Genomic DNA, 72,089 nt, shown 5'->3' on the forward strand with positions numbered 1-72,089 from the left:
TTAGCAAGAGTTCCATGAGTACCAACATGATTCACTGAGAAAATATCAATAAAACTGAGTATTGATTACATTAGTGAAATACTCCGTAAAGATTATTAAATCTTTAATGTTTTATTCATTTCTAATTCAAGTCAAAAATCAAATGAGCTTAATATGATATTAACTCATCAAATCTGTATTACATCTGAAGAAAATATACATACATATATTTTCATAAAGACGGTAATAAAAATTCTTTTGTACAAAATATTACTTGTGAAATCTTTAACGGGTAGGTAATTCCCGGGAAATATTTAAGTTCACAATTAATATGTTACACTGTACATTCTTCAACTTTGATTCAAAAATTATTAACTATGCTCACAGCGATATACAATCGTTTCCATACAAATTCAATTACATATTCTGATATTGACGGATCAGAATCCAAGTCAAGATTTAATGGGTGACATCATTCTTAGATCTCTACATCTTTCAAAGCTATACTTTGACTTCAAAAATGTGAAAGATTCTTTAGCATTGTTATTACTGAAAATAACCTTGCAATTCCTTTCCAAAAGTATCCAGTATTATCAACCGTTCAACCAGTCAACGACGACCTTTCAGACTTGTAGTTTGGCATATACGTTTTTGTTACTGGGGAACCTTTCATGTTCCACCACATTAGTAGTAAATTTACCAACAACTTCATTGATCTTTGACCTTCCGAAAAATCCTTATACTCATTGAAACCGTATCATGTACTCATCCACATCTTGTAACGGCAATTGCCATACCAACTATCAGGAATTAGCAATCAGTATTTTGAAATCTTGTAGCACGTCTACGCCAACAGTTATATGTGTACATATAACGTCTACCTCTTGGACTTACATACTTCGAATGTGAAGTTTCCGAAAAACACCCCAAACTACGAAACTAGTTCTCCGAATTTTGAAAAAATGTTGATGAAGCAGCAAAAACTGTAAACGACCTTAACAGTCAAAAGTTTGATGATAAAGAATAGTATGGTGGTAAAGCTGAGAAAAAGAGAAAGTTTGGAACTGGAAAACGGATTGAGCAAAGTATGAAAGAGGCTGTGGATAAATCACAAGGACGAAACCTGTCTTCAAAGAATCCAAATGATTCAGTATCTGTTGAAGCCATTAACGAATACCTTGCTTCCGAATCTAAACCCTTGCGGACAATATTCTTCATCATCCTCTGATATTAGAAATTCTAAGATATCATCGTATCTTTCATTATAAATATCCTCCATATTTCTGGAGATAATTTCATAATTATTCTTATCGAAAATCAATTTTTTCTTTACGATATCTGTGTTACACCATAAAAGAAACTATTTTAGTTTCTAAATTCTGAAACTTTCAAGTTTAAAATATAAATGTTTTGAAGTAATGTTGGGAATTGAAGCATGAGTTAATATAATATAATGACACTTGATCAACGTGATTATATTATAGTAAGTCATGCTGAGTTTCTAATGGAACGTGATAAAGGTTCACATATCATACCCTCATCATGAACCATGTTACATAACTCTTTCATTCTATATAATCTCTAAAAATATCAAGAAAATATTTTCTTAATGATTCGGTCTTTTTTGAGGTATTCTGGTAATTTGACAAGTCAGATTGTGCTATTACCATTTCTTTCTTAGAACATTAGTTATGTTCATCTGAAACTTCATACCTACGAATTCTGGACCATTATCCGCTTGACTTAAGGTCAGGAAGAGAAAACGAAAGCATGAAGCTCCGAAATATAATGGAGAATATAAAGCCCAATAACAACCTAAAAATTTACAAACCGTGTATATCAATGCGTATAGCAATATAAAGACACGGGAGAATGAAAAAGACTATAACCCCAAGGTAATGGTAGAAGAAAGTAACTTCCTCTGGTGGTAGATGAAAAAGAAGAATGACAGATATGAAAGTTAGGAGTATATCAAGAATAAGAACTGGATGAAGCATTTCACAATCTTTTGGAAGTATGAAATGAGGAAGAAGATGTAGGAGTGGTGAAAATAATGAGACGAAAGGGAGTTAATTTATAAGCAAAATAACAGACAGAGCAATCGAGGCAGGTGACCTCATTTAATTAAAGAAGATCTTAATTTCCTTAAATTCCGAAGAATCAAATCTTATTTAGATTATGAAGACTTTCTATTCCTTAAATTTCGGAAATCAATCGTTACTACGTCAAGAGATAAGACGCATCTCTATTCTCTATTTCACTTTATTACGATAACTTCCCTCATACGCTTCGAGTAATTGGATTGTGTTATCCATATTATTCAACGGTGATAAAACTCTAATTATCAACTCATATACGTCATGAAAATATTTTTATTGTTAGCCATGACGACCTCACTCAAATTTCGGGACGAAATTTCTTTAACGGGTAGGTACTGTGATGACCCGAAAATTTTCGACCAAATTTAAACTTAATCTTATATGATTTCGATACGATAAGCAAAGTCTGTTAAACTGAATCTCAAAATTCTTGAACTATTCAATTACCTTTCATTTATTCACGATGATGCACGAATAATTATATGTAAATAGATACATATACTATAACTTGAAAACGTAACTAAGTGTTGGGTATATGATACTGTGCATTAATCTTATTTGATTGATTTCCTGATTGATATATTTAACTACGGAGTTAAAAGATTATGCCAAACGATTCAAGTAAAAGACATTTACTGAGTCTCTTAAGGATTATGATATCATTACGGGTCTCTATTGAGAGGTCCACGTTGATTTGAGAAATCATTCATTTTTAACGGTATTCGGAACAAATGATAAAGTGTTTGTTTAAATAACGTAACTTGGACACATACAATAATAAAGAATATTAACTGTTGGAATTAGATATATGAATAACCTGTGTTATGTATTTTAAAAACGTGTTTATTAAATATTGAATATATATATATTTAAATATAATATTAACTTGGTCATAAAACAATCTGTTATTATATATATAATAACAAATAACGAGACGATGATTTATAGAATTAAATGACCAAAATACTCAAAAGTTTAAGATATACTTTGAGTGGTATAGTTTAGGAATAATTTAAGACTATATTTTGACAAAGGTACGAGTCGCGAAACGTAATGTACAAGTTTTCTCAACGTACGAAGGGACACTCGAAAAACCGGAACCGGGACATAAGTCGAGTGATGACGTACGACTTATCGGAACAAAAATTACAAGTCAACTATGCATGTGAATTTAATATAATATATAATTAATTATTTAAATTAAATATATTATATATATTATATTAAATTATGTCGACAAACAAAATTACAAAAAAATATGTGAGCTGGATCTGACGGCCATGCGATCGCATGGCAAATAGGCATAAAACCCATGCGATCGCATGGGCATCAGAATCAGGCCACACCTATAAAAGCTCGAGCATTTTGGTCTCTGTCTTACACACATACATATCATACTCCATATTTATATTATTATTATTATTATTATTATTATTATTATTATTATTATTATTATTATTATTATTATTATTATTATTATTAAGATTAATATTATTATTAATCTTATTATTATTAATATTATTAATTAGTATTATACATAAAATACTACGACGAGGTTATGAGTGTGTCACTTTCAAAATGATTTTAAGAGCGGGATAGAGCTAAGGAAATTATGGGTTATTGCCAAAGAGGTTATGGGTAATGTTCGAGGGTATATTTATGAATCAAATCTAGTGTTTATCATCTCTGTTGCGTCTACGTAATTTTCTACAATATTGAATCTCAATATTAATACGTAAACATTTATATTTTATATTTTATAAATTAATAGTGTATACATACTAGTGCTCGAGTGTATATATTTATACATTATTGTACGCTAAATTTTGTCGTTAAACAGTTATGATGAATCACGAAGTAAATACATATATTACTGATAAAAGGTATATGATATGCATGTTTTTGGAAAGCTGGTGAAAAATCAATAACTTTTCATTTAGAAATCGCGTAATTTCGGTGAACGAATTAAAAGATATGATCAACTGAATTATGATTGACATTGATTGAAATTGCTTTTGAAACTTGTTTGTAAGAATGATAAATTGGATTTTTGAATATTACCAGGCAAGTAAATGAATCCATATATAAGGCACGTCTCGTTTTGTTGAATTATTGTCAAAATTGACTTTTTGAAACGACTTTGGATAACTTTTGTATGTCGATCTCGAGCATTAGGATTGTTATACACTATGACCTGACCTAGCTTGATAGACATTTATTGACCAACATATGTTCTCTAGGTTGAGATCTACGGTTATTTGGTAATCCGAGTTTCGATCACATTTTGGTGAACGACTTTATATGCTGCTAAGGTGAGTTTCATTGATCCCTTTTTTAATTGCTTTTGCAATATATATTTTTGGGCTGAGAATACATGCAATTTATTTTAAACGCAATGGATACAAGTACATACTAAATTCTACACTGAGTTTGGACCGAAAATCCCTTAGCTTTGGTAACTGTTAACTGCCAGTTATAAGAACTGGTGGGCGCGAGTAGTAGTATATGGATCCATAGGGCTTGATATCCCCGTCCGAGCTAGAGCACTAGCCTTTTAACGGACGTATGCTATTTGAGAAGCGTACACGTTGGTTTACGTGTATTATTAAGGTGATTATACAAAGGGTACAAATTATATATACGTTAAGTTTAGTTACCAGGGTGCTCAATTTCGTAGAATATTTTGATAAACGTTTCTGGATGAAACAACTGAAATCTTGTTAACCACTTTTATATGCAGATTATGCGAAACACTAAAACTATGAACTCACCAACCTTTGTGTTGACACTTGTTAGCATGTTTATTCTCAGGTTCCCTAGAAGTCTTCCGATGTTTGCTTATATGATAGACAAGCTATTTGCATGGAGTCTTACATGGAATATTTTTCAAGAAAACGTTGCATTCACCAATTCATCACCATGTACCTTATTTAGACTGCATTGTCAACGAAAGTACTGTTGTAAACTATTATATAAGGTGATTGTTTATATGTAGAAATCATCAGATGTCGAAAACCTTTGATTTAATATTCATTTATGGTGTGCCTTTTCAAAAGAATGCAATGTTTATAAAACGTATCATATAGAGGTCAAATACCTCGCAATGAAATCAATGAATGATGTATTCGGCCAAATGGATTTGGAATGATCGTCACAGTTGGTATCAGAGCGTTGGTCCTAGCGAACTAGGTCTTGCATGAATGTGTCTAACTGATAGTTGTTAAGATGCATTAGTAAGTCTGGACTTCGACCGTGTCTGCATGTTAAAAGTTTTGCTTATCATTTTTTGTCAAAAATTACATGCTTATCATTCTTAAGTCTAGACACGTTTTACTGCATTGATTGCATAAATAGTGTATAGACAAAAATTCATATCTTAGCGTATCTGTTACTGTAAACTTTTCCTGACATCTTCCGAAAATTTCTCCGTGATTTATGGAATTTGGTATTATATATATATATATGTAAATTATGTATTGAAGAATACCAAACTAAATTCTATAATCTATTTCATATCAAAAATCATCTATCTAATTATACAAGATGGATCCCGTATCTAGTTCAAATTCCTTAAATTCCGACAGCTATTCCGATATGGATATTCTCCTGAACTCTGAAGAAAGTGTAACTGGAATGGATCAACCAATTAGCCATCATCTATTCTGGATGAATTGGGGATGGGTTCGTAGCCTACTTAATTATTGGAGACAAGAAGAAGGCGATCCCTTCCATCCACCACATTGCCCTCTTGGCGAAGAACCTGAAGCACTTACCGGCGAACCTGTTCGTAATACCATTTTCTCTCTCATTTCCAGAGTATCTAGTCATGATTATATACTATCTCACATTCTAAATCTTATTCGTCCGCTCGTCTGAATCGACAATCATCCCGGTGTAGTAGAAGAAGTCAACGAGCTTCGCGCTCGGGTAGTGGCTTTGGAGAATATGGTGCAAAGGTTGCAAGCACCAGCAGCATCACCGGCATCAACAGTACCACCGACAACAACACCAACAGTACCATTACCACCACCAACAACATCCGCATCGCAAACCTCAACTTCACAATCTGTTCCACGAGCATCAACGTCATACGCACCATAGTTACCAAGAAATACCAGCAACAATAACTGATGAAGTATTAACTCATTTCCCCTGAAGAAATTTTATGTATATTTAATATATATGAATTTTGAAATCAAAATAAATCTTTTCGTACCAAGTTATTACGTGTGAATCTTAACTGGTAGGTACTACTCGGTTAATTCATATTACTAATATGCTATGATGTACATACTTCGTTAATGACTTAACCATCGTTAACTACAATCTCTGTTTCCAACTCAATGAATTCCATTTCATAATAAACTAAGTATATTATTCAATTATATGGTTGATTTTATACTTTCATCTTCGATGTATTCGAAACTTTCTAGAAAACATCATTCGTACCTTGCGAAGTTAGCAAGAGTTCCATGAGCACCAACATGATTCACTGAGAAAATGTCAATAAAACTGAGTATTGATTACATTAGTGAAATACTCCGTAAAGATTATTAAATCTTTAATGTTTTATTCATTTCTAATTCAAGTCAAAAATCAAATGAGCTTAATATGATATTAACTCATCAAATCTGTATTACATCTGAAGAAAATATACATACATATATTTTCATAAAGACGGTAATAAAAATTCTTTTGTACAAAATATTACTTGTGAAATCTTTAACGGGTAGGTAATTCCCGGGAAATATTTAAGTTCACAATTAATATGTTACACTGTACATTCTTCAACTTTGATTCAAAAATTATTAACTATGCTCACAGCGATATACAATCGTTTCCATACAAATTCAATTACATATTCTGATATTGACGGATCAGAATCCAAGTCAAGATTTAACGGGTGACATCATTCTTAGATCTCTACATCTTTCAAAGCTATACTTTGACTTCAAAAATGTGAAAGATTCTTTAGCATTGTTATTACTGAAAATAACCTTGCAATTCCTTTCCAAAAGTATCCAGTATTATCAACCGTTCAACCAGTCAACGACGACCTTTCAGACTTGTACTTTGGCATATACGTTTTTGTTACTAGGGAACCTTTCATGTTCCACCACATTAGTAGTAAATTTACCAACAACTTCATTGATCTTTGACCTTTTGAAAAATCCTTATACTCATTGAAACCGTATCATGTACTCATCCACATCTTGTAACGGCAATTGCCATACCAACTATCAGGAATTAGCAATCAGTATTTTGAAATCTTGTAGCACGTCTACGCCAACAGTTATATGTGTACATATAACGTCTACCTCTTGGACTTACATACTTCGAATGTGAAGTTTCCGAAAAACACCCCAAACTACGAAACTAGTTCTCCGAATTTTGGAAAAATGTTGATGAAGCAGCAAAAACTGTAAACGACCTTAACAGTCAAAAGTTTGATGATAAAGAATAGTATGGTGGTAAAGCTGAGAAAAAGAGGAAGTTTGGAACTGGAAAACGGATTGAGCAAAGTATGAAAGAGGCTGTGGATAAATCACAAGGATGAAACCTGTCTTCAAAGAATCCAAATGATTCAGTATCTGTTGAAGCCATTAACGAATACCTTGCTTCCGAATCTAAACCCTTACGGACAATATTCTTCATCATCCTCTGATATTAGAAATTCTAAGATATCATCGTATCTTTCATTATAAATATCCTCCATATTTCTGGAGATAATTTCATAATCATTCTTATCGAAAATCAATTTTCTCTTTACGATATCTGTGTTACACCATAAAAGAAACTATTTTAGTTTCTAAATTCTGAAACTTTCAAGTTTAAAATATAAATGTTTTGAAGTAATGTTGGGAATTGAAGCATGAGTTAATATAATATAATGACACTTGATCAACGTGATTATATTATAGTAAGTCATGCTGAGTTTCTAATGGAACGTGATAAAGGTTCACATATCATACCCTCATCATGAACCATGTTACATAACTCTTTCATTCTATATAATCTCTAAAAATATCAAGAAAATATTTTCTTAATGATTCGGTCTTTTTTGAGGTATTCTGGTAATTTGACAAGTCAGATTGTGCTATTACCATTTCTTTCTTAGAACATTAGTTATGTTCATCTGAAACTTCATACCTACGAATTCTGGACCATTATCCGCTTGACTTAAGGTCAGGAAGAGAAAACGAAAGCATGAAGCTCCGAAATATAATGGAGAATATAAAGCCCAATAACAACCTAAAAATTTACAAACCGTGTATATCAATGCGTATAGCAATATAAAGACACGGGAGAATGAAAAACACTATAACCCCAAGGTAATGGTAGAAGAAAGTAACTTCCTCTGGTGGTAGATGAAAAAGAAGAATGACAGATATGAAAGTTAGGAGTATATCAAGAATAAGAACTGGATGAAGCATTTCACAATCTTTTGGAAGTATGAAATGAGGAAGAAGATGTAGGAGTGGTGAAAATAATGAGACGAAAGGGAGTTAATTTATAAGCAAAATAACAGACAGAGCAATCGAGGCAGGTGACCTCATTTAATTAAAGAAGATCTTAATTTCCTTAAATTCCGAAGAATCAAATCTTATTTAGATTATGAAGACTTTCTATTCCTTAAATTTCGGAAATCAATCGTTACTACGTCAAGAGATAAGACGCATCTCTATTCTCTATTTCACTTTATTACGATAACTTCCCTCATACGCTTCGAGTAATTGGATTGTGTTATCCATATTATTCAACGGTGATAAAACTCTAATTATCAACTCATATACGTCATGAAAATATTTTTATTGTTAGCCATGACGACCTCACTCAAATTTCGGGACGAAATTTCTTTAACGGGTAGGTACTGTGATGACCCGAAAATTTTCGACCAAATTTAAACTTAATCTTATATGATTTCGATACGATAAGCAAAGTCTGTTAAACTGAATCTCAAAATTCTTGAACTATTCAATTACCTTTCATTTATTCACGATGATGCACGAATAATTATATGTAAATAGATACATATACTATAACTTGAAAACGTAACTAAGTGTTGGGTATATGATACTGTGCATTAATCTTATTTGATTGATTTCCTGATTGATATATTTAACTACGGAGTTAAAAGATTATGCCAAACGATTCAAGTAAAAGACATTTACTGAGTCTCTTAAGGATTATGATATCATTACGGGTCTCTATTGAGAGGTCCACGTTGATTTGAGAAATCATTCATTTTTAACGGTATTCGGAACAAATGATAAAGTGTTTGTTTAAATAACGTAACTTGGACACATACAATAATAAGGAATATTAACTGTTGGAATTAGATATATGAATAACCTGTGTTATGTATTTTAAAAACGTGTTTATTAAATATTGAATATATATATTTAAATATAATATTAACTTGGTCATAAAACAATCTGTTATTATATATATAATAACAAATAACGAGACGATGATTTATAGAAGTAAATGACCAAAATACTCAAAAGTTTAAGATATACTTTGAGTGGTATAGTTTAGGAATAATTTAAGACTATATTTTGACAAAGGTACGAGTCGCGAAACGTAATGTACAAGTTTTCTCAACGTACGAAGGGACACTCGAAAAACCGGAACCGGGACATAAGTCGAGTGATGACGTACGACTTATCGGAACAAAAATTACAAGTCAACTATGCATGTGAATTTAATATAATATATAATTAATTATTTAAATTAAATATATTATATATATTATATTAAATTATGTCGACAAACAAAATTACAAAAAAATATGTGAGCTGGATCTGACGGCCATGCGATCGCATGGCAAATAGACATAAAACCCATGCGATCGCATGGGCATCAGAATCAGGCCACACCTATAAAAGCTCGAGCATTTTGGTCTCTGTCTTACACACATACATATCATACTCCATATTTATATTATTATTATTATTATTATTATTATTATTATTATTATTATTATTATTATTATTATTATTAAGATTAATATTATTATTAATCTTATTATTATTAATATTATTAATTAGTATTATACATAAAATACTACGACGAGGTTATGAGTGTGTCACTTTCAAAATGATTTTAAGAGCGGGATAGAGCTAAGGAAATTATGGGTTATTGCCAAAGAGGTTATGGGTAATGTTCGAGGGTATATTTATGAATCAAATCTAGTGTTTATCATCTCTGTTGTGTCTACGTACTTTTCTACAATATTGAATCTCAATATTAATACGTAAGCATTTATATTTTATATTTTATAAATTAATAGTGTATACATACTAGTGCTCGAGTGTATATATTTATACATTATTGTACGCTAAATTTTGTCGTTAAACAGTTATGATGAATCACGAAGTAAATACATATATTACTGATAAAAGGTATATGATATGCATGTTTTTGGAAAGCTGGCGAAAAATCAATAACTTTTCATTTAGAAATTGCGTAATTTCGGTGAACGAATTAAAAGATATGATCAACTGAATTATGATTGACATTGATTGAAATTGCTTTTGAAACTTGTTTGTAAGAATGATAAATTGGATTTTTGAATATTACCAGGCAAGTAAATGAATCCATATATAAGGCACGTCTCGTTTTGTTGAATTATTGTCAAAATTGACTTTTTGAAACGACTTTGGATAACTTTTGTATGTCGATCTCGAGCATTAGGATTGTTATACACTATGACCTGACCTAGCTTGATAGACATTTATTGACCAACATATGTTCTCTAGGTTGAGATCTACGGTTATTTGGTAATCCGAGTTTCGATCACATTTTGGTGAACGACTTTATATGCTGCTAAGGTGAGTTTCATTGATCCCTTTTTTAATTGCTTTTGCAATATATATTTTTGGGCTGAGAATACATGCAATTTATTTTAAACGCAATGGATACAAGTACATACTAAATTCTACACTGAGTTTGAACCGAAAATCCCTTAGCTTTGGTAACTGTTAACTGCCAGTTATAAGAACTGGTGGGCGCGAGTAGTAGTATATGGATCCATAGGGCTTGATATCCCCGTCCGAGCTAGAGCACTAGCCTTTTAACGGACGTATGCTATTTGAGAAGCGTACACGTTGGTTTACGTGTATTATTAAGATGATTATACAAAGGGTACAAATTATATATACGTTAAGTTTAGTTACCAGGGTGCTCAATTTCGTAGAATATTTTTGATAAACGTTTCTGGATGAAATAACTGAAATCTTGTTATCCACTTTTATATGCAGATTATGCGAAACACTAAAACTATGAACTCACCAACCTTTGTGTTGACACTTGTTAGCATGTTTATTCTCAGGTTCCCTAGAAGTCTTCCGCTGTTTGCTTATATGATAGACAAGCTATGTGCATGGAGTCTTACATGGCATATTTTTCAAGAAAACGTTGCATTCACCAATTCATCACCATGTACCTTATTTAGACTGCATTGTCAACGGAAGTACTGTTGTAAACTATTATATAAGGTGATTGTTTATATGTAGAAATCATCAGATGTCGAAAACCTTTGATTTAATATTCATTTATGGTGTGCCTTTTCAAAAGAATGCAATGTTTATAAAACGTATCATATAGAGGTCAAATACCTCGCAATGAAATCAATGAATGATGTATTCGGCCAAATGGATTTGGAATGATCGTCACACCTACATATAAGAATAATACCGCACAATCATCCTTACCTGCCCTCACGGCAACTCAAACACTTCCATCGACATCACCTTCAACAGTTGCTGCTGATGATGCTATTGTTCATGGTTACACCGTTGTTTCACCAACTGGGTCACCTTCTCGAATTTCAAATAGATATGGATTACAGTATCTCTCTGACAATGAGGTGGAGGAGCTCTATCTTGCTGAGTTTGCTAAACAAACTGATCTCGTTGAAGTTCGCGAGACTATGATGATTTATCTTGAGCAAGCAAGGATAGTGTATCCTTTCTCTCCCTGCAAGTCACCTGGACTAATTCACATGCCTGATCATGATGATTTCGATCTCGACAATCTTCATGAGGGGGAGAATAGACAAAGTGGTCATCGGTCCAGTGGTTATGAAGCTGGTGCATCTAGTCAACAGAAGGATAAAGATGTTGTTGATATATCTGATTCCGGTAGTGATGAAATTGAGGAAATCCAGTGTGAAAGTTTTCTAGATGAATCAGAAAGTCAGAGAGAGGGTAACTCAGGGATGTTAATGATTATGGATACAGCTAATCAATCAGAGAATAAGTCATCTCAAGAGAACAATCAAAAATTTGACAACATTGAAGATATTTTGAAGGGGTCATCGAGTGTCGCCAATGATCATCAATTTGTAAACTTGACATCTCCAACTGATGAATTTGGAATACACTTCGAAAAGGAGATTTTCTCTAATGGCAAAGAAGATACTACGACTCCTCCTGATTTGAATGTTCCATTTCAAACTGCAGAGATTGTTCTTGAGCGTGATGCTGATTACCAACTAAGTGAGGATGAAGAGAAAACGATTCTTCGTTCACCATTCATTGAACAACAAGTGTATAAAATCTATGGTGATTCTGATCTCGTCCTTTCTGCATCAATGAGTGTTCTGGGTGTATGGAAATATCATAAGAAGCCACAATATCTCAAAGCTTATCTGAGTGTTCGCAATAAATTCAAATTGAAGAATGAAGAGAAACTTCAAATTCAGCGGAATTCAGAGATCAAAAGCATAAATAAGATTTTGATGATTAATAAGGATGAAGTGAAGATGCCATTGTTTCAAGTTACAAGAATGGATGATGAGGATTATCAGTTTTCAGAAGCGGATTTTGATAAACTGAAGATGGACGACATTATTTTCATTTACAATTATTTGATTAACTTGAATGAATCTGCAACAACTTATCATGCTTCTGCAATGAAGGCAGTCTACAGGTTTATTCTTGATTCAATGAGATGGATGTCTGTTCATGATTTTCAAATGAGATTGGAATCTGGACACAAAAAGCTCGGAATCAAACCGCCAAATCAAGTGATTGAAGAGCTAAGATACGTGTCCTTACTTGAAGTGAGCGACTGTCCATATGGGTTTGCATTTGTCAATTCTCACTATACAAAGATCTTCATCAGAGTCTCAGATTTCAGAAGATACTCAGACAGAACGTTGATGTATGCTTTCAAATACATGAAATGGAGACTGATCAATAACTGCTATTCAACTGAAGATAATGAGATTGTCAAATACATTCTCACAAGATTGAAAAGTTGTCTCAAAACAAGAGTGAATATACGAAGATATGAGAATCTCAAGGGATTCAAATCTAAAGTTCACTTCAGAGGAAAAAAGTTCCTTTAGATGTTTTAGATAGGATTATATTGTAAAGTTCACATTTAACACTAAGGGGGAGATTGTTAGGACCCCGAAGTTGTATAGTGTTAATGTGAATTAAGCTTAAATGAAGGTTCCTTAGAAGAGGGCTATATAAGGAACCTAAGTAGTCCTAATTAGATAGCCATTGTATTGTAACTGAGTTCTAGAAGCTGTGGAATGTAATTTTACCGATTCTCTCTCATACCGAGTCTCCTTCCTACATACCGAATCTCATTCTATCTTATCATTTCTCTCAATCTCAACATGATCTGACCTATCACATAACCAATAACATATACTCAGCAATATAATATAATATGCTAAACAATCAACAAACACAATATGGTTAACCATAACGCTATGGTGCTACTGGCACGTGGTTCACACCATACGCATTTGAGTCTCACTCTTTTATAGTGCTACCGGCACGTGGTTCACACTTTGGCGCTACCGGAACGTGGTTCACACCTCATTTTATAGTGCTACCGGCACGTGGTTCACACTTGATGCTACCGGCACGTGGTTCACATCATGATTTTATAGTGCTACCGGCACGTGGTTCACACTTGATGCTACCGGCACGTGGTTCACATTATAATACCCGTCACACACATGTTATGGTACTACCGGCACGTGGTTCATACCAAAACTTTCACAAATAAATATGCCATATACATGTACGCATAATTATTCCACTCACCTTGGATTGCCCGCACAAGTCATGTATGTAATTCACATCCAAACGCAACCGAGCAAGCTTTACCTATAATACGCATATAGATATACACACAATCAACATACATTCTCTACAAGAGAATTCGACGCCAACACCCTTAACCGAGTGTTTCTATCTAACACAACGACCCGCCCATTTAGTCACCTAAAATGGACTTCACCAATTACCACTACGGGTGGTAATTCCAACCCATTCAAACAAGTACAATTTAACCTCGTTTATACTTGTCACCATTTAAACCACCCTAGGTCTTAACACTAAATTACTACTTAGGTAGTAATCATATCAAACGTCGTTTAACACTTAACAAAAGTGTTTTAACACCCATTTAATCCAAGTTAGTGTCATCATTAATTTTGACCCAATCAAAGTCAATCCATTTTGACATAAGTCCCAAAAACATCTTTAATCACTAACTAACACCTAAATCAAGTATTTACATACTTGATTTATCAAAACTAGACTCAAAACTTAATTTGACACCGAATCAAGCTTACATGACCCAAAATTCTCATTTGACCCAAATTAGGGTTTACACCCAAAATCAAGTCAACACACACCAAAATCACTAGTACACAAGTGTTCTAAGTTTAACCAACACATGCAAGATCCAAACTCACAATTTCATCAATGTAACGCCCTCCCAATAGGGTCTGGAAGAAACGTTACTAATATCAAAATAAACCAACATATTATAATACGAGAACAATACTAAATGAGAAAATTTAACTTTATTGAGTACGCAGCGGAAAATGAAATGTCGTTACAATAATGGAAATAACGATAAAGTTATTGTTCATATGCAGAAGTAATAAATGCTATATCTCTTGATCCTAAGTCCAAGTAGCATCACATAAGTAGTAGATAAGAAAGCTTGAATCAAACAGCACCTGAGACAAAACATGCTAAAGTGTCAACCAAAAAGGTTGAGTGAAGTTCATAGGTTTAACAAAAATAGTTGTTGTTGTTTTTAGACCACAAGATTTAGTTTGTAAAGTTGATCTCGCAAGATCAAAAGTTATGCCAATGCGTGATATTTAGACTAAACGTTCAAGTTTGCCCCATGACAAGTTAGTTCTCCTTATCGGTTAAATTTCATTATCAAGTAATACAAAGACTTAGTCAAATGTATCGGGAACGTTACTCCCGATAGGCCTACCCCCAATAATTAAGCATGCCGCAGCACTTAAAAATATCACTGTAGGGACTTAGTCGAACATAGCCGGGTATAGCATAGTTTAAGTAGTTTGTACTGACATTTAGACTAGACTTTCAAGTTTGCCCCGTGACAAGTTATCGTTCATACTTGTCGGTTAAGGACTTGTTGGTCATAGCCCAACATATCATAGTTTAATAGTTTGGTACTTGTGTCTAAGTTGTAAAAAGTAAAAACAGCATGTGTCTCACCCCAAAAGTAAGTAAGTTTCCTAGCAGTAAAGAGGGGCTATGAGTTCACCTTAGTAAGTAGAGAGATATCTTAGCAAATCGTACTGTATTCGAACAATCACGATCGAACAATGTAACCTAGTCAAATAGGTCATCTTAAGTATACACATATAGGTCATAATGTCAACCCATAGTGTACGCAAAGTCCTAGTGCTCAGACTGACTCAACGAACAAGTAAAAGTCAACTAATCCAAGCAAGTCAACCAAAGTCAACCCTAAAGTCAACTCAGTCAAAGTGGTCAACTAAAGTCAAACATATCAGTAGGTCATACAAACAGGATCAATAAGTCAAACCTAGGCCAAGTATCACTTTACAAGTCATAATTAAGCATGTTGCACTTTTGCACCTTAAAGCATGCCTTAGAAATTCGTATGTCGTAGAAAGATCCAACTATAGCTCATAGAACATAAATCATTAAATCATGAACAACTCCAGATCATAACTACACTTAAAATCGATTCCAAAAAGTCCGGCCAAAGCCTCATACAATAAATAAAAGTCCAATATCAGAAAGGATCAAGTTCAGGTTCGTTACAGAAATTTCTGCACGCGCGTCAGTTTTTAAACATTTTTCATAAAATATAGAAAATATATTTTGATGAACGACCAATTGGTGTGATCTCATAACATCTCAAAATTTTAGTGATAAAATAATCAGAAGCATTGATTTAGCCAATTTGTACAGTTTTGCAAAACATTACAGACTCATCAGTTTTTGAGCATCAATCGGACACATCACAAAGATAAGCATATAACTCATGGAAAATCACGTTTTCACAAGTTTGCATACAAATAAAACATGTCAAGGAACACTTATACTAACATTTTCCAGAAGCTTAAAGTCTAAATCAATTCCTAGTTCGTTCTAGCAATTTTTATGTAAACTTAAAAACAGATTCAGCATACTTTACAAATCAAATCTTCGTTTTATCATATCGGGAGCATTACATAACCTTTCGACGCAAATCTTTTGTCCAAATTGCATAAATTTTCATAAGGAATACAGTAGTACACTTTATATAAACTAAAACACAAAGCATGCAACTCAGAAAATTCGGATTACATGTGAAACCCTAACGAAACTTCGATTAATCATAACTTAAGCATACGATTCCGAAATCATGCAAAATCAAAGTCTAAATTTATTAATTTTTTGAGATCTACACATCTAGATACATTATATGACTAGTACATAAACTCATATAATCAGATTCATAACAATCAAATTCGGTTTTCATGCAACAACAACGATTGATCAATTAAACGATAAACGATAACACGAAACATCATCAATTGAGCACTAGACTTGATTACACTATGTAATTGAACAAAAATCAGATCTAATAAGATTAGGGTTTTCAATTATACCTTAGAAATACAATCAATTAGTACTAGCGTGTAGAGGACGATCAAAGGAAGCACTTTCGTGTTGAAGGTTCAAGCAAACGAGCAATTTTCGATGGTGATTGATGAGGATTTCGGTCCTCTTGGCCGAAATTAAGAGAGAGGGGAGAGAGATTTGTGAATGAGATTTGGTACATGTTTAGCTTTAGCCTAGACTTCTATTTATAGGGAGGATTGGAGCATTCTAGAATTAGGGTTTAGTTAGGTTTTCTTTGGGAATAAGTTAGGGTTTAGGGGGGATGTATTTTGGGCCAAATTTGGGAAAGTATAATGGGCATTTTACCCCTTTTATTTTCGGCTAGGGTTTAGGGGAATTAGGGTTAACATTTTTCACTTTAAACCCTGCACTTTAATTTACTTAAATAACTCCTTAATTATCCTAGTTTAATTATTGTAATTACACAAGTTTTAAAGTTATTTATTTACTTACAAAAGTTTATTAACTTATTATTTTTATTAACTTGTCAATTAATGTACAAAGTTAATTATCGTATTTTATAATTCTTAACGCTTAACTTTTATCGATGAAAGTTTAATTATTAAGTTTTAATTATTTTATTGGGCATTTAATAAGGAAAATTATAGAATGGAAAAATGAGGGTCGTTATAGTACCTCCCCGTTATTAGAAACTTCGTCCCGAAGTTTTAAGTAGAGCTCTCGTTTGCATCAGCAGTTGAGAAGAGATGGAAGTATTTTCGTATCGTTTGGTATTCGCATTCCCATGTATGTTAGGGGCTGCTACGCGAATCCCAATGGATTTTAACAATAGAGGTTGATTTTCACGTTCCCTGGTACAATCGGGGCCCTTTCGTGAATTCCAATGAGTGTTAACAATAAGTATATTGTTTTGTTTATACGTTTGATCCCATGATCCTTAACCTTATTAGGTCGTTTACAGAGTGCATTAAATGCGGAGATTTTCCAAGGAATAACAAGAGTATCGTTGACTAGTCTCCCTTTAAAAGGAAAGATGACGCTATACCAGCATTAAATGTGTCGTTGAGTTCATTAGAGTCTTGAGTGTTTATGCCGCTCTAGTAGGGCAGATAAAATAAAGTAGAGTACGTAAGATTTCAGTTACGTAGTTTGGTGTATGACTGGTGTTTGTTAGAGATAGCACCATCTTCAAGTTTCGAAAGGTAACCATAATACCTTTAGTTTTCAAGAGATATTTAATGGACAACTGAGATGTTTAGTTGAGGATCCATTGACCTCAGGATACTATAGTTTCAGAATGTAGCGTCCTGATTTATGATTTCAGTTTCATGTCGATCCATAGGTTAAAACTTGACTAGAATAACATCTAGTTGCAATCCTCGGAGGAAGAAATGTGTAGAGTATCTTCATAAATGTTTAAGGTAACTTCTTTAGAGTAAGAAAGTCGTTTTGGGTCGGTCTATTATTTACTTATGAGTCTAAACGCGGATTCGAATAAATGTGAATCATTGTTTATAGAATGAGGAACCTCTGCTTCTTTGTTCGAAAGATCGTAGAATCGATGTTTACGAGAGCGTTGTAGTTTATCCATGAAATACTGGAAGTAGAAACTTCTTAATGATTAGCATAGCAAGGAATAGATGACGTACGTAAAGAGGTAAGTCTCGTTCTTGCACGGAGAATGAGAATATAGGTGATCCAAACGCATTGGAGAGCAATACGAAAGTTTTAGTAGTAAGCCAAAGTAATTTTGAAAAATTGCGACGTTTAATATAACAATGTAAATGAAGCGGAGCTATTAGTAAAACTTGAGTTGTGTACAACACGTACTATTTTATGTGAAATAATTTGAACAATACGAAAAAGAGTTAATTAAAAGAATGTTTAATTTAATAAGACAAAGGTAAATATAAAAATGCGAAAGTATTTATACTATTAGTGAAAGTAATTTTAGAGAAGGTGATGAAATGATGTACATAGTAAAACTAGGGTTACGTGAAATTTGTAAAGTAATTTCGATTTAATCAAAGTGGAAATTTGTAGAAGCAAAAGTATTTATTTAATATGTACTAGTCAAAGTACGTAAAGTTAAATTTATGTATAAGATTTTATAGATCGCATAAGTGAAAAATCATTTTTTTTATATAAATTTCGAGATAGTTTGAAAATAAAGACTCGTGTAAGAAATCTTTGGAAAACAAGGTACTTGTAATTAAGAGTTTATTTGTTTGAGAAAAATTGATTGAAGATTTTAAAATTCCGGAGGATAATTGTATAATAATTGTTTCGAGGTAGTGAAAACTAACGAATTGGCTTTTATCAGGGCACGAGTCCTTGGACTCAAAATGTTAACATTAAAGTAAGAAGGATGATAATGTGATTATCATCTAATGAGTAAATCCCTCGAATTTAGAGTTATGTATGAAAGAACTTCAAGTAAGATTTGCAACTTTGAATCGTTCGAGTGATAGTGAGAATTCGGAAACTCGGCATGAATAGTCTAACAGTCACATAGTCAGGTATAAATAAGTGCTAAAGCAGTGACTTTCAACTATATAAGGATCGTTTGAATGCAGCCTTAGTTGGCCTGAGAGGAGGATACGTTAAAGTATGATGGAATCATTTCAAGTGTTACAGCAGTTTTTCGGATGTGATAAGTTTAGCTCAAGCCACAACTTGAGATAGTGTATTTCACCTTTGATTTTTGAGTTGACAATGATCAATTATTGTTTGAGTATGACACCATTGCTTGCATGGTGCCAAGTAGTCTGTTATAAGTAGATGCACGAGTGCAGAAGTTTCTCGACTATGATAGTCAAAACGTTACACATCTGGAGGTTCCATGCTTCATTGGCCATGGTGTTTGTAATATCGACATTTGAGGGTTCAAAAGTCGTACCAAAAGTGTAATAATAGAGATGATCTGGGTATAACAAGTGATGATTAAGCATAAATGCTCAGGAGATATCCATTTAGGGTAAATGAATGTAATAATATCAAGATGATCATTTTTCTCCTTTCATGCCCTTGCATTTGGGTTCTTGAACAGATAGCTTGAGAGTTTTCTTTGATTCACTTTCTATTCCATATGTCATGATATTGGAATATCTCTATGAATTACCGGAATATAATCACGTTGACCACCGTCATTATATTTCACTAATTCATATTTCCATTCCAAGGTCACTTCATAAGGTCAGGATATGTGATCAATGATGATTTCTAATATAGTGTATTAAGGATAGCAGTAATCTTAGCTGGATCGACAACATGTCGGTTTTAAGCCAAAACTTGCATTTGGAAAAGTTTGCTTAGAGTTGTTCTTTTTCTTAAGAGTTCAAGAATGAACTTGCAAATGTTGCTCACATCCTTTGGAGCAGATCGAAATGTCATCCGTGAAGATAGTTACGAACTTATCGAGTTATGGTTATCTAGTTTTAAGTGGCAGTCTTTATAGATTTGGTCAACTTTCATATCCTTGAAAGTTATGGAAGTTGTGAAAGTTAGGAAATAGTCAGACGAGAAAGTTATGAAACATCGTGGTAATAGTTGGTGCAGTTGGACGAACCGTGATTCTTCACTACATTTCACGTGGTTTTCCTCCATGAGCTTCTCGATTGCTAGGTCTTTTCCCTCATTTGAACATCGATCCTTGCAATATGGCGGATTAGGTCATCGGTAGTTTTTCGCAGATTCATGATCTCGTACTTGGCATCAACTTCATCGTAGGAAGGAGATCGGGATCTTTTCTTTGACGGGCCGGTTTCTTCAAGACGTTTCCCCTTGCCTTCCGGTCTTGGAGTCGGGCGGTGATCGAGAGAATTAGGTAAAGTATCCGGACTATAGTTTGGTGAGGGAGGACCGCCAAAGCCATAAGGTGGACTTTGGACTGGTCTTTCTGTGGAAGACCTTTCAGTATCTTTTTCGGTTAGTTTGAAAAGATTCATTTTGTTCACTTAATGAGGATTGGATATCCTAACATTAGGAAAGAGATATTGATCAGTTTTATGATAAGACTGTAAGGCATATGTTTTAAGATTACAAGGCAATCCTAAGTGCTTCAAAGTCTAAGGCAGGAAAGGTTATAGTTTCCTAGATTGCTAAGGCACCCTAGTTAACAAGTAAGGCACACATAAAAATGCAATCCTGGTTCTCTATAACAGCCTGGTTATGCTATGATACCAATCTGTAACGACCTCCCAATAGGGTCTGGAAGAAACGTTACTAATATCAAAATAAACCAACATATTATAATATGAAAACAATACTAAATGAGAAAATTTAACTTTATTGAGTACGCAGCGGAAAATGAAATGTCGTTACAATAATGGAAATAACGATAAAGTTATTGTTCATATGCAGAAGTAATAAATACGATATCTCTTGATCCTAAGTCCAAGTAGCATCACATAAGTAGTAGATAAGAAAGCTTGAATCAAACAGCACCTGAGACAAAACATGCTAAAGTGTCAACCAAAAAGGTTGAGTGAAGTTCATAGGTTTAACAAAAGTAGTTGTTGTTGTTTTTAGACCACAAGATTTAGTTTGTAAAGTTGATCTCGCAAGATCAAAAGTTATGTCAATGCGTGATATTTAGACTAAACGTTCAAGTTTGCCCCATGACAAATTAGTTCTCCTTGTAGGTTAAATTTCATTATCAAGTAATACAAAGACTTAGTCAAATGTATCGGGGACGTTACTCCCGATAGGCTTACCCCCAATAATTAAGCATGCCGCAACACTTAAAAATATCACATAGCCGGGTATAGCATAGTTTAAGTAGTTTGTACTGACATTTAGACTAGAATTTCAAGTTTGCCCCGTGACAAGTTATCGTTCATACTTGTCGGTTAAGGACTTGCTGGTCATAGCCCAACATATCATAGTTTAATAGTTTGGTACTTGTGTCTAAGTTGTAAAAAGTAAAAACAGCATGTGTCTCACCCCAAAAGTAAGTAAGTTTGCTAGCAGTAAAGATGGGCTATGAGTTCACCTTAGTAAGTAGAGAGATATCTTAGCAAATCGTACTGTAGTCGAACAATCACGATCGAACAATGTAACCTAGTCAAATAGGTCATCTTAAGTACACACATATAGGTCATAATGTCAACCCATAGTGTACGCAAAGTCCTAGTGCTCAGACTGGCTCAACGAACAAGTAAAAGTCAACTAATCCAAGCAAGTCAATAAAAGTCAACCAAAGTCAACCCTAAAGTCAACTCGGTCAAAGTGGTCAACTAAAGTCAAACATATCAGTAGGTCATACAAAAATGATCAATAAGTCAAACCTAGGCCAAGTATTACTTTACAAGTCATAATTAAGCATGTTGCACTTTTGCACCTTAAAGCATGCCTTAGAAATTCGTATGTCGTAGAAAGATCCAACTATAGCTCATAGAACATAAATCATTAAATCATGAACAACTCCAGATCATAACTACACTTAAAATCGATTCCAAAAATTCCATCCAAAGCCTCATACGATAAATAAAAGTCCAATATCAGAAAGGATCAAGTTCAGGTTCGTTACCGAAATTTCTGCTCGCGCATCTGTTTTTAAACATTTTTCATAAAATATAGAAAATAGATTTTGATGAACAGCCAATTGATGTGATCTCATAACATCTCAAAATTGTAGTGATAAAATAATCAGAAGCATTGCTTTAGCCAATTTGTACAGTTTTGCAAAATATTACAGACTCATCAGTTTTTGAGCATCAATCGGACACATAACAAAGATAAGCATATAACTCATGGCAAATCACGTTCTCGCAAGTTCGCATACAAATGAAACATGTCAAGGAACACTTAGACTAACATATTACAGAAGCTCAAAGTTTAAATAAATTCCTAGTTCGTTCTAACAATTTTTATGTAAACTTAAAAACAGATTCAGCATACTTTACAAATCAAATCTTCGTTTTATCATATCGGGAGCATTACATAACCTTTCGACGCAAATCTTTTGTCCAAATTGCATAAATTTTCATAAGGAATACAGTAGTATACTTTATATAAACTAAAACACAAAGCATGAAACTCAGAAAATTCGAATTACATGTGAAACCCTAACGAAACTTCGATTAATCATAACTTAAGCATACGATAACGAAATCATGCAAAATCAAAGTCTAACTTTATTAATTTTTTGAGATTTACACATATAGATACATTATATGACTAGTAAATAAACTCATATAATCAGATTCATAACAATCAAATTCGGTGTTCATGCAACAACAACGATTGATCAATTAAACGATAAACGATAACACGAAACATCATCAATTGAGCACTAGACTTGATTACACTATGTAATTGAACAAAAATCAGATCTAATAAGATTAGGGTTTTCAATTATACCTTAGAAATACAATCAATTAGTACTAGCGTGTAGAGGACGATCAAATGAAGCACTTTCGTGTTGAAGGTTCAAGCAAACGAGCAATTTTCGATGGTGATTGATGAGGATTTCGGTCCTCTTGGCCGAAATTAAGAGAGAGGGGAGAGAGATTTGTGAATGAGATTTGGTACATGTTTAGCTTTAGCCTAGACCTCTATTTATAGGGAGGATTGGAGCATTCTAGAATTAGGGTTTAGTTAGGTTTTCTTAGGGAATAAGTTAGGGTTTAGGGGGGATGTATTTTGGGCCGAATTTGGGAGGGTATAATGGGCATTTTACCCCTTTTATTTTCGGCTAGGGTTTAGGGGAATTAGGGTTAACATTTTTCACTTTAAACCCTGCACTTTAATTTACTTAAATAACTCCTTAATTATCCTAGTTTAATTATTGTAATTACACAAGTTTTAAAGTTATTTATTTACTCACAAAAGTTTATTAACTTATTATTTTTATTAACTTGTCAATTAATGTACAAAGTTAATTATCGTATTTTATAATTCTTAACGCTTAACTTTTATCGATGAAAGTTTAATTATTAAGTTTTAATTATTTTGTTGGGCATTTAATAAGGAAAATTATAGAATGGAAAAATGAGGGTCGTTATAATCAATCAAAACCCTAAGTCACCAATTCGGGTTTACTTACATGAATCTTACCCAAAAACCCCCAAATTTCACAATAAGTGGGTTATAACTCTAACTAGCACAAACTCTAACTCAAACAATAATCTTAACAATGAAATTCAGATTTAGAACTTACCAACACTACCACAACGTAGCCGTGAACGAGGTGAACAACATTAACACTCGCGACTCGACCCGATTCACCCTTCTTCTTCCTCAAACCTAGCTCTCTCTCTCTAAAATGGTCTCTCTCTCTCTCTCTAGGAATGGATGAGAGTGTTTGGGAAGGTGAAAATGGGGATAAGAATGAATTTGGATCAGTTTTGATGGCCCAAACGACCCCCAAGTGAAAAGACCCAAATACCCTCTTTTAAAAACTTTAAAATATCATAGCTGGCCCATCAATCCATTTGGACGGCGTCCAAAATGGCTTGACGGCATCCCAATGAACTGAGACAGAAACTGGAACTTGTTTTGGTCGTAACTTTCAAACCGTAGCTCCGTTTTTGATGAATCAAATATCGTTGGAAACGTAATGAGATATACTATCCAATGGTAAGGTTTTAGAACCTTAACTCCAACTTTATTTAGGATCCAAATATACGCTTACATGCCTCGTATTTCGAATGACGTTCGAAATAACGCGTAACTGAAAAACGGGGTGTTACAAGACTCGTAATCATAATTCAATGTATCTGATAATTCAATCATTTGATATTATCTTCTAATTCCATCAATAAACATATTAAGACAAATACGTTCATGTAAAGTTTTATATGTTTAATACTTTGTTAACGTTTTCCAATTAATATAACTATATATTCTATTACATATCTATACACATAATGATTCGTGAATCGTCGAGCATAGTCAATGGGTAATTGAATACATAACATAGTTCAAAGTTTTTGAGATTTCAACATTACAAACTTTGCTTATCGTGTCAGAATAATATAAAGATAAAGTTTAAATTTGATCAGAAATTTCCGGGTTGTCACAAGTTATGCTTATGACGGCACTGAACAAGTGCAGAGTTGACATCGGATTCACGAACCTATATCAAGTATATATATATTAACACATATATCCATAATCGAACAAATTTATATATATATATATATATATATTTAAATTTATAAGTTATGCCATTTTTATATTAATAACATATAAGTTTCTTTTTTTCATTTTATATATTCTAAATAGATAAGAATATTAATTTTATTATGTTATGTGTATATATATATATATATATATATATATATATATATATATATATATATATATATATGTATCATTTATTTGTTAAAATAGTAATTATAATAATATTAAAATAATATTAGTAATGATAAAAATAATAATAATGATAATATTAATATCAATAATAATGATAATAATATTAATGATTCTATTAATGATAATTATAATGACAGTTTTAATAGTAAGACAATCTTATTAAAAGTGATAATTTAATACCTTTAATAATAAGAATGATAATAATGATAGTAATAATAATAATTTCAATAAAGATGGTAATTTTTGATAAAAATGATAAGATAAAATGATAGTTTTCATAAAAATAAATTTTTTTTATAATAATGGTAATTTTAATAATAATTATAATACTTAATGATAATACTATAACAATAATGATAATGATAATAATAGTAATAACAATAATATTCATAATACTTAATAATAATAATAATAATAATAATAATAATAATAATAATAATAATAATAATAATAATAATAATAATAATAATAATAATAATAATAATAATAATAATAATAATAATAAAATTAATAATAATAAAAATAATAATAATAAAAATATTAGAAAGGCTACCTTAATGTAATAGGCTTTTAAAAAAATAAACGCCCATGCCCGGGCTCGAACCCGTGACCTCCCACTACCCCGTAAACACACATAACCATTGAGCTGCTATTTACTTTTCTGATTTATTATATAACTTATATTTATTTAATCCGTATTTTGTATCCTTCTTCTTCTTCATAACATTGATCGACCAGAGAACCCAAAATCATAAAACGAACTACCGAACATGATTTAAGACTTGAAATTTATTTGTCACAACTTATATGTAGGGAATTAGCTCAACAGACACAAAAAAAAAAAAAATTAAAATGCTGCCGTGCAGCCTCGCGATGAATATCATGAACTCAAACATCAAAATTTATTTTATGATTGTTTTAGCCAAAGATTACTACATGAAAAAGGTTATGAATCACTCAAGGAAACTTCTGAAATCATTAATTGATCCCAAAACATAAATAAATAAAAAAACTCGAATTTTACCATGAACAAGTCTGTTAACTTTTGAATTTTAAACTTTGACTCCAAAATTTGCATTCGTTATTAGGAATTGAAAGCTGAAACTTTGCAGATAGATTCACTGGAGGATTCCTAACACATCTGCATTTTTAGAATTTGAGAATTGATTTGAAATCAAGTTTTGGCTAAAAAGTTCAAGAACAGGGGACGTCTTCTATTTTTTTCATATTTCTGTTTTAAACTCGATCAGACAAAATATGTGAAAGGTGTTTGAGATTGATAATGGAGGAAAGCTGAATGATTCGTCTTACAGCCTGATTGGATTTATATATATAAACCAAATGGGCAGAAAATTTATTCGCAGAAGTCAAGAACAGAGGGAAAAGAAAAAATAAAAAAAAGACTGATTTATATAATCAGTACATTGTTTTTGATTTATTTTTATTTTTATTTTTAATTGCTATTATTATTAAATATATTAATAAATATATTAAAAACTAATTAATAAATATATTAATAATAATAATAATTTTAAAATATTATTAATAATAATAAAATTAATAATAATGATAATAATAATAGCAATAATAATAATAATAATAAATAATTATAATGATAATGATAAATATAAAATTTATAATAATATTATTTATGATAATAATAAATGGTATTATTTTTATATTAATAATAATAACTATATTAATTTTTAATGATAATGATAATTATAATTATGAAAATAATAATAATAATAATATAACAAACTATGTATAATAAATTTCATATTATATATTAATAATAATAATATTAGTAATACTGATATTAATATTAATAGTAATAATAAAGTAATAATAATAATGTTAGTATAACAACTATATTTTCAACTTGTAATTTAATATATTAATATTACAAGTTATTAATTATGTAATATATAATATGTATATATATTAAATATTTATTTACAACAATTGTTCGTGAATAATCGGGAATAGTTAAAGGTTAACTGAATTCTTGAAAACAGTTTAAAAATTTTGAGGCTCAGTTTAACAGACTTAGTTTATCGTCTCAGAATTATTAAATCATATATAGATTTGGTTCAAAATAAGTCGAAATTTCCCGGGTCATTACAACATGGCTCCTAATAGTGTCAAGTTGTATTGTAGATAGTATGAAACTAGGTGTATGTTATTGTCAGGTTTTCAAATGAATTGAAGGGTTCAAACTATTAGAGCATCGTGACTTTTTAAATTCTTGGCATGTGTAATATACTATGAGTAAATTCAATTCGTGTGACATTTACACATATGTATTAGTTTTCTGTTTGTTGGTATTTTAGTAAACAAGGATCATACTAAAATGGGGGGAATTTGTTGGTGATTTTAGCATGATCCAACGTCGTTTTAGTTGATTGAATTGTTAAGTTGAAAGTGATCAAACTGTTAAAACGCTACACGAATATGGAGAGTGTGAAGTACACGTTCGTAAAGGGTAATATAGTTTGAGGTAATGTAAATAAGCTTGGAAATAATGTTTGAAACATTAGAAATGCGAAACGTGACTTGCAAGACCAAACACACCAAACAATATTGCAAACAAACCGCAGCAGGTGGCTGCAGGCTTAAGCTGCGGCACGGCTCGGGAGCCCGCGGCGCGGCCTAAGGCACAAAGTGATGATCGAGCATTTTGATTGTTTTGGATGTTTGGTTCTTTGTTAAGCCGTGGTTGCGGGTCTTTGGGACGCTAGGTGGCTTAACACACGGACGCTGAAAAGATGTCAATTTGACCCGAAAAGGTGTGTTTGATCCCCAAAAGGTATGGGGTTGTTCCAGATCATTTATGAACTGTTTTTCCATGTATTTGGACTTGTTTAAGCACAAATACATGGGTGTGACATTCCAAGCATTATGTGGGTTCATATGAAAATGTGTGATTCTTCAAAGACACCTTTTAATCCATTATAAATATATGATAAAGATCCCAGATTTTTGATCTTTTCAACACACTTTCAACACAAACAAATAGTTCTATATACTCTGCAATTGTAGAGTTGATTTCTTTTAGCCAATACATCAATTCATCTATGTTTTATCCCAATTGAAATTTCGTGCAACCCGTGGCTAAGTGGGTCGAAATATTCGATTAGGAAAGTGAATACACGATTCAAAGATCAATCCGGAGTCATCATCGTTTGAGGCACGAAATACATATACACACACTATATTTATAACAAGAGGAGGGTGGGCCATGCATGCATGGGTGCGGGTTAGACAGTTGTTGTTTTGGACATATTCAATTTGCAAAATTGAGTAGGTGTAGCGCTAGTGACAAGATGACAAAATTTCTAAATATAATCCACATAAACGTTGGTGTTAAATCCAAATTTGTTCCCACTTCATTCCTTACGCTAGCTCATACCAACTTCCATTTTGCAAAGGGTGGGAAGTGGGAAGTTTCCTGTTAGTTGTTGTTTCTGACCACTTCTTATTGGTTTTCTTTAATTTGACCATTTCTTATTGGTTGTTCAAAGTGTGGATAGAAAAAAGATAAAAGTAAATTAATTAGTGAAGTCTTGCAATTTCCAAGTGTTGTGAGGCTATAATTAACTCGGACAGGAACAGCGGTCTTCGACTATACATCCCTTGCTGTTTTCGGTATATATATGCACACCAAAACCAAATTAACGAAATCACAGAATTAATAAATTTCAAGTTCACTTGAAAAACTAACAAAAATAAAAATAAAAAAAATTATGCCTTTACCGATAGAGTATGCTCACTTTCAAATCCCACTTAAAAAGATAGTCAAGGCCACCAACAATTTTGCTGACGAAAATCTCATCGGACAAGGAGGATTTGGAAAAGTTTATCAAGGAAAACTCTATTGGTTTGGCGAAATGATGTATATCGCTGCTAGGAGGCTGCACTATGAATACGGTCAAGGAGACACTGAGTTCTGGACAGAGATTTTCATGCTTGACAGTCTCAAGCATGAAAATCTTGTATCAATTATCGGTTTTTGTCATGAGGATGATGAGAAGATTATTGTGAACAAGCTTGAGGCTCACAAAAGTCTCGACAGATATTTAAGTGGGCCGGATCTAACATGGATGCAACGATTGGAGATATGTGTGGGTGTAGCACATGCGTTGAGATACATGATCCATTACGATGTTACACACCACTTTAGTGTTATACATCGTAACATTAAAAGCTCTAAAATTCTGTTAGACGAGAATTGGAAACCAAAGTTATCTGGTTTTGAAATTTCCATGAAAAATAATAGGGCGGGAAGGAACCGTCTTCTCCTTGCTGAAATCAACGGAACAATCGGGTATGTCGACCCGACATATAAAAGGACCGGGTTTGTTACCCACAAATCTGATATTTACTCCTTTGGGGTGGTGCTATTTGAAGTCTTGTGTGGGAGACGCGCATTTATTCTAGATGAGCAAGAGTTGGGTGGTTCACCTCATCGATCAGCTAATCAAGTATTTTACAACGACGGAAAACCTGATCATATGATCGCTACATCTGCTGCTAGTGATCCATCAACATCAACAGAACTGCAGGCATCATCAGATATTGTTCCCGATTTTGGCCCGGTGTCATTTGTATCTGAAAGATTTGGCAGACAACAACACTCTTCATTTAACAGTGTAGGAGGGTCATCATTTAACTACAGGCACAAGTCTTTAGGTACCAATAAAGATTCTTTGTTACCAACAGAAACTTCTCCCTCAAAGATTGTTAAGAGTTTTATGCTGAATCCGTTATTTACTATGAAGAGACTTGAACAGTACAAGCGTAGTTTGAAAGAAGATTTGTTAGCTCCATTGGCTAAATCCCATTACGAAGAGGGGACACTGGAAAAAATCATCCATCCAGATTTACGGAAATACATGGATTCACAATCATTCCATATCGTTTCGGAAACAGCATATAGCTGTTTGAAGCTGCCAGGACAACGCCCACATATTGATCAGATTGTCATCAATCTTGAGAAAGCCTTGAAAGTTCAACGGAAACTTGAAAATTCTGTACGCCTTCTTTTATTCATCTTAACTGAAAAGTTAGATTGCATTTAAGATCAAAATATCTGAATTAAAATAATTTAGTGTCATGTAAGTGTCATGTACATTAAAAAATGTTTTTTAATCGCAAACGCTCACAACATCCTTCAAGTTCATATATATTTAAAAAAAATTTAAGGGTTAAAGCCAAAAATAGGCTACAAACTTACACAAATGTACTGATGTCGCCCACAAACTCATTTTCGTCCTATTGTCACCTACAAACTTTCAAAAAGTGTTCCAATGTAAACAAAAACTTTCAAAAAGTATACCAATGTAAACAAAAATGACTTGCTACCGCATAAATCGGTCAAAATTGACACGTGTCGTTCGTGGATTGGATCATAAATCTTAAAAAAAAAAAAAAAAAAAGGTCAAAATTAGTATGTAACTGGTCAAAACGCCAAAATGTTGATATTAGCACATTTTTTCAAAGTTTGTAGGCGACAGTAGGACGGAAATGAGTTTGTGGACGACATCGGTACATTTGTGTAAGTTTGTAGCCTATTTTTGGCTTTAACCCAAAATTTAAACGCAAACGCTCACAACATCCTTCATATAAGTTCAAAATATCTATAAAAAAAAAAATTTAGAAAAGGATTTTGTGAATGTAAGATCATGTGAAAATATGATTTAAAAAAGACACTTAGTGATTTTTTATTATTCTGACCAGAAAATGCTCGAAAAATAACATTCATTACGATGGATTCTTCGGGTGTTTTCAACTCAAAATAATAAATTCATCATTAAGTGTTTTAAAATATTCATATTTTCACCAGATCTTGATGTTTGTGAAATCCTTTTTAAATAAAAAAAATACTTCCCTCCTTCCATCTTAAAATATGCTTCCCTCTTGATGAAAGTAATATATATACTGACTTATTTTGAACGCAAACATATTCATTATACGAAATTTCAATGCATAATGAGTCAAATAGTTATAATAATCATATATATATATATATATATATATATATATATATATATATATATATATATATATATATATATATATATATATATATATATATATATATATAGGGTCATAATCAAGATGGAAGCACTTTTTTGGGGGAAGGAGGAAGCAAATTATTTTTTTTTTTTCGTTATTTGAAAAAACTTTGTTCACGAACATTATAGATTAGATGAAAATATGAACATTTAAAAAAGACACTTTGTGATGAATGTCATTCTTTTGGCGGAAAAACGCTCGAATAAAAAAATTAATACATTCAATGCATTGAATGTTTTGCTGCTGAGTTTATTTGCATCGTTTTGTTTTCATCTTGTGTGAAGTGTCTTTTTCGAATTTAGCCCGATTTAGAGTTTAGGGTTTAGGGTTTTGGGTTTTGGGTTTTCGGGTTTACTCCGTAAACTCTCAACCCAAAACCCTAAACCCTAATCCCTAAACCCTAAACTCTAAACCGTTCGTGTTAAAATATTCAATCTAAACCCTAAACCCTAATTTCTAAACTCAAAACTCTAATTTCTAAACCCTAATAGCTAAACCCTAATTTATAACCCCCTAATTTCTAAACCCTAATTTCTAACCCCTTAAAAAAAACTCAGCAGCAAAACATTCAATGCATTGAATGTTTTTATTTTTTTCTTCGAGCGTTTTCCCGCCAAAATAATGACATTCTTTACAAAGTGTCTTTATAATGTTCGTGAACAAAGTTTTTTCAAAAAACGAAAAAAAATTACTTCCCCCCACTTCCCCCCAAAAAGTGCTTCCCACTTGATTAAATCTATATATATATATATATATATATATATATATATATATATATATATATATATATATATATATAGAGAGAGAGAGAGAGAGGGGGATTTAATCAAGAGGGAAGGACTTTTTTAGGGGGAAGTGGGTGGAAGTAATTTTTTTTCGAATTTTTCAATTTTTTTTCAGGGATCAAGATCACATGAAAATATGAACATTTAAAAAAGTTACTGTGATGAATGTTATTATTTTGATGGTAAAACGCTCGAAGAAAAAAAAATAAAACATTCAATGTATTGAATGTTTTGATTCTGAGTTTTCTTTAAGGGGTTAGAAATTAGGGGGTTAAAAATTAGGGTTTAGCTATTAGGGTTTGGAAATTAGGGTTTTGGGTTTAGAAATTAGGGTTTAAGGTTTAGAAATTAGGGTTTAGAAATTAACACGAACGGTTTAGAGTTTAGGGTTTTGGGTTTTGGGTTTAGGGACTAAACCTTAAACTCTAAACTCTAAATCGGGCTAAATTTCGAAAAAAACACTTCACACAAGATGAAAACAAAACGATGCAAATAAACTCAGAATCAAAACATTCAATGCATTGAATGTTTTCATTTTTTTCCGAGCGTTTTACCGCAAAATAATAACATTCGTCACAAAGTATCTTTTTTAAATGTTCATATTTTTACCTAATTTTGATGTCTGAAAAAAATTCGAAAAAACCAAAATTTAAAAAAAAAAAAAAATTACTTCCCCCTCAAAAATGCTTCCCTCTTGATGATGACCTATATATATATATATATATATATATATATATATATATATATATATATATATATATATATATATATATGTTCAAACGAGAACCACAAAAATGACGAGAACTGCGAGAACCTTTTAATTTCATAGAGTTTATGCATTTAAATGCAACAAATTACATGCAAATATTAATTAATGTTCATATCATTAACAAATATATGTTAATTTCCACAAATTACATGTTAAATTGTTAATTATATGAAATGTTCACATGTATCACAAACAAATATGCACATGTGAACTTGAAACTATATATTTGATTATATAGGTAAAATATAAGTTTTTTCAAACTTTTTTATGTTTATTGTTACTCTTCATCAACATTTGTGGGTGATTCAATCTACTCACATGTGAGAAATCTTTGTAATTTAAAAGTTCTCGCAATTCTCGCCATTTTTGTAGTTCTCGTTTGAACTTTTGGCTATATATATATATATATATATATATATATATATATATATATATATATATATATATATATATATATATATAGTGGTAGGATCAAGAGGGAAGTAACCATTCGGGGGGAAGCAAAAACTTTTTTTTTTCGTTTTTTGAAAAAACTTTGTTCACGAACATTATAGATGAGATGAAAATATGAACATTTAGTAGAGACACTTTGTGATAAATATTTTTATTTTGGCGGAAAAACGCTTGAAGAAGTAATATATAACAATTAACGTGTTTTTCGAGCGTATTTTGAGGTTTTAGCTATTGGGGTTTAGATATTAGTGTTTATAGGGTTTAGATATTAGGGTTTAGAAATTTAGGGTTTAGGGTTTAGATTTAGGGTTTAGATTTAGGATTTAGATTGAGTTTTTAACACGAACGGTTTAGAGTTTAGGGTTTAGGGTTTGGTGTTTTGGGTTTATGGAATAAACTCAAAACACCAAACCCTAAACCCTAAACTCTAAATCGGGCTAAATTTTACTTCACAAAACATGAAAAAAAAAAAAACGTTCATATTCTTCACGAACAATATTATCTTGAATGTTATTTTTGTCGATAGTTTTCCCGCCTAAATAATAACATTCATCACGAAGTGTCTCTTCTAAATGTTCATATTTTCGTGTGATCTTGATGCCGGAAAACAAAAATTTCAAAAAAAACGGAAAAAAAAAAAATTGCTTGCCCCCGCTTCCCCCGATTGGTTACTTCCCCATTGATCTTGTCCCTATATATATATATTCTCTACATCGTAATGTCATTTATTCATTTATACCCGGTCTCATTCGTTAAGATGAGATTACAGGAACATTCAAAGTTTGATGATGAAGCCGAAGGTACACCATGGAACCACTTGAAGGTAATTGATTTCTTCCGATCACAAATACAGTTCTAAGTGAACATAATACCAAAATATAATCAAGTAATTACACATTAACTGAGAGTTTTAAATGTGATATTAGTTGTTAATTTCTAATTAGGGATTATATGTTCGGAGGCCATCAAATTTACAAAAATGTTTTTGTAGGCCACCTATGTTTCAAAATGAGGCCACCCAAATTTACACATTGTCGAAATATACTAATAATAATTATTATTATTATTATTATTATTATTATTATTATTATTATTATTATTATTATTATTATTATTATTATTATTATTATTATTATTATTATTATTATTATTATTATTATATTATTATATTATATTATTATATTATATTATATTATATTATATTATACTTTATTATTTTATTATTATTATTATTATTATTATTATTATTATTATTATTATTATTATTATTATTATTATTATTATTATTATTATTATTATTATTATTATTATTATTTTATTATTATTATTATTATTATTTTATTATTATTATTATTATTATTATTATTATTATTATTATTATTATTATTTTATTATTATTATTATTATTATTATTATTATTATTATTATTATTATTATTATTATTATTATTATTATTATTATTATTATTTTATTATTATTATTATTATTATTATTATTTTATTATTATTATTATTATTATTATTATTTTATTATTATTATTATTATTATTATTATTATTATTATTATTATTATTATTATTTTATTATTATTATTATTATTATTATTATTATTATTATTATTTTATTATTATTATTATTTTATTATTATTATTATTTTATTATTATTATTATTATTATTATTATTATTATTATTATTCTTATTTTATTATTATTATTATTATTATTATTATTATTATTATTATTATTATTATTATTATTATTATTTTATTTTATTATTATTATTATTTTATTATTATTATTATTATTATTATTATTATTATTTTTATTTATTTATTATTATTATTATTTTATTATTTTATTTTATTATTATTATTATTTTATTATTATTATTATTATTATTATTATTATTATTATTATTATTATTATTATTATTATTATTATTATTATTATTATTATTATTATTATTATTATTATTATTATTATTATTATTATTATTATTATTATTATTATTTTATTATTATTATTATTATTATTATTTTATACTAAACCTCCTCCCACTCTTGGCCGTTTCAGTTTTACCGAATTGTCGTTTTGAGTTTGCGTTCACACTACAAATGGTCCTCCAACTTTCGCACAAATTACACAACAACCCCCCAGCTTTACACTTTTTCAGGGGTAAAAAACGTAAATTTATAATTTAATTAAAATAAAAAAATCTTACTCCACCCGAATTTATAACGGGTCCTATCTTCTCGCTCGGTGCGAGTTAAATTTTTCCGAGGCCACCGTTCAACTCGAAAAAATCTCACGAACCCAACGGGACTAACTATATGCAAAACGGACATCGTTAAAAAAACACTAAATAACGGGCCATATATTCACGCTCGGTGCGAGTTAAATTTTTCCGAGACCACCGTTCAACTCGAAATAATTTTACGAACACAACGCGACTAACTATACGCGAAACGGACATCGTTAAAAAAAAATAAATATTTCGCGCTATATTACATACATATATATACATATACAACACGACTAACTATACGCGAAACGGACATCGTATATCCAAATTGGACCGCGCGTCGAATACAACCGCAGCAACGCGCGGTCGGATTTTTTCTAGTTGTTATTATTATTATTATTATTATTATTATTATTATTATTATTATTATTATTATTTATCACTTATTATTTTAATTAAAAAAGGTTCATTTAACTCTAAGTACTACCCTTTCACTAAATTCTTCCCCTCATACAGTAAGCAAACAAAATACATAAATCTTTCCACTTCTCAGGAACTAGTTACTCACATGAATATATAGATTATTTAATATTTAAATTCAAACCCTGATGGGTAGATTATATATGTGATTAAATAAATTCACTGTTTTAAATAACCTAGTGTAGTCCAAATTGAGAATTACGGAATAATTAGGTTCGGACTTCACAGACTTATTTTAACAAGCAGTGGCAAGACTAAACCTTCACTGCGAGAAATTATACACTAAAGAAGAAGGTTCTTTTTAGTGTTTATCGTCATGTCACTAGTTGCACCCCCTCTGTAGTCGGGTTCAAGTTCCGCTACTGTTGACAAGACTAAACCTTCACTATGAGTATAAACTATATCAGATGAGTTTTTCTTTGAGTTTGGGGATTTGAATTGTGAGTATGAACTATATGGGATGAGTTTTTCTTTTACTTACTTTTATTAGTAAATGCACAATGTTACAGGGAAAGAACTTGGAACATTTGAAGATCCCACTCATTGATATAGAGTTAGCCACGAATAAATTTGATGAATCATACCTCATTGGATCAGGCACGTATGGTAAGGTGTACAAAGCACAACTTGAAATGTTAATAGACGAGAATAATAATAAAGGGGAAGTTTCCAAGAAAATCAAAACTGTAGCCATAAAACGAATATTGATGAGAGATGACAAGCATGGAGAAGAAGGGTTCATTGCAGAAATTGATTTGCTTACTAGATGTAATCATCCGAACGTAGTGTCTCTTCTTGGCTTTTGTATTGAAGGTTCACACATGGTACTTGTCTACGAGCATGCTTGTAATGGATCCGTTGATGATTATTTGGGAAGAACCGATAAGTTGATTAATCTCACTTGGGTGCAACGTATTAAGATTTGCATTGATGTTGCACGCGGACTAGATTATCTTCACACAAGGTTAGATGATGAAAGAAGGATTATACACCGTGACATAAAAAGCGGAAATATTTTGTTAGGTAAGAATATGGAGGCTAAGATTGCCGACTTTGGGCTCTCTAGATTAGTCCCCCCTGCAAGTCGGCAAGAAAACACTCTTTACACAAATAATATTGCAGGTACAAACGTATATTTGGATCCAGAGTATGAGAACACGGGTAAATTGAAAAAAGAAATAGATATTTACTCTTTTGGAGTCGTTTTATTTGAGATCATGTCTGGGAAGTACGCTAATGATCCAATCTACATGGCGGAAGATGACAAGGGACTTGTATCTGTTGCAAGACGGTGCTTTGAAGAGAGAAAAATTCATGAAATAGCAGATCCTAAGATAATGGAGGAAGTCGATGAACTCACATCCACTCTCAATAAGGGACCTAATCAAGATTCTTTGAACACATTCTCAAAAACGGCATATCAGTGTGTGGCACAAGCTCAAATCGATCGTCCTACCGCAAAATTTGTGATTGAGGAACTTGAGAAAGCATTACACTTTCAGGTAAGTCACTTTTGTCTTTATATATACTTTTGTCATTCATTATATAATATAGGAGCGCGATTGAGCCAGAAGAAGAAAAAAAAAAAGAGAAGGGGAAGGATAATTGAACTCGGTATGAATGATTGAATTTATAACTTGTTTCACAATGACCAAATAAATTTCAATATGTATTAATTAATAATAGCATATAAATAATAAGCTCAAATCAAATCCAATAAAATAAACTCACGATTAGAGCTCCAGGAGTCGTAATACTGAGGCGAAAACAATGGAAATAGTTCGGTGTTAAATTTCGGTGTCTAATTTTAATATTAAATATTATTGAATTAATTTAAAAAGAAGAAAAAAAAATCCTTCTTCAACGTTGCTGGGGCGACGGTGGCTGAAGACGGCAGAGGTCGATGGCGATTTGACGCCGACGCAGAGTCGCGTCCCCGGCGTCCAATGTTCAAACAAACTATCAAAATTAATAAAAATAAAAAACTAAATATAAACCGTCGTGTTCCAAAAGCGATTATAAGGGATTTAAGTTTTAACCTTACATGCTATGATAGAGAAATGTCTTCGAGAAATCTCGAATTCGTGATCCTGACTCCAATGAGCCCCTCTGACCAATAATCGACTCCCAATTTATATTTATAATAATAATAATAATACTAAATATATATATAAATAAATAAATATATTGGGTTTTAAATTAAAAAAAAAAAAAAAAAAAAAACTTAGCCCATCCATCCAAGCATTCAAGCCCATGAATCAAAAGCCCTGTCCAGAAATATTATATATTACTCATAAATAAATTGGGGTTTTACTGATCTCTAGCTAGCTAGTGTGTTTCGATTTCCCACACACACTGTGTAGAGTGAAGCTTCGCTTCGCTTCGATTCGATTTGTGAATTCTGGACGAGGATGGACCACTACGGTGTTGATAGGAGTTTGTGGCTAGCCCTTTTCCATCAAGCTCGTTGGCCACAACCTTTTTTGAGGTTGAACCACCACTGGTGTTTGCCTGAGAATACGACGGTGAGCTACCTCCTTCTCACCGTTGCATATGCCTCTTCCACCGAAGGTAAGAAGAGATCTAATCTTAACAATTCTCTTCGTTTTATTGTATCATGATTTCTATCGAGAGAATTCAAGAACTGAAACAATTTTGTGACTTTTCTATAGAGAACCCAATGATTCACCAAAAATTTTTCTATAGATATTCCTACTTAGAATCGAATTCCAAATTTCTTCAAACGCTAGTTTAGTAGTCCCAGTTGAACTCTATGACTTTACCCTACCAACTTTCAGGCAAAGACAACAATAGCGTAAGTATTTGGACCTCATAATCTATCACAATATCCATCAAAGCTTAGTTCTTTTCGGTAAAACTTATTAATATGAGTAGTTGCATTCACCACTTCCTTCATACTTGTATAACTAGCTAACGAATCTTGAAAACATTATTATTTACTACATTAGGTTTCTTATACATGTTAGAAAGAGACTTAGAGACAACAAAAAGTTACAAGAATTTTCATAACATTTTATACAAAGTTCTTCGCGAGTAATAGTCGGATCACACCTAAAGCAAAAATATCCCTTCTCTGTATTTTCCAAAACCAAAAATATTACCCAGATTTGTCGATTCTTAAATAAATATCATCCATCATAGATCACAAACTTCATATGGCCTTTCTTAGGATTGTATGACGTTAAAAACACTAATAATTAATCACAATTGCACCCACAAATCAACAATCTAAAAAAACAAAGCGTAAAAGTAAACCTACACAAGAATATTACGTAGTTATATCCAATCGGAAGATTAGTTTAGTCCACGACCAGTTAGAGGGTATTTATACCTGGCAATGGCAATTTAGGCCCACACTCTCAAATTCGGGTCAACTGGGTCTTGCGAGAAATGAGGCATGGCAATATAAACCAAGATTTAAAAATAAGTCCAAGGGTTTTCCCTCTAACCTATTGGGTCTTATACCAAATTTAAAGAAACATGTCTAATGGGTATCAATTTTAAAGTTCAATAAATAGAGATAGGTCTAATGGTTCTTGTAAATGGGTCAAATGGGTCAAGCATAACAAGTTTCATTCGTCAAATATTTATGAAAAAGCAATCATGTTTATATCGTTTATTATGTATATTAATATTTTCTTACATATATAAAACGTAAACATAAACGTAAAATGTAATCATAAAAGTAAATATCAAATGTAAAAGTAGACTCGTTTGGACGCATTTGACCCATGACCCGTTTCGACATGTTACCCAACCCGACCAAATCTGAACCATCTAGACCCGTTTAAAAACTTGACATGTTGGAGCCATGATTTGTTTCAACCCAAAACCGTTTTGACTTGTTACCCAAACGACCCACCCGCTTGCCAGGTATAAAGAAGTTTTAAATTATTTTCTGCATCCTAAGGTTACACGGGTAAAGTAACAACTAAGTATGACAGGATCTCATGCTGAACAAACACCCTGCATTTTCTTGTTCCCACTCTGGAAAAAAAAAAAACACATGTGTGTGTGTGTGTGTGTGTGAAATGTGAAGTAGATTAAGTGTGTGATGAATCATGATTTACAGGAAAACCACAGGGATAGCCTGAAGATATCACTTGAAGATATCAAAATGGCCACACAAAACTTCAGTCAGAAGAATCTTATTGGAGGAGGTGGTTTTGGGAGGGTATATAAAGGAGAAGTTATACATGCTAATGGACGTAAAAACATTGCTGCAAAACGGTTGGATAAGAGTCAAGGTCAGGGACAACAAGAGTTTCTAACAGAGCTTGAAATTCTTTTCGAGTATAAACACGAGAATATCATCGGTTTGGTAGGCTATTGTAATGAAATGAATGAAAAAATTATTGTTTATGAACTTGCTTCTAATAGAAGTCTGGATGGGCATTTGAAAGACATTAGTCTTACATGGATGAAACGACTTAAGATATGCATTGATGTTGCATATGGGTTGGATTTTCTTCATCGAGGTACTCTAACAAAAGAAATGGTGATACATAGAGACATTAAATGTGGTAACATACTACTAAATGGTGATTGGAAGGCGAAAATTTCCGATTTTGGATTGTCATTCATTGGTCCAGTAAATCAAGAAAAAGGATATGAGATGAGAGATCTTGTAGGTACAATAGGCTATGTTGACCCACAATATGAGCGTATGGGTTATTTAACAAAAGAATCTGATATATATTCGTTTGGCGTGGTTTTGTTTGAGATTTTGTATGGAAAATTGTTGGTGCCCAGTACACGAAATTATGAAAGAGAAGATCTAATGATGGTTCTTCGTCACATCTATGACAAAAGAAGCATTAGTTTGATTGTGTTTGAGGGTATTAAAAAACAAATTGCACCAGAATCATTGTCTACATTTCGAAAAATTGTCCGTCAATGCTTGTATGAAAATAGAGAAAAGCGGCCATCGGCAAAAGAGGTGTTGCTGGGGCTAAACAAAGCACTGGAATTTCAAGTAAGTTTTTGGTATAATTTTAATTTTATATATATAGTGGCTTCTTTAAATCAATCAAATCAAATATCAGAATGATATTGAAATGGAAAAAAAAAATTTCGCTATATGCATAATGTAGATTATTATGTGGTAATAAATATATGAAATATATGGTTTTTAATTAGTGGTTTAACTTATATATATAAATGCATGGTCTCAGGAGGATTATGAAATATGGGAGCCAAAATTACCAAAAGACTATAAACAAATAATCCTAATGTCAAAATCTTTCGATATCTACTCAACCGCAAAGAAAAAGGATCTTTACAACCTGTTCTCCAAAGGAATACTCCTTCATGAAGACAAAGTGGTAATAGGGCTCATTCTCAACCCATGTCTATATTATTATGCATTTTTTTTGCGTTCTATGTTTCTTTTACTCTTTATTTATATTATTATAGAGTTTAAAAGTGTTACTATATGAAGTGTTTACAGTTTGATCAACCATAAAACCCATCACCGTCTACTTAATGCGCTCGAGTCGTTTTCTTCTTGATCACCCATTTTGTTTATATACCTGGATTTGTACAAATCGTGGTGAAAAGTGGAAACCTTCCTAGTAAACAAGTGTTTCCCATTTGGATTAACGCCATTCATCATGCATGTCCTTTCGATTTACATGAATCTTTTATCTCATTAGTTATTAAGATATATACATGCATTTAATTATAATAGAAGTGAAAATGACTTTGATTATTATTTTCTTTTTTGCATTTGCAATAGTGTTTCACATTTGGATGTAATGGCGAAAGAAATGAAATGATATCAGCAAGAAACTTTTCATACAAAAATTGTAGTCCACATGAGTGGCGATCTGTTGCAGACTCAAGGTTCGCCTCATTCTTGTCTCGTTTTATTTCCTGTACATGAGTATATATATATAAGCATTTTGTTGCAGAACACCCAAAATCGATGAGAAAACTGAAACCCAAAACGGTTGACTGGGTCGGGTTAGGGCCGTTTGGCAGGTTTGAATACATGTTTAGGTCGAATTAATTTTATTTGGCAGCTGGTACGGATTTGGTTAGACCAGTTTTGATAATATTACTCATTATTTTTTTTCATACCCATACTCATATATACCCCGTACCTGCATAGTAATAACTAGCGGAGGACCCCTCGCTTCGCTTCAGGGCTATGTTTTGAATATAATTTGTTGTGTTTAGTTTGTAAGATTATTTCGTGTTTAACGGTTATGTCGGTTAAACCTAACTTGAGTCCTACAAAAATATAAAGCCCGTTAAAAATTTAGGTGGGTTTAGTGGGGGGTTTTATGGAAAATAAAAAAGTTGCCTTTTAGCCCCATGTAATTTAACTTTACACCCTTATAAAGTTTTCAATGATTTACATTTGGCTCCCTGAGGTTTGCAATGGTTTTCTACTTCTACTGTGGTGGCATTGTGGGTACAACCATTTTAACGCGAGGTACAAACAATTTAAGCACGAAAGGAGTTACTATTCATAGTTTAACTTTACGCCCCTATATAATTTTCAATGAATTTACGTTTGGCCCTTTGAAGTTTGCAATGGTTGTCAACTTCTAATGTGGTGGCATTGTGAGTATAACCATTTTAATGCGAGGTACAAACAATTTAAGCACGAAAGGAATTACTATTCATAGTTTTTAATTAGTTTGATTTGTTATTATTGGATTGGATCATAAATTAGAGTAGACTAGGCTAAGTTAGTTTAGTACAACCAGACTTGACTTTAAATATCTTGTTAAAACACGTGCAGGTTTCCGGAAGTAGTGGAGATGTTAGATATTTCGAATTTGGTCATTAAAGTCAAGACACAAACTCGCCTTTTATCTCCGGATGTTGTTTATGGATTTTATTTGATCTTCAAGTTTTGCGATGTAAGAAAATTTTCAAGTAAACCAGTGTATGTTAACTTAAAGTTCACAAATGGGAGCGAACCTTTACATGCATATTTTGCAACATGGAGAGACAAGGATTGGATGATGATTGAATTGTGCCGATTCTTGAATAACAAGGAAGGAAACGTATTTAAGTTTATACTCGACAGCTTTTCACCATACTATGGTGGAGAAGGTGCTGTCTACATTGAAGGCATTGAGTTTCGAGCTGTTCACAATGCAAGTTTGATCATACTCTTCGTTTTCCATTATTCTAGATTCTTGTTTGTTCATTTTTTTTTTTTTTTATTATTATTTTTTTTTTTAATAAGGAATCTCCTATGAACGATCACATTGACTCTCCATAGTAGGTAAACCTTGGACATTGGGAACCTAGGCATCACTCTGATGCTAGCTAAAGAGCATTCCATTGTAAATGGGGAGTGATATGTACACAACCTATTATTGTTATGTACACAACCAATGTGCTTTACAGTGTTGTACTGTACAACACTTTAAAACATATTGGTTGTGTACATAACAATAATAGGTTGTGTACATATCATAATTAGGCTCAAAATGACATTGCCAATGATTGAACCCGACCTACAGCTTTCCTAGAAGTCCTAGTGGTCACTTGGGCACCGCCCAAGTGGTTTTTTTCTTATTTTAAACAGATGTAATGTAATTGATGCATGGAAGACCTTTTTTTGTTCCAAGTTACATTCTATCATATGTACAATATTGCCTTGGTATGAAATTTTTGAAATGAACAGTTACCACAAGTTCCCAGCAACACTCCCTTTCGACGTCATCACTCGGATGCCGTGATTCAATCTGCTTCCTGGATGCTAAAGAAGCTTCTTACCACACAAGTACGTACTATACTTTTTGATTAAGGATTTACAGTGTTGTTTCTTAAGTCAGGTCATTGATTATATTGATAATCCATGTTTAGATGGTCTAGTAGGCCCTGTTCTTGATCCATTTCATTTATTTAATTGCTTGATGTATTTCCCTCTAACTAGTTATCTGTAGTTTTTCTTTTGAAATTTTCATTCATAAAATGGATCCATAAGACATATTCAAGATATCCATATTATATATATGGATATGGATATGGATATGGATGGCGATGGTGAAAGGATCTTTTGAAGTTTGTTTGATCTTCTATGATGATTTCTTGATAGGTAACCCTTTGATAAACACTCTTTATTAAACAGTCATTGTATTCCAGTGAAGTAAATGAGCAAAAGCATCTTATGATTTCGCCAAAAGCAGCTCTGTACGATTGTTCTAACAAGACGCTCTTTATTTCCAAACCATCTGCCAGATCCAGGTTAATTACCTTTTTAACTTTACATTGTCTCCTAGTATAATGGGGATAGACTTTTCTTTCTCATTGATACTGATGACAATTATGTGTGCGAGGACAATGATAGATAATCGACAGTGAAATATGGATACCTTTTTTATTCAAATGTAGAATTTTGACACTTTCATATATGTCATGCATGTAATGTAGATTTCAAGAGGTGTTGATGCTTCTACCTCAACAAGTATTTCGTGTAAATTGCACGGTTGAAAGCCAAATGTTGTCACCTGATACAGAGTATGTGTGTTACCTGGCGTTCAAACTATCCAAGAAATGTCACGGCATGCATTATCCATTAAAAGTACGAGATCTACAACATGGTAATAACGATGAGGCCGAGATTATTTATTTAACAGCCCCAAGCCCATGGAATTGTCATGATACTATTCAACTTCCCGAACAAAGGGAAGATGGATGGATGGAAGTTAAGGTGTGGAAGTTCAACTCGAAGCACCATCTCAAGAATGATCATATAATTGTGAATTTGAAATTTACAAGTTATGAAGAAACCATGTCTGGCCTTGTTGTATGTGGCCTCGAGTTTCGGCCTATTTGATGACATGCTTCTTCTTTTCATTAAATAAGTTATTCATGAAAGTTTTGAAAACATAATGCATATCAGAGTTTGAATACAATCAGCCTGAATATAATTTAAAATCCATTCAACGTTACCTTACCATTATAATGCCTTGGGTGGTGGCTAGCAATGGTGGCCCTAAATAAGGTTTGTTAAATATACCAGAATCATTTGGTTCGAATACAAATCCTTCTCTGATTTTCTGAGATGAACAGACATTTTGTAATCAGTATTATATAGAACCTGAAGCAAGTTACTTCATAAGCACAATTAAAACAAAACTTTGGGGATGTTGATGCATATTTTGGCGTGGCCGTCGTTGGACTAATATATTATTAGCATTTATCTATAAGTTTGTTCACCTAGTTTAAGGTTAACATATAAACCCGTCATTCCTAGGAGCATATGCAGATGAAGACCCATTCGTATGGGCAAAAAGCCCATCTGTATGAACGTAAACCGGTAGCCTATATATGTGAGTATTAGTTGTGTTTTAGGGTTAAGAGTTTAACCTAAATTGGGAGAGCCGGTTTTGGCGATTCCATAGCATAGGGGAGATCATGCTCAATCTCCCGTGGTCAACCGATGTTTCTCTAATTTAAATCAATCTTGGAATCTCGATGTTTGTTCAATAATATTGATTTATCTTTGATTCATTATGTTTACTCTTTCGTCTAATTCATATGAGCTCGCATATTGTTATCAAAGATCCTTGGACTATCAAAGTGGTATCACAACGTAGGGTTGCTGATTCAAACGTGTTTAATCGAAATTGTTAAGAGTTGTTTTTGGGGTTTCTTGAAAAAGTACGTTTTTGATCAAAAGGTCGAATTTCTTACGTTCAAAATCGTTGCTTTGTTTGTGTTAGCGGTCATAGGTATATTCCAGAAGTTCCTATGGTAAAAGGTTAGGATTTTCCATCGAAAACCGTCGTCTAGAGTGATTCAGGTTCAAAATCCTTAATTTTTTGAGCCGTCTGCTGAAGAACTTCAATCGACCGACAGACTCTTTCATCCGACCGTCAGTCAGTCACACGCTCGACAGTCTTTCTTAAGGGAGTTAATTCTTAGTTTACAATCGACCAACAATCCGTAGTCATTCAACCGACATGCGATAGACTTCTGACCGATATACCTTATTCATTCGACCGACATTCCATAGTCACTCGACCGACATACCATATTCAATCGACCGACTGACGACTGAGAGAATAATAATTATATCAGTGACTGTTTGACATAGACTATCGACCGACAGGCCTTGACAGTTGACCGACTGTCTAGACGTACGATCGACTTACAGAAACATACGATCGACGATAAAACACATATACAAGTTCGGTCTTCTATCTTGAACGATGAGTTCATTATTATTTTGTATATTCCATCTCCGAATAGCATATACAAGTTCGACTTTATTCTGGAAGATCATTCCTTTTGTAATAACATCATAATCTTTTTTCCAAACAAACCATGATTCTTCGTCTTCATCATTGAATGCAATAGGATTACTAGGCTCACATTCTTCATTAACACACCCGAAATGTGAAATGGGGGCATTTTGTGGTTGTGGATTTGGTTGCACTTCCTTTTCTCTGCCGGAGTTATCTAAAACATTTTCTTCAACAATATAGTGATCAACTGTATTGTCAGTTGTTGTTGACATACCATCACCAGAGTCTTCATGTTTTTCTTCATCTTGTTGTTGTTGTTCATCATCAACAACTATTGAGTGGCTACGAGTTGCTAATGTACCACATTCCATAGTTTAAATAAGATCCATAAAACCTAATTCTTGGCCGGTTGGAAAGAGTTGCTCATATTGAATTTTAATATGAGCCTGATAGTTTGGATCATTTTGAGAAAAATAATAAATTGTTTCTAAAGTTTGATCGTCGATAAGTTCATTTCTGCATTCATTTCCATTGAAAACGAACCACAAGATCATTTTCAATGTATGTCTCTTTGACCGCCCCCTACATAATAGTAAGCCATTTGATTTAACTGCATACAATTAAGTTTAAACACAAAACTCCTTCTAAATGTTGTGTCATCACTAGTAAGCCAACCATTATCAAAAGTAATCTTGCCACCCCAAACAAAATGAACCATAAATGGACGAATTGTAGTCATTTAACTATGTGAGATTGGTGTTTTTTGTAGTTTTCAAATAGTGATTTTGTTTATGTATAAACCTCAGTTTGATGTGTTTGAAATGTAATTGTGTTGTTTGTGATGTTATTAAATTGAAGATAATTATGGTATAAATAAATAAAAAATGGATAAAAAATTTGATTATGACAAGGCATGGTTTCAGTCTATAATTGAGCTAGGGTGCAGCACTGAAAACTAGCTTTCCAAAGACCGGTTTCACTATTACAAAATAAAAGCCTGTAAACTGGCGCTTGAAAAGCCGGTTTAGAGCACGGGTGGAAAAAAAGTGTCTCGTCACTCTGAAAGCCGATGCCATCTGAACAAAGTAGACACAAACCGGCGTTTGAAACACCGGTATGGGTTGACACGTGACAAACCGACTTTTCAAAGTCCGGTTATACTAGTTTCGTAAAACTTTTATCCAAATTCCTAGTTTTGTAAAGTTATTTCTTAATAATACTATTTCAAAAAAATAGTAATAATAATAAAATTCTATGTTTGTTATCCTTTGAGCTTGTGCATCCTTTACTAGATTCATATAGAAATACAGGGTGAAGGTGACCAATGGGTTAACACTAGGGATGGCAATGGCCACCCGATCCGGTAGATATCCACCCGATCCATTCGCTTCGTGATGGATATGGATGAACCTTAATGGATATGGATACGGATATGGATGAACCTAAATAGATATGGATATGGATGAAAAGTTTCATCCATGGATATATCCATTACAACCCGAAATACCTATACAAATATATAAATATAGATATGTGCTTATATATGTACTGTTACAAGCTCATTTACCATTAGATTTACATTTTGTTTTCAACCCTATAATGAAATAACTATAATATATTACAAAAAAATATGTATATGTAACAAAATAAACTTACAAATCTTATATTTAATTTTTTATAATCTATGTCTTATAATAAATTTAACAAATTTTGTTATATCTTCGACAAAGGTTACACATTTTTATGGATAGGGTTTAATAATGTCATGTTATATTTATTTTTGCTATACTACGTTTTCGTTTTAATCGCATATTATAAAATATTATAACATTTTTTAAATATCCATTGGATATCCATTAACTCGCTTAATCCACTGGATATGGATATGGATGGATGACGTGAAACTAAATGGATATGGATATGGATGAACAAAAACTAAATGGATATGGATATGGATATAGCGTCACCCGGTCCATATCCGATCCATTGCCATCTCTAGTTAACACAAGTTGGGTAGGGTTAACACGTTGAACACCTTTTGTTGGATATATATATATATATATATATATATATATATATATATATATATATATATATATTGGTAGGATCATTGGAGAAGTAACCAACTGGGAGGAAGCAAGGGAAGCAATTTTTTTTTTTTCGTTTTTTGAAAAAACTTTGTTCACGAACATTATAGATTGGATGAAAATATAAACATTTAAACAAGACACTTTGTGATAAATGTTTTTATTTTGGCAGAAAAACGCTCGAAGAAATAATATATAACAATTACCGTGTTTTTTCGAACGTATTTTAAGAGTTTAGATATTAGGGTTTAGAAATTTAAGGTTTAGGGTTTAAATTTAGGGTTTGGATTGAGGCTTTAACACGAAGAGTTTAGAGTTTAGTGTTTAGGGTTTAAGGTTTTGGGTTTAGGGACTAAACCAAAACACTAGACCCTAAACTCTAAATCGAGCTAAATTTTGACAAAAAGTACTTCACAAAACATGAAAAAAAACGTTCGAAGATTAACATTCTTCACGATCAATATTACATCTTGAATGTTATTTTTGTCGATCGTTTTTTCGCCCAAATAATAACATTCATCACGAAGTGTCTTTTTTAAATGTTCATGTGTGATCTTGATGTTTGAAAAAAAAAAATTCGAAAAAAACGAAAAATAAAAATTTGTTTCCCCCGCTTCCCCCAATTGGTTACTTCCCCCTTGTATACATGTGAATACATATACATACTCGGTAAATCATGACCTATTTACCTATTTGAGATCGAATATGACCCATATTGACCAAAATTTGGGGCTCATAGATTTCAGTGGATCTTATGTAATAAAGATTTTAGATCCTCAGCCTTCTGAAATCTGAACCGTGGCCATGATTTCTATTTTTAGTGTCTGATCCATATGTTTTCCCATAATCTTTTGCTTAAACGCTTTCACTTAGTAAGTAACGATAGATACAGCAGGTGTAAAAGAGTTGCACTCGGTCAATAACAGTTAAAGATTTGAAAATTTGGGCGACTCCAACAAATTGGCATGAGCTTGCTATTATGCGCATGATTTCAAGGTGCCAATAGTGTCTCAGCCTCTCAGGTAACCAACCAGTCAGGTAATCAATATATATTTTGAGCGTCAGAATCATGTAGTAACGGTTACTACGCCATTTTGTTGTAGAGGTTGAGGATTGTGGTGGTTAGCTGTTGTGGCAGTTATGGTAGTTGGAGAGGCAGTAGCCGTTTTTTGTGCGGTTGATGAGGGAATAGGAGGGACTTGAGGGAGTAAAAAGGACTTTAGGTGTTTGTAAAATTCTTTCGGTTTTTCGACAATGTAAGCATGCCCTGTATTCTTTATCACCACCATATCTGCATTATCACCCAAATGCCTGCATGTTTATGATTCATAACCATAACCCATTAATAGTTGTTCATTTTTTTATCCATTTGACTTTCAAAAGTCAAAACACAGGCTCACAGACATTAAAAGTCTTACCTTTTTAATCTGTAACCCAATTCTAACGGAAAGATTTGATCTTTATCACCCCAGATTATCCTAGCTGGCTGCAGTTTTAAAATTATTAATGGTACGTATATACAAGTCTGCAGGCAATCGCTTAAAACCTGGTTGAAACCGGGTCAAGCACCGGTTTCATAACATTGTCTGCATGTACAAAAATGTGCATAGAACAGGTGCCATTAAAAGTCAAACTTGAAGTCAGAAGTTGACCTGGGGTATTTTGGGTAGTTCCGAAAGCTTACGGTCTTTGGCTAGAGCATGAATGAGCTCCTTTTTCTCCTCAACGTGTTCTTTATTCATCTCCTGAACACAACCTTTTTTGTGTTACACTTTATTATTTTTTTAAGTAAATATTGATCATCAAAGGTATTGTGACTTACAATAGCCTGTATCAAATGTAATTAAGATGTATATATATATATATATATATATATATATATATATATATATATATATATATATATTTTTTTTTTTTTTTTTTTGAAAGGCAAGCTTGCATCAGTCCGGACCGAAGCCTAGTCATCATTTGCACACACACATGCGCTTTCGGGCAGGAAACCCGAACCACACTCTGAGGATCCGACCCTTTAACCATCCCGAGGGGCAGGCGGGCCGGATCTTAGTCCCGGAGCGGGTCGGTAAAACCTTCCCTTTGGGCCACCTTCAAGGAATATATTTCAATTCCTAGAGCGGGTGACGATGCTCGAACCCGAGACCTCTAGCCCTGCGAGTACACAAGTGTAACCGCGGTACCATTGAAGCAATGCTTCGTTGGTGTATATATAATATATTGCTTTCGTTATCTTTGCAAATGAGTATTTTTAGCTCATAGAAATTCACAATATGAACTGTTTAAAATAGGAATTCCAATTACTTTAAACTAGTAGAGGAGCCCTCGCTCCGCGTCGGACTCCGTTTCAGATATAATTTGTTGTGTTTGGTTCGTAAAATTATTTCGTGTTTAACGGTTATGTCAGTTAAACCTATCCCAAGTCGTACAAAAATTTAAAGGCGGTTAAAAATTTAGGTAGATTTGTTGGAGAGTTTTATGAAAAATAAAGAAGTTACGATTTGGCCCTTGAACTTTAACTTTAGACCCCTATGGAGTTTACATTTTTTACCCTAAGAATTTACATTTGGCGCCCTAAAGTTTATAATGGTTCTCAATGTTTAGTGTGGTGTCATTGTGGGTACAACCTTTTTGCACGACGTATAAACGATTAAAGCATGGGGAAGAACTATTCATAAAGCCTTTGTCTTTTAGAGATGTAGAGAATAATATATATATATATATAATGAGTTACGTAGCTAATTTATAATAAGAAAAAAAGTTAAACAATAATAAAGTGAAAAATTATGTGGTTGATTTAATAATAATAATAATAATAATAATAATAATAATAATAATAATAATAATAATAATAAAATAGTTGTTAGTTAGTAAAAATTATGGGATCGATCTATAATGAATGAGAAGTGTAATGGTATTTTATGTGGTAAGTTTGTAAAAGTTATAAAGTTAAGTATATAAAGATTGAGATTGAATTGTGAGAATATAAAAAGTTTGAGGGGTGTTTCTGAAACTATGAGGCCTACTATTCATTTCTTCTATATCATCGATCTATAATTATTGTTTAGTGTGGTGTCATTGTGGGTACAACCTTTTTGCACGACGTATAAACGATTAAAGCATGGGGAAGAACTATTCATAAAGCCTTTGTCTTTTAGAGATGTAGAGAATAATATATATATATATATATATATATATATATATATATATATATATATATATATATATATATATATATATAATGAGTTACGTAGCTAATTTATAATAAGAAAAAAAGTTAAACAATAATAAAGTGAAAAATTATGTGGTTGATTTAATAATCAAAATAATAATAATAATAATAATAATAATAATAATAATAAAATAGTTGTTAGTTAGTAAAAATTATGGGATCGATCTATAATGAATGAGAAGTGTAATGGTATTTTATGTGGTAAGTTTGTAAAAGTTATAAAGTTAAGTATATAAAGATTGAGATTGAATTGTGAGAATATAAAAAGTTTGAGGGGTGTTTCTGAAACTATGAGGCCTACTATTCATTTCTTCTCTATAATGAATGAGAAGTGTAATGGTTTTTTATGTGGTAAGTTTGTAAAAGTTATAAAGTTAAGTATATAAAGATTGAGATTGAATTGTGAGAATATAAAAAGTTTGAGGGGTGTTTCTGAAACTATGAGGCCTACTATTCGTTTCTTCTATATCATCGATCTATAATGAATGAGAAGTGTAATGGTTTTTTATGTGGTAAGTTTGTAAAAGTTATAAAGTTAAGTATATAAAGATTGAGATTGAATTGTGAGAATATAAAAAGTTTGAGGGGTGTTTCTGAAACTATGAGGCCTACTATTCATTTCTTATATATCATTTAGATATATAGAGTAATGTGAAAATTATGTGGTAAGTTTGTAAAAGTTATAAAGTTAAGTATATAAAGATTGAGATTGAATTGTGAGAATATAAAAAGTTTGAGGGGTGGTTCTGAAACTATGAGGCCTACTATTCATTTCTTCTATATGATTTACATATGTAGAATAAAAAAATAATAATTAATTTGTTGGCATTTGGTGGAATGATTTTTTAGACCTTTCTCTTTTAATCCAGAATATTATATTCTACTTTTTTATTTATATTACATGAAGCATGTTCCAGAATGCTCTACTTTTTTTTCAAAGTAACAATGTTTTTTGAGTCAATAATCCTCTTAACAATTGTGGACCAGACTTTTTTACAAGTTTTTACACCACAAATTTGGTAAATATATCATAGCAAGTTAGCAACTACTACTTTGGTAAAAACTAACAATATATTATAATCTTAATCTCCTTTTTATATGTAAAATAATAACAGGATATACATTTGAGATAAAAATGTACGTAGTCAAAATTAAACTTACATCAATGAAGTCCATAAGTAAGCAATTAGGAGTTTTCACCGGCGGCTTAACAAACGTAAACCTCATCAACTCCTTCATCTTTTCCGGCGTCTGCGGCAGCAATATCTCCGCCGCTTCTTCCAAACTCTTCACCGGAAACAACCCATCAGCCAAGTCATTTTCCTCCAAACACACCCCGGCGCAACATATCACAACTCTTTCCACCATTTCCTTAAACTGCGCTGCCATACTATACGCCACAAACCCACCATAACTCAACCCAACCACCCTCAATTTCTTCACTGAGTTAACTTCCATAACTCGGTACACACACTCAGCTTGGAACGAGTCAGACCGATCCGTACGAGTCGTGTACGAGTCACCAAAAAAGACTAAGTCTGGTACGTAGACATTGAAGTGGTGAACGAAACGGGGGATGATATCTGGGCCCCACTGCCACATGGCGTTGGCTCCGAGTCCATGGAGTAAGAGTAAGTTGGGTCGGGTTTGTTTACGGGTCTTGGGTACCCAGCAGTGGATGATGGTGCCGTCGCCGAGGTCAGTAATGGTTGATCGGAGACCGGAGGTGGAGAAAGTGGATCTTAAACACCAGTTTCTTGAAGCTGTTAAGCTGAAACATTTTGTCATCACTAGTGCTTAATATAATTTAGATTATGATTTATAAATAAAAGGCACACAGTTGAGGTGTTTTCAGTGTGTGTGTTATATTGGTATGTTTAGAAAATGAATAAAGGAGAGAAAGAAAAAGGGAAGAAAATTTGGTCATAAATAATGTGCTTGGGTAGGAATTGAAATTGATTGGTCTCACTTTTTTCCTTGATTTTTTTTTTTTTTTTTTCCTTCCGAAAAAAAAGTCATATATAAAAGGTCTTCATCAAATTGATGAAACCTAACAATTACAAGTACAATGACGGTTTAGAAACGGTCACATAACATTACAAGAAATTGAAATAAGGATAACTTAAACAAGAAATGATGGATTTTGCTCCCACACGTAAGCTTGTATACCGTGAACAAGTTTGAGATTAGACGCCCAAAGAAAGACCTTGAGTTTGATATTGCGAACGATACTTGAACGACATGTAAACTTGCCATTGAAAATAATGTCGTTTCTGTCGGTCCAAATGGCCCAAATGATAGCGGGTCCTATCATCTTCCAAAACTTGGATGCTTTGATTCCCATACCATAGTACCAATCAAACAAAAATCGAGGATAGATCCTGGGATGACCCACCAAATATTCCACCATCGGAATAAATCTAACCAAATACTCGATGACCATTTGCAATGAATTAACAAATGGTCGATTGTCTCAGTTTCAAGTCTACACCAAACACATAAAGTAGATTGATTTAAAGGTAAGATCTGTCTTCTAGCCAAAACGTCTTTCACGGGGATGCTTTTCTTGATTGCGAGCCAATGAAAAAAAAATGTTATTTTTTATATTAATTTTATTACAGTAATTATAAATATAAATAATTAATAATTAATACTTAGTACTCGTAATATTTTGTTCTTTTTTTATAAGGCATGTGGGTCTTGAACCGTACAATGTAGAAAACTAAATTAAAGTATTATTTTGCCTAACGAAAAATAATTAGTGTTTTAATAGGCGCCGATTTTGTGAATAGACATATAAGACCATAGATAAAGGTAATTGTGACGTGAAGTGAGTAAGGTGTACTTTTAGGGGCAAGTCAATGACTATATCACGGCAGATAAAGGTGGGTTGTAATTGGGGGCTTTTGTAAGAAGTTTGACGGTGATGTGGTAAATTTGATTGGTATTTGAGGTGTAAATAATTAAAAGTGGAAGAGAGAAAATACTCATAACCAATTGCATGCTGCCATGTCACAAGCCGCCCCTTTCCTCTCTCCGTGATCCGCCGACCAACGCCTGAAGACGAACGCCCACAAACGCTCCATTTCGGGCGTTTGTAGGGACGTTTGTCTTGACACCTCATGAGCATTTGGGGGAATGCAGCTCCATTATTGTGACAACCCGGAAATTTCTGACCAAATTTAAACTTTATCTTTATATTATTCCGACACGATAAGCAAAGTTTGTTAAGTTGAATCTCAAGAAGTGTAAACTGTATTCATACATTCATTTAACCTTGACTAAACCCTGACGATTCACAAACCATTATAATTGAATTGGAAAATATACATATATATATATATATATATATATATATATATATATATATATATATATATATATATATATATATATATATATATATATATATATATATATATATATATATTACAAAAATATAATATTAACTTAGTCAAAAAAAAACGTCCTGATTTAAAATAATATATTTTGATAAACAACAAGTCACTGATTTATAGAAGCAAATGACAACAACGCTCAATTTTATAAGTTACATTTTTTATAAGGTAATTTATTGATGAGTAAGTCAAATTATTAATAAGGGTACACGTCGCGTAACGTAAAAGGCTAGTTTTCTAAACGTACGAAAGTGCGTTCGAAAAACCGAAAGTGGTACACGAGTCGAGTATCAACGTGCGAGTCAACGGACCTAAAATTACAAGTCAACTATGTACATGAATATAATATAATATATATATATAATTGATATAAATTATATATATATTATATATATAATAAAATGTCGACAAACAAGAAAACAAAAAAATTGTGAGCTGAATTTTGGGGCCATGCGACCGCATGAGAAATAGTCATAAAACCCATGCGATCGCATGGCAGTCAGAATTCAGAAACATTCTATAAATTGGCCAGTTTGCTCAACAAACACACACATATTAATATCTATATTACTCTGTATTATATTTTATATTTATTATTTATATTATTATTATTATTATTATTAAGATTAATATTATTATTAATCTTATAGTTAGGAGTATTGTTATTAGTATTATTATACATAAAATACTACGACGAGGTCATGAGCGAATTATTTTCAAACAAGCCTTCCGAGCGGGATAGAGCTAGGAAAACTATGGGTTATAACTATGGAGGTTATGGGTAATGTTCGTGAGCATTGTTCGCAAGTCAAACTAGTATTTATCATCTCCGTTGCGTCTACGTACTTTTCTGCAATATTGAATCACAATATTGATACGTAAGCATTTATATCTTATCTTTTATATATTAATAGTGTATCCATGTCTAGTACTCGAGTATATATGTTTATGCATGCTTGTATGCTTTAATTTTGTCGTTAGATAGTTTATGCTAAATCACAAATTTGATACATATATTATTGATAAAAGGTATATGATATACATGTCATTGAAAAGCTGTCAAAAAATTAATAACTTTTCATTTAGAAATCGTATGTTTTCGATGAACGGATTAAAAGTTATTGTCAACTGAATTATAATTAACATTAATTAAAATTGCTTTTGAATCTGTAATTGATATTTAAACAACTTGTTTATAAGATTGATAAATTGGATTTTCAAATATTACTAATCGAGTAAATAATTTCTATATAAGGCACGTCTCGTCTTGTTGAACAATTGTCAAAGTTGACTGTCTTATCATGTTTTAAAGCTTTATAAACACTATAATCTGATTTTTCAAGTATTGGAAAACTATATGAAAATCATGTTCGATTGCCATGATAATTCAAATATAATATAGCCCCTGAAATAAATAATATTTTGAGTTTGATAAACTATAAATTCGTTCAATTATCAAGACTTATACTATGTTAATAAACATGTATAGATTTAAAGATCATATTAGGTCAGGTTGACTTTTGAGATGACTTTTGTTAAACTTCTGCATGTCGGCCTTGAGCATTAGGATTGTAATACACTATGACCCAACCTAATTTATGTAGCGACCCGACCAAATCATGTTTGACGGCGCCGTCTACTTAGGTCCCGTTACGTGGTCATAAGTCTTTAAGACAAAGTTTGACCAAAATATGTCGCCTTCATTTCAAAATAAGGATTGTTCCCAAAGTTTACAAGAATTGTTCAACCAATAGTTAAGTTACAACGTTATAATACGAATGAAATCTAGGCGACACGGTTTAAAGTAAAGTCAAAAGACGCTCCATGAAATGCACATATACTCGACATCCAATGCAAGTATCAAATAATGAGCGGAAGCATGTATCATGTATCGTTCAAGGACCTGAGAAAAACATAGAAATCTGTCAACGAAAACGTTGGTGAAATCATAGGTTTAAGTAAGTAAGTACAAGTGAACCACAAGATTTGCATCAATGAAATAATAGTAATACATTCCAAAAGTTTGTTTCACGAGCACCCAATTATCAATGCTTAACATTCCTTCCATTGAACCCCATCACTTAGTGCTAGAACATACACTGTTTCTCGAAAATATATTTCATTCGTAAACGGTAGCGAACCGTTTGAATGAGGGTTTGTCAAACCCATATGGATCCATACAACATAAGTTCTCGCTTACACCCGGCAAGTGTAACTAATGATAATCGAATTGAGGATTTTGTTCTAAACTCGTATGTAGAATGTTTGTTTTCCTGTACTTGTGTTCACTTAGTAAAAGAAATGTTTATGTTTTCTCATCCCAAATGTAAGTTCAAAAAGAGTAAAAGTGGGACTATGATCTCACCTTGAGTGCACGAGTAGTAAAGTACTTCGACAAGTAAACGTGTGCAAAGAACAATGCTAGTCTTGACCTAAACAATAGGTTGTATCAATAACGGTAAACACGATAGGTCAAAGATGTTCAATTAGTCCTATGGCTCGTTACGACTCAATAATGTAGCATGTGAATCAAGTTGTCATGTTTCATGCAAGGTACAAGTATAAAAACATGTTAGAACGATTGCACAATTATTTGGTTAAGTTTGATTAAAAGTCAACTTGGTCGGGTCAAAGTCAACAGAAAAGTCAACGGGGTCGGGTTGGATATCCGACAATTTTTCTAAGTTACATAATCATATATGAGCATGTTGGCCAAGTTTCATGTTAATCGGAGGTCCGTAGCATAGCAAACATTTTCATGTCAAATGACCAAAGCAAACAGCCAGTTTTAGCCAAATGGGACGGCGTCCTGAGAAGCTAGACGGCGTCCCGGTTTGAAGGTTGGGACGGCGTCCCGAGAAGCTAGACGGCATCCCGGTTTGAAGGTTGGGACGGCGTCCCGAGAAGCTAGACGGCGTCCCGGTTTGAAGGTTGGGACGGCGTCCCGAGAAGCTAGACGGCGTCCCGGTTGGTTTCCAGGCCCTGTTGTTTGCTGCAACTCTAAGTGCACGAACCAACAATCAAACCAACCCAAATTACAAACCGCAAACAATTAGAACATGTATTTTATATCACCGGAAAGGTAATTTGACGAGTAAAACACCTAGACACATTTCATCAAGCAATTCAACACTTACACACCCCAAAACCGCATTTAAACGTCCATAATCAAGGTTCAAGTTCCAAATATGCATTTCATGATTCGGGCAACCAATTTACATGTATGATATGTTGTTTCGAAGGTAATCATACACACATTGCAACAAAATTCTTATCTACAATATTTCATAGCATTTGGTGCATCAAAAGTTCATCTAAAGCTTATCAAACCCTAATCCAAGTTCACAAAATCACTAATCATGTTCTTGGAGTTTCCTTAATCAACCTATACATCAAAACGAAGCTAATGATACTAGGAACACAATTAGAACATGAACTTTTAACATCTAACAACATATGATCATCCAAAATTCAAGAACAACACACCAAATTTCAAGTTCATGCTAGTTACACTAAAACAACGAGATCGAGCATACAAATTACATACACGACATCACAATGAGCCATAGACACTAACTAACACCATTTCAAGTCAAAAACACGAATTTAGAGAAATCTAGAGTTTTAGAAATGTTACCCAAACAAGATGAAGTTGGTACCAAAATGAAGAGGATGAAGAGAGGATCACGAATATGTAATTTATTTTGTTGTAAGCCTCCTAGATCGAATTTAGATGATGATTGAATGAATTTGGAAATTGGGTGTGTGTTCTTGCTAGAGAGAAAGAGAGAGATGGGGATGAAAGTGAATGGGTGAAAGGGGTTTGACCCTTTGACCTAGTCAAGGGTTTGATCCCTTGTCAAGTTTAGTCCCTCAACTTTCGTTCGGGTGCGGGAATTACCTAAACGAGATAATTTAAAACGCGTATCAACGGGAGATGTTATAAACATATAACGGACTTTATATTAGTATAACGGAAAAGTAAATGGAAAAAGGCGGGATGTTACATTACCTACTCCTTAAAAGAAATTTCGTCCCGAAATTTAAGTAGGCGTAGTAGTCGTTGTTTCTTCCTCGAGATCTTGCGTTTCCGAATTCACGAATAGATGAGGATACTTCCTTTGCATTTGATCTTGTCTTTCCCAAGTAAACTCGGGTCCTCTTTTGGCATTCCAACGAACCTTGACAATCGGGATTCGGCTTTGTTTCAATGTCTTGACGGAGGTGTCCACAATTTCAACCGGTTCCTCCACAAAATGAAGTTTGTCATCAATGGTAAGCTCCTCGAGAGGAATGACGATATCGGGTTCGGCAAGACACTTTTTCAAGTTGGATACATGGAAAGTAGGATGAACGGAGCTCACTTGAGGCGGAAGATCTAAACGATAAGCAACGGTTCCAATACGCTCCAAGATTTCGAAAGGACCAATATACCGCGGATTTAGCTTCCCGCGTTTCCCAAAACGGATTACACCCTTCCAAGGTGCGACTTTTAACATTACTCGGTCACCGACTTGAAATTCAAGATCGTTGCGTCGTTTGTCGGTATAGCTCTTTTGACGACTTCGGGCCGTCCTAAGCCTATCTCGGATTTGAACGATTTTCTCGGTGGTTTCGTGAATGAGTTCGGGTCCGGTGATTTGCACGTCGCCTACCTCGGCCCAACAAAGAGGTGAACGACATTTGCGGCCATATAGCGCTTCAAAAGGTGCGGCTTTAATACTCGCGTGATAACTATTGTTATAAGAGAACTCGGCGAGAGGTAAGTGCTTGTCCCAAGCTTTTCCGAAATCAACCACGCAAGCTCGTAACATGTCTTCCAAGGTTTGGATTGTACGTTCGCTTTGTCCATCGGTTTGAGGATGATATGCGGTGCTCATGTCTAAACGCGTTCCCAACGCTTCTTGCAATGTACGCCAAAATCTAGAAACGAAACGGCCATCTCGGTCGGAGATAATCGATAAAGGTACACCGTGTCGGGCTACGATCTCCTTAATGTAAAGTTGTGCAAGTTTCTCCATTTTGTCCGTTTCTTTCATGGCAAGGAAGTGTGCGGATTTGGTGAGACGGTCAACAATAACCCAAATGGTATCATAACCGCCCGTCGTTTTTGGTAGTTTGGTGATAAAATCCATCGTTATTCTTTCCCACTTCCATTGCGGGATCTCGGGTTGTTGAAGTAGTCCGGACGGTCTTTGGTGTTCGGCTTTGACTTTGGAACATGTCAAACACTTGGAAACATAAGTAGCTACGTCCCTTTTGATGTTCGGCCACCAATATAGTTGTTTAAGGTCGTGGTACATCTTATTGGCACCGGGGTGAATCGAGTATCGTGACTTATGGGCTTCATCTAAAATAAGGCTTCGTAGATCCCCATAACTAGGCACCCAAATTCTTCCGGCGAAATATCGGAGTCCGGTTTCTTTAACTTCGAATCGAGAGGTGAGGACGTTCAAGTGTTCGAGAGAGATGTTTTCATCCTTGAGAGCCTCATCTTGGGCTACCCGAATTTGGCTATTAAGGTTGGTGTGAATGGTGATGTTTAAAGCTCGGACACGGAGAGGCACCGCTCTTTCTTTTCGACTTAAGGCATCGGCTACTACATTTGCCTTCCCGGGATGGTAACGAAGCTCGCAATCGTAATCGTTCAAAGTTTCAATCCACCGTCGTTGTCTCATGTTTAGTTGCTTTTGATCGAAAATGTGTTGGAGACTTTTGTGGTCGGTAAAGATAGTACTCTTGGTTCCATAAAGATAGTGTCTCCACATTTTAAGTGCAAAGACGACGGCTCCGAGTTCGAGATCATGTGTCGTATAGTTTCGTTCATGAATTTTGAGTTGTCGAGAAGCATAAGCAATGACTTTCGTTCGTTGCATCAATACACACCCAAAACCATGTTTTGAGGCATCGCAATATACAACAAAGTCATCATTGCCTTCGGGAAGTGACAAGATAGGAGCGGTGGTTAGCTTCGTTTTCAAGATTTGGAATGCGGATTCATGTTCGGTCGCCCAAATGAATTTCTTTCCCTTGTGAGTCAATGCGGTTAGAGGACGTGCAACCAAAGAGAAATTTTCGATGAATCTACGATAGTACCCGGCGAGACCCAAAAATTGACGAATGTGAGTAGGAGTAGTAGGAGTCTCCCATTTGCTAATGGCTTCGATTTTCGTTGGATCGACTTTAATACCTTGGTCACTTACAACATGACCAAGAAATTGAACTTCCTTTAACCAAAATTCACACTTGGAGAATTTGGCATAGAGTTGTTCTTGTCTTAAAAGTTCAAGCACGAGTCGGAGATGTTGTTCGTGCTCTTCTTCATTTTTAGAATAGATCAATATGTCATCGATGAACACAATAACAAATTTATCGAGATACGGTTTGTACACGCGGTTCATAAGATCCATGAACACCGCCGGTGCGTTAGTGAGACCAAATGGCATGACAAGGAATTCATAACTACCGTAACGAGTCCGGAAAGCGGTTTTGGAGATATCTTCCCCCTTAACCCTTAATTGATGATAACCCGAGCGGAGATCGATTTTCGAATATACACAAGACCCTTGTAGTTGATCAAAGAGGTCATCGATGCGAGGAAGAGGATATCGGTTCTTAACCGTCAATTTATTTAGTTCACGATAATCAATGCACATTCGTAGGGATCCGTCTTTCTTTTTAACAAACAAAATCGGAGCGCCCCAAGGTGAATGGCTAGGTTGGATAAAACCACGATCAAGTAGTTCTTGGATTTGACTTTGCAATTCTTGCATTTCGGATGGGGCGAGTCTATATGGTGCACGTGCTACGGGTGCGGCCCCCGGAATGAGATCGATTTGGAATTCAACCGGTCGATGAGGCGGAAGACCCTGCAATTCGTCGGGAAATACATCGGAATAGTCACTAACAATTGGCACATCATCGATGTGCTTCTCATCGGACTCGACTTTCTTAACGTGAGCAAGGATCGCAAAACAACCCTTACGGAGTAGTTTTCTAACTTTAACACACGAAACGAGGTTGAGTCCGGTGCAACTCTTATCGCCATAGACGATCAAAGGTTCACCATTCTCGATAGGAATTCGGATTGCGTTAAGATCACAAAGAATGTGAGATTTCGTTTTGACTAACCAATTCATACCGATTATTACATCAAAGCTTCCTAGTTCCATGGGTATCAAATCAATTTCAAATTCCTTACCCAAAATGTTTATCGTACACCCCCGGTAATAAGTGTCGGCACTTAATAGTTTCCCGTTAGCCACTTCAATGGTGTAAGTGGTATCTAATGGAAGAGGTGGAGTGCTAAAAGAATGAGTCAAAGTCTTGGATACAAAGCATTTATCTGCACCTGAATCGAATAAGCAAGAGACATAAGAATTGTTGAGAAGAAACGTACCCGTGACTAGTTCAGTGTCATCCCGGGCTTCCTCGGTGTTTATGTTGAAAGCTCGGCCGCGCGTATTGGGGTTATCTTTCTTCTTTGGGCATGCATTTCTATAATGACCCGTTTGGCCACATTGGTAACAAGTGCCCGTCTTTGGTGCATTGGGCCACTTTCGAGCGACGGGAGTGGCACTTTTACAATCGTTGGCCTTATGACCAACTCCTTGGCACCGGTGGCAAATTAACTTACTACATTCGCCAAAGTGATGTTTGTTGCATTTGTTGCAAAGAGGTAGGTTCCCGGCATAACCCCTCTTGCCGTCGGAGGTGTAAGGCTTCTTAGCAAAGTTGTTGTTGCTTGATTGGGAGGGTTCCCACTTTCTTTTGTTGCCGCCCGATTTATCCTCGGCCTTAGGTGCCGGAACTATGATTTCGTCAACCGTTTCAATTAGTTGGTGAGCCATGTTCATAGCGGCTTGATGAGTAGTGGGTTTAGATGACATCACCCCTTGTTTGATGCTTTTTGGAAGACCGAGCATGTAGAGCTCAATCCTTTGAGATTCGGGGTTAACAAGATTAGGACACATCAAGGATAGTTCGGCGAAGCGTTGATTATAAGCTTTAAGATCGTTTCCGACCGCTTTCAAAGCTCTTAGTTCTTCCTCAAGCTTTCGGGTTTCTTCGCGCGGAAAATATTCAACAATCATCTTTTCCTTTAGATCGGCCCAAGAGAGGGCATGAGCTTCATCGGTACCCACCGATTGAACATAGGTGTTCCACCATGTTAGAGCAATTCCGGAGAAAGTGTGAGTGGAGTATTTGACCTTGTCTTGGTCCCGACAACCGCTTATGCTAAAGACGGCTTCCGTTTGCTCAAACCATCGGGTGAGCACGACCGGTCCCCCGGTTCCATCAAAAGTGTGAGGTTTGCACCCCATGAAAGCTTTATAGGAGCATCCCTCGTTTGAGTTTCCGGCTCCATTGTTGTTGTTGTTGTTGTTGTTGTTGTGGTTGTTGTTATTATTGTTGTTGGATGAGTGACCGGCCATGGCCGCATCTACGGCGGTAGCTATCATCCGTTCGAGAGCTTGTTCGGGAGTTTCATTGCGGCGTACACGACGAGGAGCCATTGTTCCTTCAAGACACAAGAATATCATTGATTAGTATTCTCAATAATACTAACCGTGATATAGAATAAAGATAAAGAGAAGTTTTTCCTCGACTCGCCTTAAATTCTTTATGTCATAATGTCGGAACGTTCATATGAGTCACCGTAATATAATCCCGGAAATTATATTACCCTGATTCATATGTGCATTCGACATCATTTCATATAGTCAAGGTGGCGCGTCAATCAAATTAAACAACGTGAGATTAAGATGAACTAAGAGTAGATATGAGTAGAAGCGTTCGAGTATAAATGCACAAGTAGTCAAGTAATTCCTACTTCAAGTCTATATGCCGGTTGTAGTCTAGACTCACCAATGTACCCTATGACTCGGGGTTGACACTAATGAACTCTAAATCCCTACAACCAACGCTCTGATACCATCTGTAGCGACCCGACCAAATCATGTTTGACGGCGCCATCTACTTAGGTCCCGTTACGTGGTCATAAGTCTTTAAGACAAAGTTTGACCAAAATATGTCGCCTTCATTTCAAAATAAGGATTGTTCCCAAAGTTTACAAGAATTGTTCAACCAATAGTTAAGTTACAACGTTATAATACGAATGAAATCTAGGCGACACGGTTTAAAGTAAAGTCAAAAGACGCTCCATGAAATGCACATATACTCGACATCCAATGCAAGTATCAAATAATGAGCGGAAGCATGTATCATGTATCGTTCAAGGACCTGAGAAAAACATAGAAATCTGTCAACGAAAACGTTGGTGAAATCATAGGTTTAAGTAAGTAAGTACAAGTGAACCACAAGATTTGCATCAATGAAATAATAGTAATACATTCCAAAAGTTTGTTTCACGAGCACCCAATTATCAATGCTTAACATTCCTTCCATTGAACCCCATCACTTAGTGCTAGAACATACACTGTTTCTCGAAAATATATTTCATTCGTAAACGGTAGCGAACCGTTTGAATGAGGGTTTGTCAAACCCATATGGATCCATACAACATAAGTTCTCGCTTACACCCGGCAAGTGTAACTAATGATAATCGAATTGAGGATTTTGTTCTAAACTCGTATGTAGAATGTTTGTTTTCCTGTACTTGTGTTCACTTAGTAAAAGAAATGTTTATGTTTTCTCATCCCAAATGTAAGTTCAAAAAGAGTAAAAGTGGGACTATGATCTCACCTTGAGTGCACGAGTAGTAAAGTACTTCGACAAGTAAACGTGTGCAAAGAACAATGCTAGTCTTGACCTAAACAATAGGTTGTATCAATAACGGTAAACACGATAGGTCAAAGATGTTCAATTAGTCCTATGGCTCGTTACGACTCAATAATGTAGCATGTGAATCAAGTTGTCATGTTTCATGCAAGGTACAAGTATAAAAACATGTTAGAACGATTGCACAATTATTTGGTTAAGTTTGATTAAAAGTCAACTTGGTCGGGTCAAAGTCAACAGAAAAGTCAACGGGGTCGGGTTGGATATCCGACAATTTTTCTAAGTTACATAATCATATATGAGCATGTTGGCCAAGTTTCATGTTAATCGGAGGTCCGTAGCATAGCAAACATTTTCATGTCAAATGACCAAAGCAAACAGCCAGTTTTAGCCAAATGGGACGGCGTCCTGAGAAGCTAGACGGCGTCCTGGTTTGAAGGTTGGGACGGCGTCCCGAGAAGCTAGACGGCGTCCCGGTTTGAAGGTTGGGACGGCGTCCCGAGAAGCTAGACGGCGTCCCAGTTTGAAGGTTGGGACGGCGTCCCGAGAAGCTAGACGGCGTCCCGGTTGGTTTCCAGGCCCTGTTGTTTGCTGCAACTCTAAGTGCACGAACCAACAATCAAACCAACCCAAATTACAAACCGCAAACAATTAGAACATGTATTTTATATCACCGGAAAGGTAATTTGACGAGGAAAACACCTAGACACATTTCATCAAGCAATTCAACACTTACACACCCCAAAACCGCATTTAAACGTCCATAATCAAGGTTCAAGTTCCAAATATGCATTTCATGATTCGGGCAACCAATTTACATGTATGATATGCTGTTTCGAAGGTAATCATACACACATTGCAACAAAATTCTTATCTACAATATTTCATAGCATTTGGTGCATCAAAAGTTCATCTAAAGCTTATCAAACCCTAATCCAAGTTCACAAAATCACTAATCATGTTCTTGGAGTTTCCTTAATCAACCTATACATCAAAACGAAGCTAATGATACTAGGAACACAATTAGAACATGAACTTTTAACATCTAACAACATATGATCATCCAAAATTCAAGAACAACACACCAAATTTCAAGTTCATGCTAGTTACACTAAAACAACGAGATCGAGCATACAAATTACATACACGACATCACAATGAGCCATAGACACTAACTAACACCATTTCAAGTCAAAAACACTAATTTAGAGAAATCTAGAGTTTTAGAAATGTTACCCAAACAAGATGAAGTTGGTACCAAAATGAAGAGGATGAAGAGAGGATCACGAATATGTAATTTATTTTGTTGTAAGCCTCCTAGATCGAATTTAGATGATGATTGAATGAATTTGGAAATTGGGTGTGTGTTCTTGCTAGAGAGAAAGAGAGAGATGGGGATGAAAGTGAATGGGTGAAAGGGGTTTGACCCTTTGACCTAGTCAAGGGTTTGATCCCTTGTCAAGTTTAGTCCCTCAACTTTCGTTCGGGTGCGGGAATTACCTAAACGAGATAATTTAAAACGCGTATCAACGGGAGATGTTATAAACATATAACGGACTTTATATTAGTATAACGGAAAAGTAAATGGAAAAAGGCGGGATGTTACAATTTATTAGACATTTATTGACCAACATATGTTCTCTAGGTTGAGATCTACGGTTAATCTTGCATTCCGAGTTACGGTCACTTTTTGATGAATGACCTTATGTGCTACTAAGGTGAGTTTTATTTGCTCCCTTTTTAAATGCTTTTGCAATATATATTTTTAGGCTGAGAATACATGCACTTTATTTTAAACAATGGACACAAGTGCATACTAAATTCTATACTGAGTTTGAACCGAAAATCCCTTAGCTTTGGTAACTAGTAACTGCCGGTTATAAGAACTGGTGAGCGCGAGTAGTAGTATATGGATCCGTAGGGCTTGACATCCCCGTCCGAGCTAGAGCACTAGCCTTTTAACGGACGTATGCTATTTGAGAAGCGTACACGTTGGTTTGCGTGTATTATTAAGATGATTATACAAAGGGTACAAATTATATATACGTTAAGTTTAGTTACCAGGGTGCTCAATTTCGTAGAATATTTTGATAAATGTTTCTGGATGGAACAACTGAAATCTTGTGATCCACCTTTATATACAGATTATGCGCAACATTAAAACTATGAACTCACCAACCTTTGTGTTGACACTTTTAAACATGTTTATTCTCAGGTTTCTAGAAGTCTTTCGCTGTTTGCTTATACGTTATACAAGCTATGTGCATGGAGTCATAGATGCTTTATTCAAGAAAACTTTGCATTCACAAAATCATCACCATGTATCTTATTTTGACTGCATTGTCAACGGATGTAGTATTGTAAACTATTATATACTGTGATTGTCTATACGTAGAAATCATCAGGCGTCGAAAACCTTGGATTTATATATTCATTTATGGTGTGCCTTTTCAAAAGAATGCAATGTTTACAAAACGTATCATATAGAGGTCAAAACCTCACTATGAAATCAATGAATGATGTATTCGTCCAAAGGGATTTGGAAGGATCGTCACAATTATCTATGGTCTAATAAAGTTTTTGTTTTTGGGTGGTTCGTGATCGATCAATGTAAAAGATAATTCAATCTTTTTAATAATGTGAGGTACGTGTTAGTCGTAGAGATAACAATATTACCCCGAGAAATCTAAGTCCCACGGCCATTACCTTTCATTTGATGAATTTCTTTTTTAAGATTAATCATTTTTCATTTCTCTCTTTTGTATATGTCAATCAAGTTTATCATAACTAGTGTACGAACCCTCGCTTCGCGCCGGGGTTCGGTTTTCAATATATTTTATTGCGTTTAGTTTGTAAAATTATTTCGTGGCTAACGATGATGTCGTTGAAGAGAAACTCGAGTCGAACTAAAAGGTATACCAGTGAAAGATTTAAATATTATTTTAAATTAACAATATATGTGCATCTCCGCGTTTCGCTATGGAATTGTCGACTTTTAAAAATATAACGCAAAATCAACGTGTATGAAAAGTACCCCAAATATTTAGCGTTTTTTAAAAAGCGTCTGTTTTGCGTATAACTTGTGACATTGTGTTCCTAAAATTATTTCGAGTTTAACGATGGTGTCGGAAAAATTTGACTCGTTGCGAGCGAGAAGATATGGCCCGTTGAATATTTGGGTAGAGTTTATTTAAGATTTTTTATGAAAATGGTAATTTGACACTTTATCCCCTGTATGAGGGGTCGATTTGATTTTTTGGAGAAAGTGTGGGGGGTTATATTGTGCAAATGGAATTTAGTTAAGTTAAGTTAAGAGAAAGTGTTGTAGAGACCCGTCCTAATCCATTCGGACGAAGTCCATATCGATTATAAACGATTCACAACAGTTGATTACATCGCAATGTACTTGACCTCTATATGATACATTTTACAAACATTGCATTCGTTTTTTAAAAGACAATCTTTAATTACATCGAAAGTTGACAACATGCATACCATTTCGTAATATATCTTACTATAATTGACTTAATAATAATCTTGATGAACTCAACGACTCGAATGCAACGTCTTTTGAAATATGTCATAAATGACTCCAAGTAATATCTCTAAGATGAGCAAATGCACAGCGGAAGATTTTTTTCGTACTGAGAATGAACATGCTTTAAAGTGTCAACCAAAAAGTTGGTGAGTTCATTAGTTTAACATAAATAATCATTTCCATCATTTTAATAGACCACAAGATTTTCATATTTCCATTTCTCATAAACATACGTCCCATGCATAGAGACAAAATTATCATTCATATGGATTGAACACCTGGTAATCGACATTCACAATATGCATATAAGAATATCCCCATCATTTCGGGATCCTCCTTCGGACATGATATAAATTTCGAAGTACTAAAGCATCCGGTACTTTGGATGGGGCTTGTTGGGCCCGATAGATCTATCTTTAGGATTCGCGTCAATTAGGGTGTCTGTTCCCTAATTCTTAGATTACCAGACTTAATAAAAAGGGGCATATTCGATTTCGATAATTCAACCATATAATGTAGTTTCAATTACTTGTGTCTATTTCGTAAAACATTTATAAAAATTGCGCATGTATTCTCAGCCCAAAAATATAAAGGGTAAAAAGGCAAATGAAACTCACCTATTGTATTTTGTAGTAAAAATACATATAACGACAATGATCAAGTGTAGGGTTGGCCTCGGATTCACGAACCTATATTCAATATGTATATTAATATATGTAATGGAAATCTCATAATCCCATTTATTAATTATATAATATTTATGGGTTTGTAGTTATATAAATTTCATACTAAGTTTTATTTTATACATATACTTTGTTTATATGTATTATAACTTAAATTATATGTTATATATCTACTTTGTATATATATATATACATTGAAAATAATTAATATTTATTCAATTAGTTATATTAATATATCTATATATATCATTACATGTTTTAGTGTTATATATATAAAAATATAGTTTGTTATATTTAATATTGTTCATAATAATAATGCTAACCTAAATGAAATTTTAATAAATATAATAACTTTATATAACAATGATAATTTTTACAAGGAGATAGTTTTAATAAAAATAGTAGTAATAATCACTATAATAAATATAATGATAATATTAATAATAATACTTATGTTAATAATAATAATAATAATAATAATAATAATAATAATAATAATAATAATAATAATAATAATAATTAATAAAAATAAAAATAAGTTACAACCTTTGAAGGGAAGCTCAATAAAAAGAACGCCTCGGCCGAGACTCGAACCCACGACCTCTCAAATACCCAACACCCCTTATAACCATTCAATCTAGCCTTCTTTTCTGATTATCTATACAATCCAATTTATTTAAACCCGTTTCTTGGCCCAACATAAACTCCAAAATTCATTTAAAACAAGGATGGCCCAACTGTCTAGATTTGATCTCGGCCCAAACATTTAAAAGGAATTACGGCCCAATAGACCATCAATTTGAAGAACCCGTCCAGAATTTAATATAAGCCCAAAACATTTTTAATTTAGATTGAACAAGGAATATGTGTGGTGGGGTTCGATTGAAAAAAAATACGGCTCAGCAGAATTTAAAGGACTTCGGTTCTTCCTTATCATTTATCATCGTCATTATCCATCGTCCCCATCAAGTAAATCATTATCATGATAACCCTCATCATCATTATCATGTTATCATCATCATCATAAACCAAGTCGTTATCATCATAAATCCTAATCCAAATGTCATCATGCATCATCCTCCTCCAATAAGTGGATGTCTCGGCCCACAAAAGAAAAGCAGTACACTTAAACAATCAAGTGGATGTTTATTACTTAAAACAGAGAATAGGAAAAAAATGCATTATCATCTTTCATCATAACCTCCGTATATATAATTATCATAATCATTATTCCTCAAAAAAAAAAAATCACAACCATTACTTCATCTTTATCGTTATTTGGTTGGAAACAGAAAATAAAAACGTGCTGCAGTAAGCACAGCAGAAACAAGAGATGGCGGTGGTGGTTATTTGAGTTACAAAACAGGAGACAAGTGCTGGTGATAATTTATGAGCTGAAACAGAAACAATCATAGCTGCAGATTGATAGAGATTTTGGTTTGGTGTTCATGGTGTCCAGAAAACAGAAGTTTAACAGAAAAACAGGTAGCGTACATGAGTTTGTTGTGAACCATTTGAAACAGAAAAAAAAAATTTAGAAGAGAGAGGATAGAGAGAGAATAGATATATGATGGTGTTCTTGAAGATGAGGGATAGTTCATGGTGGTGGCTAGGGTGGCCGAAGGTTGTGAGAAGAAGAAGATGATGAAATTGGGATGTGGGTCTTAAAGGTGGTGGTGATTTGGGTTGTAATTTCTAACGAGCAATCAACAATAGCAATAGTATGGTTGTAACATGCTTGAGTTGAGATTATAATTGAAACATAAATCAAAAGTATGATGGCAGTTGTTTACGATGGTAATAAAAGAACAAGAGGTGTTTGCTTTATGTTCTATTTTTTTTTTATAATTCACTCAGATAAAGCTAAGAAGGGTTGTAATTGATAATGGTAACGATGAACAAATGACTGACTTCCTCAATAACATTGTGTATTTGTTTGATTCATAGCCAAAATAGTCGACATATCTTGTTTGATCAGGTACAAAATATATATATAAAATTAAGAATTGATATTAACCCTTAACTGATTTTATTGTTACTCTGTGATGGAATTATATTCTGTAACAAAATTTGAGATAGAGGACAAAGTGTAAAAAGGGTGATCGTGATGTTGAACAGATTTTGTTTTCTAATTCTAATTATACGATTTTATATAAATAAAACTAATGAATATAAATTAATGATTAATAATTATAAATATTTTAATTATAATCAAAAATACAAATAATAATAAGAGTAATAATAATAATAATAAGCTATAATGACAATTTTAGTGAAATTGTTAATAATAATGCTGATTAATATAAATAATGAAAGTGGTAATAGTAATACAAAACTTAATATTGTTCATATTGATAATAATAATAATATTAGTAATAATGTTAATATAACAATTTATATATAAATTTTCATATCTATATATTATAATAACATTCATAATACTGATATTATTATTAACATTTATTTTAAAGGAAATAATAATGATCTTAATATAATAACTATAATTTAACTTGTAATTAAATTAGATGTTATATATATTATGTAATATCTTTTATCGAATATTGGGTATTTATATTTTTATAAATATTACCATATATACACCATTATTTATATATAGATTTCATATATATATATATATATATATATATATATATATATATATAGCAACTTGATTATATGTTCACTAGTTTACACTTTTAATTCAAATTGATTAATTGTATTTTGTTATTTCAAAGTATCATATATACCTTTATATTTATATTTACATATATACAGATATATATATATATATATATATATATATATATATATATATATATATATATATACACACTTATATATATATATCCACATTTATTTACACACAATTGTTCGTGAATCGTCGGAAATGGTCAAAGGTCAATTGCATTCATAAATATAGATTTCACAACTTTCGAGACTCAACATTACAGATTTTGCTTATCGTGTCGGAAACATATAAAGATTAAAGTTTAAATTTGATCGAAAATTTCTGGGTCATCACAGTACCTACCCGTTAAATAAATTTCGTCCCGAAATTTG

The 72,089-nt window shown here is 33.2% G+C and overlaps 2 protein-coding genes across 8 annotated transcripts; one reads left to right on the forward strand and one right to left on the reverse strand.

The window, feature by feature from the left end:
* Positions 1-28,954: 28,954 nt before the first annotated feature.
* LOC139846806 (uncharacterized) lies at positions 28,955-45,476 on the forward strand. 7 transcript variants are annotated; one of them, XM_071836341.1, is made up of 12 exons: positions 28,957-30,327; positions 34,137-34,202; positions 36,610-37,123; positions 37,223-37,261; positions 37,361-37,602; positions 40,194-41,096; positions 41,296-41,445; positions 41,859-41,965; positions 42,873-43,233; positions 43,770-43,868; positions 44,217-44,332; positions 44,519-45,476. In XM_071836341.1, exons 1-12 carry the CDS (start codon positions 29,041-29,043, stop codon positions 44,922-44,924), a joined length of 4,290 nt encoding a protein of 1,429 aa, XP_071692442.1. In that variant the 5' UTR covers positions 28,957-29,040; the 3' UTR covers positions 44,925-45,476. The 7 variants fall into 7 exon arrangements, 5 of the variants coding, with proteins under 5 accessions (XP_071692439.1, XP_071692442.1, XP_071692441.1 ...); XM_071836340.1 differs by having other exon boundaries at positions 37,223-37,602; XM_071836339.1 differs by having other exon boundaries at positions 36,610-37,261; positions 44,519-45,475.
* A 3,578-nt stretch (positions 45,477-49,054) lies between these two features.
* On the reverse strand, positions 49,055-53,469 carry LOC139847674 (uncharacterized). The gene is made up of 4 exons (XM_071837399.1): positions 52,831-53,469; positions 50,078-50,170; positions 49,844-49,911; positions 49,055-49,736 (listed from the first exon to the last, which is right to left on the reverse strand). The coding sequence occupies exons 1-4, from the start codon at positions 53,455-53,457 to the stop codon at positions 49,493-49,495; spliced, it is 1,032 nt and encodes a 343-aa protein (XP_071693500.1). The 5' UTR covers positions 53,458-53,469; the 3' UTR covers positions 49,055-49,492.
* Between the last annotated feature and the right edge of the window lie 18,620 nt (positions 53,470-72,089).

Source organism: Rutidosis leptorrhynchoides, chromosome 5 (assembly GCF_046630445.1).
Source record: "Rutidosis leptorrhynchoides isolate AG116_Rl617_1_P2 chromosome 5, CSIRO_AGI_Rlap_v1, whole genome shotgun sequence".
NCBI lineage: Eukaryota > Viridiplantae > Streptophyta > Magnoliopsida > Asterales > Asteraceae > Rutidosis > Rutidosis leptorrhynchoides.

Excerpts from the sequence above, each read along its gene's own strand:
- LOC139846806 (XM_071836337.1), top strand. The coding sequence starts at position 29,041 with ATGCCTTTACCGATAGAGTATGCTCACTTTCAAATCCCACTTAAAAAG. Across the intron at positions 41,097-41,295 it reads ACAAAGCACTGGAATTTCAA|GAGGATTATGAAATATGGGA; the intron begins GTAAGTTTTTGG and ends GCATGGTCTCAG. Across the intron at positions 43,234-43,769 it reads AGTTTCGAGCTGTTCACAAT|TTACCACAAGTTCCCAGCAA; the intron begins GCAAGTTTGATC and ends TGAAATGAACAG.
- LOC139847674 (XM_071837399.1), bottom strand. The coding sequence starts at position 53,457 with ATGACAAAATGTTTCAGCTTAACAGCTTCAAGAAACTGGTGTTTAAGA. Across the intron at positions 50,171-52,830 it reads TACTTATGGACTTCATTGAT|GAGATGAATAAAGAACACGT; the intron begins GTAAGTTTAATT and ends GGTTGTGTTCAG. Across the intron at positions 49,912-50,077 it reads AACTACCCAAAATACCCCAG|CCAGCTAGGATAATCTGGGG; the intron begins GTCAACTTCTGA and ends TTAAAACTGCAG.